Source organism: Phyllobates terribilis, unplaced genomic scaffold (genome assembly GCF_046119375.1).
Source record: "Phyllobates terribilis strain yellow unplaced genomic scaffold, ASM4611937v1 Scaffold_11__3_contigs__length_659146591, whole genome shotgun sequence".
NCBI classification, from domain to species: Eukaryota; Metazoa; Chordata; class Amphibia; order Anura; family Dendrobatidae; genus Phyllobates; species Phyllobates terribilis.
In genome coordinates this window covers 442,998,538-443,070,626 of record NW_027362771.1, presented here as the reverse complement: position 1 = coordinate 443,070,626, position 72,089 = coordinate 442,998,538, and the positions used below count along the sequence as shown (strand labels likewise).

General features: G+C 44.2%; 1 protein-coding gene across 1 annotated transcript; it reads left to right on the top strand.

The window, feature by feature from the left end:
• The first annotated feature begins 27,710 nt into the window (after window positions 1-27,710).
• Window positions 27,711-39,814, top strand: AEN (apoptosis enhancing nuclease). Its single transcript, XM_073650857.1, has 4 exons — window positions 27,711-27,850; window positions 36,127-36,792; window positions 37,997-38,197; window positions 39,122-39,814. Exons 2-4 carry the CDS (start codon window positions 36,139-36,141, stop codon window positions 39,323-39,325), a joined length of 1,059 nt encoding a protein of 352 aa, XP_073506958.1. The 5' UTR covers window positions 27,711-27,850; window positions 36,127-36,138; the 3' UTR covers window positions 39,326-39,814.
• The last annotated feature ends 32,275 nt before the right edge of the window (window positions 39,815-72,089 follow it).

The window sequence follows — 72,089 nt, the reverse complement described above, 5'->3', positions numbered from 1 at the left end:
CATTTTTGTTACAAGAGAGTCAAATAAAATCGAAGTTGTTATTATAGTATGGGTATTTAAGGACAAGACTTAGGGCAATTTGTCATAGAAATTTTCATTTTTCCCAAGTCAGACCATAGGGCAACATTTTTATTTTTTGGTTCTTTTTTGAAGGACTTAGCATAATTGTCCCACAAAGAACTTTGACCTTAAAGGGAGTCAATCACTTGGTCTTTGCCAACTAATGTGAGAACAGCATAATAAAGGAACAGCGACCCTGATTCCAATAATGTGTCACTTACTGGGTTGCTTTCTGTAGATTTGATAAAATCACTGATTTATCACCAGGAGATTATCACTAGAGGACTAGAAATACTGCTGCCATGTAGTCCTCCATATTCACGAGCTCTGTACAATCCCGACCCCACCAATGATTGGCAACTTTCTGCCTATACACAGTGTACACAGAAAACAGCCAGTGAGATGGGGTTATACAGAGCTCAGTATTAAGAGAACTGCTAGATCTCCAAAAGATAAAACAGGGATTTTGTCAAAACTACAGTAAGTAGCCCAGTAAGTGATACATCATTGGAATCGGGGTCTCTGCCCCTATATTATGCTGCACTCAGATGAGATAGCAAAAAAATGGTGACAGATTCTATTTAACCTTATTCAACACCTGTGGGATGAAATAGAGTTATGATTTATCTAGATGAATGGGCAGAAATTCCCACAGGCTCACTCTAAGGGAGGTTTCACACGTCCAGATATTTTACCGGTACTGAAAAAACCCATACTGGACATATCCGTTTCCCGTGTGTCACACGTGTGATAGCCATGTGTCGCATCAGGAGCACACATACCGGCGCTTTGGAATCAGTGTACAATTAGCGCTGTTCCCAAGAGCCTGGTGCTGAATTCTGCCTGCATCATGGTTCCCTGCCGGCGCTGTGATCAGCACCAGCAGGGATAATGATGAGAGTAGTAGTGTTTGCTCCCGCAGTGTCCAACTGTAAAAATAATAATAAAATAAAAAAAAAATCGACCTGTCCTAAGTGTTCCCCGCTGTAATCCATGCTCAGCAGAGGAGCCTGGGAGAATGATACACTGCAGTGAGCAAGCCCCGAAGCTGCAGGAGTCATTTTCCCCGGCTCCTCTGCTGAGCGGTTGCATGGATTACAGCGGGGGACACTTAGGACAGGTGAGTATATGGATTTTTATTTTATTATTTTTACAGTTGGACACTGCGGGAGCAGACCCTTCTACCCTCATCTTTGTCCCTGCTGGTGCTGATTGCAGCGCCTGCAGGGAACCATGATGAGGGCAGCGTTCAGCACCCTGCGCTTGGGAACAGCACTAACTGTACCACTGATTCCCAAGCGCCGGTATGTGCCCTAAGATCTTGAAGAAAGCCTTCCCAGATAAGTGGATGTTATTATAGTTGCAAAGGTGGGATCAATTCCATACTAATGTCTATGGATTTTGAATAGAATGTCTTAACAGCTCCCATAGGTATAACGTGTAGGTGTCTCTATAGGTTTGACCATATTCTCTATTGCAGCAATTCTCCAGCCATAGAATATTAAGTATAGTGCTGGTCAAACATCCTAGCATGCACCTGAAAGTCCATTGCAGATGCTACTGCCGTTCTTTTTTTCTTGGGATCCAATATAACAGTCCTGTACTTTGCAATATGTAGCCTTAGTTAAATAGAGGTCTTGATTTTACCAAAGCACAGTGGGAAAATATATTTCTTCCCAGCTTCACAGCAAGGTGCAGTTTCTTGTAGGAACACACACCACCATAATTCCATTGAATACAGCAACCTCATGTAACTCATACTAAAGCCTTTGTTATGAAAGCAGAATTTCCCCTTTGCAACTTATAACCTTGAATTTCTTCCAACACTCCTCAGCTTTTCAATTCATTCATTTAACCATGTAGACATCATGTTTTCTCAGTTATTGAATGTAAAATACTACAATACATCCATTTATGATACGATGGTTCAGAAGAACAATTCAGCTGGTAGTCTGACTTGGTTTCTTAACACAATCTTTACATTTTTTCCTGATTAGAAAGTTCTGATCTAAATAATTTCCAATTTTTCAGCAGATTATTTCCACCTACTACAATGTTTGGAGTGTGCATCCTTTTGGCTATACCTGGTTTGGAGCTGGTGTGTAGAGTCCAAGGGATCCCCAATATTGAAGGGATTATCCAATTTATAATATATTTTCTACAACAGTTGCAGAGGTTATTTTTTTTTAAAGCACACTACTTATCTAATATTTCAGACAACAATACATTGCTGGCTCTCAAGTGATGTTACCAGTCTGGTCCTCAGCAATGGGAGCCATGATGCCAGTAATGTCCTGCAGTGGTTATGTGCCATAATCAAACACTGAGGGCCAGTGTAGGGTCAGGGATGGATTGGCAAGGGAGTAGTGTTGCTTTTGTTCTTTTACAACATCTTTATCATTTTTTTTTCATTTTTATAATTGGATACCCATGAATACCCTTATAATCTGCACCCTAGTCTAGCCAACTCTATTTATAGAAGTACAAAAATTCTAGACTTCTGGGTTTCCACTAAGTCCTGGATGCCATGACAAGCAACTCATTGGAGGATGACAGATGTCCCATCACCTCCCCTGTCTAAACACTTAAAAACAGTGGGCACTATTGACTGCAGCATCTCTGTGCAGCAGTTAGACTGCAGCGATGTTACAACACTGCAGTGACAGACGGTTGCCAGCTGTATAACGCAGCAGACTGAGCCAGATCCATACAACGATGACCACATGTCGGGCTAACACTGTGACAACTACATGCACAATGTTTTGGGACAATGATTTTTTTTTTATAAACAACTGAGCGTCGGCTAGATATGTATTTTTCTGATACTTTAATCCAGTCTTCTTTATAGCTTGGAAAAACTTATGTGCAGAATGCAAAAAAACATTGCTTCTAGAGTACAAACGCACACACATTGCACCAAACAGAGCATTTAACAGCAGAATAGGACTCATATGGCTCCAGTGCAAGTCTCCTATGACTGAGGAGTCTAAACAGCTGACAAGAACCCTAATAAAAAAAAAAGAATTTTCAAAGAGTTTTTAATTCCACTTGCTGATGTCACCAAATTTGTGGTTAAATTCATTGGTAATCACTACCTACCACTCGGCGCTGGGCATATAATGAAGCTATATATAGGCTCGATGGGTAGGGGGGTTCAGCTTTTCGGCACCAACAGTTGGTTTTAACTCAGATCCATCACAGTTCACCATTTTCTCAGTTGTGTGTGTTCTGTCAAGGCTAACTGACAGAGGAGATTGACCGAGGGACCCTCCTCCAGGCATCTGACTATGCTCCATATATTCCTTTATATCTTTAATTAAAACCCACTCCTTCTTTTAAAATAAAACAATTATGGTATAGTGCAGGACTTGGAAATATAATTATTTTTCTAAATCACCCTATTAGGTTTTGTGCACACAGAGTCTTTTTGCTGCGTTTTTGAAGTGGAAACTGAGTGGAAACTTCAAGTTTTTGATGAGTTTTGAGGCTTTAAACAGGGTTTGGAGAGATTCCGCTGAGTTTCTGCTCCAAAAATTCAAAAAAATGCTTTGTGCACATCCCCTATTAGAGTTTTTTTTCCTGTTAATCCACAGCATAGAGCACCCGAGGTCTTAGCTACTATCTGAACTGTGTGAGCAAGTGGTATAGGTTCGCTTGCTCCCGCATTGAAGATTGTAGCCTTGCAGAAGTAGCAGGATGCTTTCATTATTTGTTTTTCTTCAAAACGGTCTTATGTCTTGCTCAAACTCAGAAGCTATAACAGAGAAGAGAAACATTAAAGCCTCGCCTCACTATCAGTCTATCAGTATTTGGTCAGCATTTTTTCTCAGGACTGGGAGTCAAAACCAGGTGAGGAACAATCAGAGAAAAAGAATAATAGAAAAAAGTGCACCAATTCTGCATTTATCACTCGCTCCTGGTTTTGTTTCCCACTCCTGAGAAAAAATATTGACCAAATACTGATGGTGGGGCTGTGGCCTAATAGTGAATCCCAGGATAGACATAAGAGGATTTTCTCTACTCGAAGATCTAAATAGTTGTGTTCTTCTTTACATGCTTCATGTACTGGTACATACAGTGGTGCTCACCACTATTGGCACCCTTCATATTTTTCATAGACTGTACGATATCTTCAGAAATAAATGAAAATGAACCAAAGTTATATCTTCAGGATTTTTTAATTAGTGGTCCAAAGTAATACAACAATAAAACATTATTTTTCAACTTCCATGTTGCAATTTCAAAGAAGAAACAGAATAAACAGCATGTGCAGCAATAAAGGCAACCCTAATTAATACTTGGTTGCACACTCTTTGGCATTGCTGACAGCCTCCAAACGTTTCTTGTAGCCATCTATAAGCTTCTTGCACTTCTCAGCTGGAATTTTCTCCCACTCTTCCTTTGCAGTTTGTTCAAGCTCTTGAACGTTTGCAGGGTTCTTTTTCCCAATGGCAGATTTCAGCTCACCCCAAAGATTTTCAATGGAATTGAGGTCAGGACTCATTGCTGGCCATTTTAAATCAGGCCATTTTTTCCTTTTCAACCATTCCTGTGTACTTTTGGATGTGTTCTTTGAGTCATTGTATTGCTGAAGGACCCGTGATCTTCGACTCAAACCAAGATTTCTTACACTGGGTGGGACATTTCACTCTAAAATCTCTTGATAATTCTCTGATTTCATTATTCCTGTGATACGGTAAGGCCTTCAGTACCAGATTCGGCAAAGCAACCCCACAGCATTATGGATCCTCCACCATGCTTAACTGTTGGTAAGGTGTTCTTTTCCTTATAAGCTTCATTGTGCCGTCTGTAAACAAATTGCTGCTTTGCATTGCCAAAAAGCTCTATTTTTGCTTCATCTGTCCACAAAACATTTTTCCAGAAGGATTGTGGTTTGTCAAGGTACTCTTGGCAAAGATCAGTCTTTCCTTTTTATGTGTTTTCTTCAGCAATGGTTTTTCCTTGGCCTTAGTGTGTGGCGCATGGTACTTGTTGAAACCATGACTCCAGACTGTTCAAGGCTGGCCTTCAGGTCTTTGGATATTTGACATGGTGTTTTTTCCACCATTCGCACCCATCTTCGAAGACATCTCTTGTCAATTTTCCTCTTTCCTCCACGTCCAGGAAGGTTTTTTACGGTTCCATGATTTGCAAACTTCTTCATAACATTACGCACTGTTGAAACTGGGATACCAATGTCTTTGGCGATGGCCTTATACCCTTTGGATTTGGATGTCTTGTGTTTGCTAATAATAGCAGTCCTGATGTCCTCAGATATCTCCTTTGTCTTCACCATTGTGACAAAGGAACAGGACCTACCATGTGGCTTTTTAAAACACTGAAGTCATCATTCATTGGCTAATTCATGTCACATGGGCAGCGACAATTAATCACAGGTGAATCTCTTTTGTGATTTACCACAGGCGAGTCAAAATGTGTTTCCATACTAAATTAAATTAATGTAAAGGGTGCCAATACCAGTAATACAGCAAGCTTTATGTTTTTCTATTTTTCTCTCCCATTGCTTTTTATTTTAAATTATTGTTTATCATTTGCTCTTTTGTATTTAACACAAGAGCTCTATATGAAAAAACTGTTTCACTTGATTCATTTTTTTTCAGGAAATATTCCACATTATGTACTTAAACTTCATGGGTGAAAATAACGATGAACAGGACTGTAGATACTATATCTCTATATATGATTACATCTCAATATGTCATCTCTACATCATGGGTAAAAAAGTGTAGAAAAGCAAAAGCTAGAGTTTTTTCCCCCTAAACTTGCCAAAAATAATTGCACAAAAAAACAATAATCACATTTTTGCTACACACTTTTTTAACCCCTTAATGAATGTCTGTATGTGTTTTTACAGCAATCTTTAATGGGCCTTATTCTTCAGCACCACCTTTTTACAACACTGAGGCACAAATAAACAGAGCGTTCTTGCCTGCAGCAGATGACCTGGTGTCAGCTGTCTAATATAGCTGACACCCTGCTGCAATAGCCATGGTCGGTGCTAGCACTAATCGTGGGCATGTAATCCCTAAGAGACAGCGGCATCTAGATTGTTAACATAGGGAGAGGGTTCCTTCTTTAACCCCATTGCATCCATAGGAACCCAGGGCCTAGTAATGAACTCGGGCTCTGTCTACTACAATATCATATTTTGATAGAGTATCATAATAAAAAGTGCAAGTGCACAAAGTATGGGATACACCACTCTACACAACATGTGTACACCATCTGAGAACAGCTCAATAATATGAGTAAACACATGCAGGTTACAAATAGAAACCCATGCACCCGGCGTTTAAAGAAACATATGAGAGAAAATGCTAAAGGATATGCACCTTACCCATAAATGAGACTTATTTTATTGTTATGTATTTTGCCCGTTTGTTTGTTTTATATTTATTCAATAAATTTTGATAAATTATGATATATGGTCCTAGACTATTACTCTATGTCTCTTATAGGAATATGTTATTTTTGAGCGTCCTAGAGTATTTACCCATTTCAGCCTGTAGTTTTGGGCATTAGGCTGGTATAATATACTGATACATATTATGTATGTGCTTTGGATGATACTGTCTCCAACTACAATATCATGTTTGGCCTTGCGTCAGTGTAAAACTGGCACTTCTAATGCACTGCAATACATGAGTATTGCAGAGTAATAGACCAGAAATCAATGTGTAAAATATTCAAGTTCCATAGTTAAACTAAATAAAAAAAGGAAAAAAAAAGTTCAATGAAATTTGTAAAAATATAAAAAACAAAATAAAGAATGAAAAAATAATGGAAAAAATGTTTCACCATTAACCCCTTTAACTTGGACTCTTGAGCCTGTTCACCTTCCTGATCAGGCCAAATTTTACAATTCTGACCAGTGTCACTTTATGGAGGTAATAACTCTGGAATGCTTCAACATATCACAGTGATTCTGAGATTTTTTTAGATGACAGATTGTACTTTGTTAGTGGTAAATTTAGGTCGATATTTTTTGTGTTTATTTGTGAAAATATCAGAATTTGGGAGAAGACTTAAAAAATTTCGCAATTTTCAAACTTTTAATATTTATGCCCTTTAACCAGATAGTTATATCACACAAAATAGTTAATAAATAACATTTGCCACATATCAACTTTACATCAGCATCATTTTTTAAACATATTTTTTTTGTTGTTGAGAAGTCTGAAGGGTTAAAAGTTTATCAGCAATTTCTCCTTTTTATAACAAAATTTACAAAAACATTTTTTTTAGGGACTAAATCACATTTGAAGTGACTTTGAGGGGTCTGTATTACAGAAAAAAAAGACAACATTTTAAACAATGCACCCCTTAAAGTGCTCAAAACCACATTCAAGAAATGTATTAACCCTTCAGGTGCTTCACAGGAATTAAAACAACGTGGAAGAAAAAAATATAAATTTTACTTTTTCCCACAAAAATGTTGCTTTAGACCCAAATTTTGCATTTTCACAAGGGTAACAGGAGAAAATGAACCATAAAATTTTCTGTGCAATTTCTCTTGAATACACAGATACCTCATATGTGGTGGAAAACTACTGTTTGGGCAACCGGCAGGGCTCGGAAGGGAAGGAGCGCCATTTGACTCTTGGAATGCAAAATGGCTGGAATCCATAGCAGACGTGAAGTCGCATTTGCAGATCCCCTGATATACCTAAACAGTGGAAACCCCCTATTAGTGACCCCATTTTAGAAATCACACCTCTCAAAGAACTTAGCTAAAGGTGTGGTGAGCACCTTGAACCCACAGGTGGTTCACAGAATTTTTATACATTTTTCCCAAAATTTTTCATTTTCACAATGGTAAAGAAAAAGGACCATACAATATGTTGTGCAATTTCTCCTGAGTACACCAATACCCCATATGTGGTGGAAAACGACTGTTTGGGCACACGACATGGCTTGGAAGGGAAGGAGAGCCAATTGAATTCTGGAGTGCAATTTTGGCTTGAATAAATTGTGGATGCCATGTCACATTTGAAGAGCCTCGGACATGCCAAAACATCAGAAACCTCCACAAGTGACCCTATTTTGGAAACTGCACCTCTTGATGATTTCATCTTGGGGTGCAGTGAGCATTTTTATTCCTCAGGCGATTCACAAGTTTTGGCTCCAAGTTTTTAACTTTCAAAAAGAATAATAGGAGAAAATGAATGGTACAATTTGTTACACAATTTCTCCTGAGTATGACAATACTCCATATGTGGTCGAAAACAACTTTTGAGGCACAGTGCAAAGCTCTGAAAGGAAGAAGATTTTGCTGGAATGGTTTGAGAGTGCCATGTCAGATTGGCAGAGCCCTGAAGGTGCCAGAACAGTGAAACCCCCATAACTGACCCCATTTTACAGAGTACACCCTCCAATGAATTCATATAGGGGTACAGTGAGCATGTTGACACCACATGTGCCTCACAGAATTTTATACCATTGGGCAGTGAAGAAAGAATTACATTTTTACCACAAAAATGTTTTTAGCCCTAATTTTTTAATTTCTATAAGGGATAATAGAAAAAAATGGGTAGCATAGTTGGTTGTGCAATTTTTCTTGAGTGCACCAATACCTTACATATAATTTTCATGCACAGTGGAAATCTCAGAAGGGAAGGAGTTCCATATTATAATGCAGATTTTGCTGCTATGGTTTGTGCGCGCCATGACCCACTGAAAGAGCCCCTGAGGTGCCAGAACAGCAGAACTCCCCATAAGTGACCCCATTTTACAAACTACGCCTCTCAATGAATTCATCTAAGGCTGCGGTGATCATATTGACACCACGGATGTGTCACAGAATTTTATGCCATTGGGCATTGAAGAAAAAATAATTGCATTTTTACCACAAAAAATTAGTTTTAGCCCCAGATTTTACTTTTTCATATGGGGAAATGGGTAAAAATGGCACCAAAATTTGTCAAACAATTTCTGCTGAACATGGAAATACCCCATATGTGGCTGTATAGTGCAGCTTAGCCACATTTGAGAGACATTTGAGAGGGACGGAGCGCTATTTGACTCTTGGAGTACAAATAATTGTAGAATAGTTTGCAGACTCCACATAGAGAGCCCCTAAGTGCCAGAAGAGTAGAATCACCCCGCCTCATGTGACCCCATTTTGGAAATTACACCCCTCGGGGAATTTACCTACAGGTGTATTGATCATTATGATTCCATGGATGCTTTCCAGAAACGAGCAGCAACGGATGTTGCTAAGTGAAAAGTGCAAATCTGCCATTGTAGTGCCCGTAGATTACAGTGCCAAGTACGTTGTAGTGCCCAGTACATTATGCCCAGCTTGTGCATCTGTAGACATGCACCTGTAAATTAAGTGGCTCTCAGCGCTACAGAAATGCCAAACACATGGACACTGTATGAGGTTTAGGCACACTGGGGCTCAAAAGGGAGAGGGGGTATTTGGACTTGGAAACGTGAAATTCTCTGGATTTGGTTCGGGGGGCGAGGAGCCATAACGCTTTTCCAGAGACTATGTGCTACCAGTAACGTGGAAGCCCCTATATTTCCAATAACAGATGACAGACCAGAGTGTGGATTTGCTTTATTTTTATGAATTGAGTTGAAGCTTTTATTAGGAAAATTTTACATACTGTTTGGAAGCACATTTATCCTGTGCTCTACGCTTTGAACTTACATCATGGTTTCGATCTAAATTTCCAAATGACGTGATTCAGATGAAACCCCCGAGGGATCCATTCACTATAATGAGGCAGCAGATTTACTCTGGACTCAGTCTGGCCTCTGTTCAGCAGTGTCCTTCTTTTCAGATGTACACAAAACTGTGGCTGACCGCACTTTTATGCACACTTAAAAAGAGACACACTGCTGGATCATAGGCCAGACGGTGTCCACGGTGCCTCCATCTGCCTCATTACAGGGAATCTTTCACAGGGGGTTCCGTCTGAATCACGTATTTCAGAGATTTACACAGAAACCCCAGTGTAAGCGCTCAGTGCAGAGAGCAGGATAAATGTGAGCAGAGGCTTACTGCGATCTTTGTGAAGGAGAATAAACAAATCAATAGCCGGTCAAAAATAGTTTTTATTTATTTTTTTACGCCGTTCCTCATGTGGTATAAGTGATTAGACGACTTTATTCTTTGGGTCGGTGTGATTACAGCGATACCAGATTTATATCAGTTTTTTATGTGTGGCAGCTATCACACACTGAAAGGTATCTTTTATACAAAAAAAAAAAAGCATGTTACGGCTTGTATTTTGCGGGACGAGTTGATGCTTTTATTGGTTCCATTTTCGGTTGTATATCATTCTTTAATCACTTTCCATTCCGATTTTAGGGAGGCAGAATGAACAAAAAACAGAAATTCAGTAATTGCTTTTGTTTTTTGTTTTTTTTATGCTGTTCACCGTGGGCTTTATTCTTCGGGTCAGTACGATTACAGCGATAGTACATTTATATAATTTTTTTGTGTTTTGCCGCTTTTACACAATAAAAACTATTTTATAGAAAATATAATTGTTTTTTGCATCACTATATTCTGAGAGCTATAACTTATTTATTTATCTACTGATGGAGCTGTATGGTGGGGTTTTTTTGCGGGACAAGATGACATTTTCAGCTATATGATTTTTATTTACATTCGACTTTTTGATTGCGATTTATTCCACTTTTTTTATCAGTATGATGAAAAAGCATTTTTTTGCCATGTTTTTTTTTACCTTTTTACGGTGTTCACTGAAGGGGCTAAATAGTGTGACAGTCTTACAGATCGGGCCGTTTTGGACGTGGCAATACCAAATATGTGCATTGTTTTTACATAGTTAAATGTATTTATTGCCATAGTATTTTTTTTTTCATTTTTTTATTTATTTTGTGACTTTGTCTTTTACATATTTTTATAATTTTTTTTTTTTTTTTACTTAGTCCCTCTATTGGACTTTAACTTTTATTACTTTGATCACTGGTATAATGCATTGCAATGCAGCAGCACTGCAATGCTTTATACCTGGCAGTGTTGCACTGACAGAAGCCTTTTAGACCATGCTAGCTGCAAGCATGGCCTAAACAGGCCACCATAACTGGCAGACTTGGAGTTCCCATAGCAATGATTGGGCCCTCACAATGACGTCGTAGGGGTGCCGATCTGAAGTGAGAGGGAGGGGGCCTTCTAAATGCTGCGATTATTATACTATTGATCACAGCATTTAGAGGATTAAATGGCCCAGGGCGCTCCTGGCAGTGACAGCCGGGGCTCAGCTTTCACTTAAGCCAAGTTCCAGGTGACGATTGTGTGGGCAGTGCTAATGTGCCCACATGATTGCCATGATGTAAATTTACGTTGTTTTGCAGGAACCCCTTCCCGACCGTGGCGTAAACTTACATCAAATGTCGTGAAGGGGTTAAGAACACAAGCTATATATGTAAAACCAAAAATTAACTAAAAAATCTTACACAAAATTGGTATTGCGATCTCTGGAACAACCTGAGCTATAAAACTATTATTTAACCCATACTATTAAAACCATATAAAAAATCAATAAAGCCCATGCCAAAAAATGCAGTTTTTCATTATAAAGTCGCACATAAAATGGAAAACATCATTCCGTAAACAAACAAGCCCTCACTGATTTCTGTTGAGGGAAAATAAAAAATGTATAACTATCAGAATACTTAAAAAATATAAAAAAAACACCTAAATAAATCTGGTATCACTGTAATTGTATTGACCGGAATAATACAATCATGTCTACAGCATGGTGAATGCCGTAAAAAGGTTTTAACCCCTTTACCCCCCAGGGTGGTTTGGACGTTAATGACCAGGCCAATTTTTACAATTCTGACCACTGTCACTTTATGAGGTAATTACTCTGGAACACTTCAATGGATCCCCCTGATTCTGAGAACGTTTTTTTCGTGACATACTGAGCTTCATTAAAATGGTAACATTTCTTCGATATGACTTGCATTTATTTGTGAAAAAAATGGAAATTTGGCGAAAATTTCGCAATTTTCAAACTTTCAATTTCCATGCCTTTAAATCAAAGAGATATGTCACACAAAATAGTTAATAAATAAAATTTCCCACATGTCTACTTTACATCAGCACAATTTTGGAACCAAATTTTTTTTTTTGTTAGGGAGCTATAAGGGTTAAAAATTTACCAGCGATTTCTTATTTTTACAACAAAATTTACAAAACCATTTTTTTAGGGACCACATCTTATTTGAAGTGACTTTGAAGGGCCTTTATGACAGAAAATACCCAAAAGTGACACCACTCTAAAAACTGCACCCCTCAAGGTGCTCAAAACCACATTCAAGAAGTTTATTAACCATTCAGGTGCTTCACAGGAATTTTTGGAACGTGGATGAAAAAAATGAACATTTATTTTTTTTCACAAAAATGTTACTTTAGACCCCAATTTTTTATTTTTGCAAGGGTATCATTAAAAAACGAACCCCAAAATTTGTTGTGAAATTCCTCCTGAGCACGCTGATACCCCACATGTGGGGAAAAACCACTGTTTGGGCACACGGCAGGGTTCGGAAGGGAAGGAGCGCCATTTGACTTTTTGAATGTAAAATTTTCTTAAATAATTAGCGGACTCCATGTTGCATTTGGGGAGCCCCTGATGTGCCTAAACAGTGGAAACCCCTCACAAGTGACCTCATTTTGGAAACTAGACCTCTCAGGGAACTTATCTAGATGAGTGGTGAGCACCCTAAACCCCAGGTGCTTCACAGAAGTTTATAACATTGAGCTGTAAAAATAAAATGTTCACATTTTTCCAATAAAAATGTTTTTCAGCCTCCAATTTTGCATTTTCATAAGGGTAACAGGAGAAATTGCACCATGAAGTTTGTTGTGCAATTCCTCCCGATCACGCTGATACCCCATATGTGGGGGAAAACCACTGTTTGGGCGCACGGCAGGGTTCGGAAGAGAAGGAGCGCTATTTGACTTTTTGAATGTAAAATTTGCTTGAATAATTAGCGGACACCATGTTGCGTTTGGGAAGCCCCTGATGTGCCTAAACAGTAACAGTAAACCCCCACAAGTGACACCATTTTGGAAACTACACACCTCAAGGATTTTATCAAGGGGTATCAACATATTGATCAACATATTGAATAAGTTGTCATTAGTCTTGAGTGTGAGTACTCACTACTTGAGTCAGGTACTCAGGTATGCACGATGTATCGCGGGTGCTCAAGTGACATGCTCGAGTCCCCGCCCTGCATGTTTCACGGTTATTGGACACCCCAAAAAAACATGCGGGGATCGCTTGTGCATGGCAGGCAAAGTTTTTATGGCTGTATGACATCTGCAAAACATATGGGTCGGAGACTTGAGCATGTCACTCCAGCACCCGCGATACTCTGTGCATACCCAAGCACTCAACACTAGTCACCATATCGTCATCATTTTTTTTTCTTTACTTATGAAAAAATCCCAACCCTAAGCCTAACCCTAGCCCAACCATAACCCTAGTCCAACCCTAGCCCTAACACAACCCTAACCCTAGCACAACCCTAACCCTAGCACAACCCTAACCCTAGCACAACTCTAGCCCTAGCACAACCCTAGCCCTAGCACAACCCTAGCCCTAGCACAACCCTAACCCTAACTCTAGAGTTTATTTTTTTAACTCCGTTCATCGTGTGGTATAAGTGATTGGACGACTTTATTCTTCGGGTCGGTGCAATTACAGCAATACTAGATTCATATCGGGTTTTTATGATTGACAGCTGTCACACACTAAAAGTAATTTTTTTTTGTAAAGACTAGTTTTTGCATCACCATATTTTGAGAGCTAAAATTTTTCTATATTCCGGCCGACAGAGTCATGTTACAGCTTGTTTTTTGCGGGACAAGACATTTTTTGATCGCTTTCTATTCCGACTTTTGTGAGGCAGAATAAACAAAAACCAACAATTCAGGAATTGTTTTTTTTGTTTTTTTTTATGCCGTTATGTGTGTGGTAAAATTGATAAAGCAGTTTTATTCTTCGGGTCAGTACGTTTACAGCGGTACCACATTTATATTTTTTTTTTATGTTTTGGCGCTTTTACACAATAAAACTATTTTATAGAAAATAATAATTGATTTTGCATCGCTTCATTCTTTTTTATTTTTCGACCATTGGAGCTGTATGGCGGCTTGCTTTTTGCGGGACAAGATGATGTTTTCAGCGGTACCATTGTTATTTACATTTGTCTTTTTGATCGCGTTTTAATTAGAGATGAGCGGTGTTCGACTAGAACTGTTCACCAATCTCAAATTCGAGCTGTTTTGGGCGGTGTTCGAGTCGTTCGACGAAAGCGAACGATTTGCAAAAAATTCGGCTATTCGAGGTTATGTTCGATAACTGTTCGTGCACCAAAAGCGTAACTGGATTTTTTCACATCATGCAGGGATTGTCTGCCACTCACTGTAATGCCACAGCCATGGTGGTTGTGGCATTACAGTGGTTGCCCAAATCGATGGGAACAGTGCTCACAGTGAAACATGAAAAGCCGGCAATTCAGCAGCGGCATACACCGGTACCCGACAATTTATAACAGAAAGAATAGAGCATCACACATAGATTAGATAGATAGAAACATGTCAGTCACATATATAAGAAGTATGGTAATAGTGTTGATTACTGTACTTGTAATTTAGTGTTAAAATAAAGGATTTATTAAAAAAAAAATTGGCGTGGGGTTCCCCGTAATTTTAGTCTCTAGCGGAGGTTAAGCAGATGGCTGGGGCAGATGTTTGAAGCCTGGGAAGGGGTTAATACCCATGGAACTTCCCAGGCTACTAATATCAGCCCCCAGCTGAATACCTAGCCTTTACTAGCTATTAAAATGGGGGACCCCAAAAAGAAAAATGACGTGGGGTCCCCCCTATTTTAATAGCTAGCAAAGGCTAGGCAGACAGCTGGGGGCTGATATTAATAGCCCAGGAAGGGTGCCATGAATATTGGCCCCCTCCCAGGCTAGAAACACCAGACGTCAGCCGCCACAGAAATGGCGCATTCATAGGATGCGCCAATTCTGGCACTTAGCCTTGCTCTTCCCACTGCCCTGTAGTGGTGGCAGTGGGGTAATAGGGCTGGGGTTGATGTCAGCTTATAATGCCAGCTGACATCAAGCCCAGGTTAGTAATGGAGAGGCGTCTATAAGACACCCCCATTACTAACCCCATAGTCAAAGTTAAAAAAAACACAAACACCCAGAATAAAGTCCTTTAATTGAAATAAACACACAATTCTTTAATGTTCTAAATTAAACCATACTTACCATCACGCCCATTCCAGCTGAAGCCAATGTCTTCTGCAATAAAATTAAAAAAATAAACCAACCTCATCCTTACCGTTCCATGGTTCCCAGGACAGCTCCAGCTCTGCTACATTCACATGACAGACTGGTTTAGGGCCAGCTGATAATACCAAGCTGTACCTGGCTGGACACAAAAATAGGGCGAAGCCCCACGTCAATTTTTTTTAAAGCATGGGAAAATTCTCCTGCGCTTGCGGTGAGCGTGAGAGAATTCTCCTGCGCTCATGGCAAGCGCAGGAGAATTTTCCCACGCTGTCAGTGACGTGCATGAGGTGAGCTGAGTTCATTGGACATGAACTCGGCTCATCTGGATGCCGCCACAGCCAGACACTGAGGAGCGCAAGCATGCCTGCGCTTCTCAGTGTCTGCGGCATGGCAAGCTGGATGACAGCTTTCGGCTGCGATCCAGCCTGTCATGTGAATGTAGCAGAGCTGAAGCTGTCCTGGGAACCATGGAAAGGTAAGGATGAGGTTGGTTTATTATTTTATTTTTAATGGAGGAGATCGTTGGCTTCAGCTGGAATGGGCGTGACGGTACGTATGGTTTAATTTAGAACATTAAAGAATTGTTTTTTTAAATTAAAGGACTTTATTTTGGGTGTTTGATTTTTTTTTTTAACTTTGACTTTGGGGTTAGTAATGGGGGTGTCTTATAGACGCCTCTCCATTACTAACCTGGGCTTGATGTCAGCTGGCATTATAAGCTGACATCAACCCCAGCCCTATTACCCCACTGCCACCGCTACAGAGCAGTGGGAAGAGCGAGGCTAAGTGCCAGAATTGGCGCATCCCATGGATGCGCAATTTCTATGGCGGCTGACGGCTGGTGTTTCTAGCCTGGGAGGGGGCCAATATTCATGGCACCCTTCCTGGGCTATTAATATCAGCCCCCAGCTGTCTGCCTAGCCTTTGCTAGCTATTAAAATAGGGGAGACCCCACGTCATTTTTTTTTTTGGGTCCCCCATTTTAATAGCTAGTAAAGGCTAGGTATTCAGCTGGGGGCTGATATTAGTAGCCTGGGAAGCTCCGTGGGTATTACCCCCTTCCCAGGCTTCAAACATCTGCCCCAGCCGTCTGCTTAACCTCCGCTAGAGACTAAAATTAAGCGGAACCCCACGCCAATTTTTTTTTTTAATAAATCCTTTAACACTAAATGACAAGTGCAGTAATCAACACTATCACTGTACTCATTATATATGTGACTGACATGTTTCTATCTATCTAATCTATGTGTGATGCTCTATTTTTTCTGTTCTAAATTGTAGGGTACCGATGCTGAATTGCCGGCCGGCTTTTTTAAAGAGACGGTGCATGAAAACACTATTATTTTTTTTAATAAATCCTTTAACACTAAATGACAAGTACAGTAACCAACACTGTCCCTGTACTTCTTATATATGTGACTGACATGTTTCTATCTATCTAATCTATGTGTGATGCTCTATTCTTTCTGTTCTAAATTGTCGGGTACCGATGTTGAATTGCCGGCCGTCGTTTTTAAAGAGAGTGTTTTCTGAGCAGTTTGTCAGCTTTTGGACACCTTTGAAGGTGTTTTCTATGTGTTTTTGTTTGCCTGCCATTGGTTTTAACGGTGCTCGATAGTGTTCTAAGGTGTTTGACGAACAGTTCCACGAACATCCCGGTGTTCGACGAACCGAACCGAACCCGAACACTACGGGGGTGGCTCAACACTAGTTTTAATTCTATTTTTTGTTTGACGGTATGATGATAAAACATCGTTTTTTTTTGTTTGTTTTTTACCGTGTTCACTAAAAGGGTTAACTAGTGGGACAGTTTTATAGGTCAGGTTGTTCTGAATGCGGTGATGCCACATATGTGTACTTTTGTTCTTTTGGATTTTTTTTTTCATAAGATTATTTATTTATGGGTACAATATATATATATTTTATTACTTTTTTCATTTTGTTTTTAAATATGTTTACAATTTTTTTTTTCACTTTTTTTTCACTTTATGACAATTTTTGATCTTTTACACATTGTCCCACTATGGGACTTTCACTTTTTGCAGCCTAATTGGCTGTATAGCATAGAGAGCAGCAGCTCCCTATGCTATGTAGCCTGTCACTGCTGCCCAGGGAGGTTACTTTGGTCATGCACTGCGCATGACCAAAGTAACTTCTTGCCTCCTGGTGACCTGGATATTGTCATGATGACATAGGGTCACCATGAAAACATCCGGGACCGGACTCAGACGCCGCTGGATGCCGGAGAGGAAGTAAGTATTGTGCTTACTTCCACTTGCCACCGGAATGCTGCGATCCATTTCGATCACAGCATTTCAGGGGTTAATGTGCAGGGAGCGGTGCGAGACCATTCCCAGCACATAGTACCGGGTGTCAGCTGTGACAATCAGCTGACACCTGTCGGCGATCTCGCCCGCACAGCCTGTGTGCGGGCGAAATCGCCAAAGCATACTAATACGTATCTGGCTCTTAAGTCCCAGGGCGCAGACACATATTAGTATGCCTTGGGCTACAAAGGGGTTAAAAATTCCTGAACTGCGTTTTTTTTTCATTCTGCCTCCCAAAGTTCAAAATAAAAAATGACCAAAAGATATTTTGCAACTCAAAATGGTTCCAGTAAAACCATCAACTCATTCTACAAAAAAATTAGCCTACATATGGCATTGTTGGTGGCAAAATAAAAAAGTCAGAATATGGCAATGCAAAAACAAATAATTTTTGTAAAAAAGTGTTATTTAGCATGCAAAGTCACAAAACATAAAAACTACATAAGTTTAGTACCACTGTAATCATACTAAGGAAAGTAAGCTGTCTTATCACTGTTACTACAAGGTGACAGGCATGAAAATATACAAATAAAAAATATCCCTGAATTGCGATTTATTTTGCCTGTCAAAAATTGAAAAAATGATCAAAATATGTAATATACCCAAAATAGTACCAAAGTAAACATGAACACATTTTGTAAAAAAACAAGCCCTCGCTCAGGTCCATCATCTCTTAACGGAAAAATGGAAGGTTTAAATGTTACTTGTAGCGGAAAGGCTCTGGAAATGCAAAATAGCTCCCAAAAAACAATCCTGCAAAATATCGCGCTCCCAAAGCCAAATGCCGGGCCCCTTTCCTTCTGAGGCATGCAGTGGGCCCAAGCCGCAGTTAGTATCCACATGTATGGTGCTGATGTAGTAGGAAGAGCCTACTTAACATGTCTCCAGAAATGCAATCTGGGCACAATGTATTGGGCATTGTCACTCTTTTTCCATACCCATAGACTTGGGTGAGTTTTATCCAAAGAGAATAGCGCATGCTGCGATTTTTTTTCATATGGACACATGATCTGTGTGAAAAAACCCAGTTATCTGAACACCCTTATTTTTTGTCGCTTTTCAAACACAACACTGACTTGTGTGCAACTTCTCTCCGCAAGTCGCAGAAAAGTTTTTAGCCATGTGACATGTGTCAGAGAACTGCTGTCACATGAGATGTTGACGTGTAGCCACAGCCTAAGGCCTCTTCACAAGTCCTGATATTTCCAGTACTGGAGAAAACAGTACCGGAGATATCTGTGTCCGTGTGCACCTGTGTGGCAACCGTATGCCGCATCAGTATCTCATGTACCGGCGCTTGGGAATCAGCGGTACAGTTAGCGCTGTTCCCAAGAGGCGGGTGCTGAAGGAATCTCTCATCACTGTCCCCTGCTTGTGCTGCGATCAGTGCGAGCAATGGACAATATTGATAGTTGTATTCAGGCCCTGCTGTCTACAAGTGTAAAAGTAAGGAAAAAATAAAAAAACAGATTATACTCACCTTTACACCTAATTCCTTGAAGCCATAGTCTCCTGTAAACAAACCAAAAAAACAAAACACAATATCCCTCAGAGGAGAATGACATGCTGCAGCGAGCTGGCCCCTGAACTGTGCTGAGATCACTGAGCGGTGTCCTGTCACTCCATAGAGGTAGGCTATGTGAGGGCTCATACTGTATATAGGAGGCTATGTGAGGGCTCATACAGTATATAGAGAGGCTATGTGGTGGCTCATACTGTATATAGAGAAGGTATGTGGTGGCTCATACTGTATATAGAGAAGCTATGTGGTGGCTCACAATGCATATAGGAGGCTATATGGTAACATAGTAACATAGTTTTTAAGGTTGAAGGAAGACTAAGTCCATCTAGTTCAACCCATAACCTAACATGTTCATCCAGAGGAAGGCAAAAAAAAAAACACGTGGAAAACACTAAGCTCCACATTGGGGAAAAAAATTCCTTCCCGACTCCATACGACAATCAGACTAGTTCCCTGGATCTACACCCTATCAAGGAATCTAGTATATATAACCTGTAATATTGTACTTTTCAAGAAAGGCATCCATGCCCTTCTTAAATTTTAGTAGTGAATCACTCATTACAACATCATGCGGCAGAGAGTTCCATAGTCTCACTGCTCTTACAGTAAAGAATTCCGTCTGTGATTATGATTAAACCTTCTTTCCTCCAGACGTAGAAGATGCCCCCTTGTCCCCGTCTCAGGCCTCAGAGTAAAAAGATCAGTAGAAAGGTCTTTGTACTGTCCCCTCATATACTTGTACATAGTAATAAGATCACCCCCTAAGCCTTTGTTTTTCCAAAGTAAATAACCCCAAGTGTAATAACCTGACTTTGTATTGCAGACCCCCCAGTCCTGTAATAACCTTGGTCGCTCTTCTCTGCACCCGCTCTAGTTCAGCTATGTTTTTCTTATACACTGGAGAACAGAACTGTACACAGTATTCTAAGTGTGGTCGCACTAGTGACTTGTATAGAGGTAAAATTATGTTCTCCTCATGAGCATCTATGCCTCTTTTAATGCATCCCATTCTTTTATTTGCCTTTGCAGCAGCTGCCTGACACTGGCCACCAAACGTGAGCTTATCATCCACCAATACACCCAGGTCTTTTTCAATTACAGTTTTGCCCAGTGTTTTACAATTAAGCATATAATTATACATTTTATTTCCTCTGGCCAAGTGCCTTACCTTACATTTATCCCCATTAAAGCTCATTTGCCATTTATCAGCCCAAGCTTCTAGTTTACATAGATCCTCCTTTAATATAAAATTGTCCTCCTCTGTATTGATTACCCTGCAGAGTTTAGTGTCATCTGCAAATATTGAAATATTACTCTGCATGCCCCTTACAATGTCATTAATATATACTGTATGTTAAAAAGAAGCGGGCCCAATACTGACCCCTGTGGTACCCCATTGTTAACTGAGACCCAGTCTGAGTGGTTTCCATTAATAACCACCCTTTGTTTCCCATCACTGAGCCAATTCTTAACCCACATACATATATTTTCCCCTATCTCCATTGTTCTCATTTTAAGTATCAACTAGTGTTGAGCGAGCATGCTCGACACTTCTCGGTTCTCGCCCAAGCATCTCACTACTCGGGATGTTCGGCGAGCACCGAGCATTTTCGGGTTACTCAGGTGGGAGCTCGGGTCTCCACCCTGTATGTTTGGCGCTCTTTAAAGAGCCAATGAACATGCAGGGATTGCCAGCCAGTCACTGTAATGCCGCAGCCATGTTGGTTGTGGGCATTACAGTGATTGGCTGGCCGTACAGCGTCACCTCGAGTATTTAAAACCCCCAATTTCTTTATTTGTGCCCAGGTCACTATCTGCACTATCTTCCCCACCTATAAAATGAATACCCTCCCCCCCAATCCCTAGTTTAAACAATCCTCCAACCCTATAGCCATTTTCTCCCCCAGCACAGCTGCACCCTCCCCATTGAGGTGCAGCCCGTCCCTAGCGTAGAATCTGTAGCCAACTGAGAAGTTGGCCCAGTTCTCCAGGAACCCAAACCCCTCCTTCCTACACCAGTTCTTGGGCCACTTATTTATCTCCCTAATCTTCTGTTGCCTCTCTGGCGTGGCACATGGTAGTATTTTAGAGAATACCACCTTGGAGGTCCTTGCTTTAAGCTTGCAGCCTAATTCCCTGAAATCATCTTTAAGGATCTTCCACCTACCTCTAACTTTGTCATTTGTGCCAATGTGCACCATGACCGCTGGGTCCTCACCAGCCCCTCCCAGTAATACGTCAACGCGATCAGCGATATGCCGGACTCGTGCGCCAGGCAGGCAGCACACTGTTCGACGATCCCTGTCTTTATGACAGATTGCCCTATCTGTTCTCCTAATAATTGAGTCCCCCACTACCAGAACCTGCCTGGCCTGCCCTGCTCTCCTATTTCCCCCCTTACTGGAGCTGACACTCCTACGGCTTCCAGAGGACATGCCTTGCTGCAGCAGTGCTACCCCTGTACCGACACCCCCTCATCTGCATACTTTGCAAACTTATTGGGGAGTGCCAGATCAGGACTAGACTTCCTGGCACTCCTCCCTCTACCCCCCCTTCTAACTGTTACCCAACTAGCTGCCTCACTGTCCTGCATCTCTCTACTACCACCCTCCCCCACATCTACCTCAGTGAGCAGCTGCTCATTGAGCAGCAGACTACTTTCCATATTGTCAATAGATCTCCGTGTTGCCAGCTGCTCATTTAGATCCAGTACCTGGGCTTCCAAACGCACAACATGCACACATCTCGCACAACAGTATGCAACCCCGACCGGCTGTTCAAGAATGCATACATGTGGCAAGATGTACATTGGATAGCATTGTCAATAATGAAGCTCATTTCCTAATGGGGATTGCACTAGACAGAAATGTTTGGTAAAAAGAAATGTAAAGAATTAATAAAATACAGACAGCAATTCAGTCCAAATTCCTCCCTTACAAAATCCCTGAATCCAAAGTCACTGAACAACAAGTCACACGCTTACTTCCGTTTGCACTTACGCTCCGTTCACACTCGCTAAGGAAGAAGATTTAAAGAGGTTTTTTTTCCCTTTAAGCAGCAATACACCCTACAGCTCAATGCACTTCCCAAAAATAAAAATAGGAGGCTATATGGTGGTTCACACTTTATATAGGAGGCTATGTGAGGGCTCATATTGTATATAGGAGGCTATGTGGGGGCTCATACTGTATGTAGGAGGCTATGTGAGGGCTCATACTGTATATAGGAGGCTATATGAGGGCTCACACTGTATATAGAGAGGCTGTGTGAGGGCTCATACTGTATCTAGGAGGCGATGTGGGGGCTCACGCTGTATATAGGTAATATGGGGGCTCATACTGTATGTAGGTTATGTGGGGGCTCATACTCTATATAGGAGGCTATGTGAGGGCCCACACTGTATATAGGAGGCTTTGTGAGGGCTTATACTGTATATAGGAGGTGATGTGGGGGCTCATGCTATATATAGGGGGTTATGTGGGAGCTCATTCTGTATATAGATGATGTAGGGGCTTATACTGTATATAAGAGGCGATGTGGGGGCTCACACTGTATATGACGCTATGAGGGGTCTCATACTGTATATAGGGGGCTCATACTGTATGTAGAGGGCAGTGTGGGGGTTCATCCAGTATATAGGGGATGTCAGCATACTTAATTCTGCTCAATACTAAGTCATACAATTCACTGTTGGACACACACAGAAAAAGGCCCCTGTGCAAGAACAATATATGTGCCCTTTGCAGCCCAAGTGCTCCTAAAAATGCAAAATATTACCTGCTTTGGAGGTAAAAATGGGCCCTCCTTACCTCTTGGGACCCTGTGCGTCCGCACAGGTTGCACCAATGATATGTCCGCCCCTGATATAATTATTATTTTATATTAATATTAATTGTAATATTGAGCAAAATACATTTCAGCCTATTGGTTTGGCCTTAACAGTCACAGTCTCTCATGTGGCCCCTCCAGAAAATTAATTGCCCACCCCTGCTCTAGCCACACACATTCTCATGCTGCCCCTCCTGTCATTTTATGTTGATCCTCCTGACATACAGTACAGACTAAAAGTTTGGACACACCTTCTCATTTAAAGATTTTTCTGTATTTTCTTGACTATGGAAATTGTACATTCAAATTGAAGGCATCAAAACTATGAATTAACACATGTGGAATTCTACAATTAACAAAAAAGTGTGAAACAACTGAAAATATGTCTTATATTCTAGGTTCTTCAAAGTAGCCACCTTTTGCTTTGATGACTGCTTTGCACACTCTTGGCATTCTCTTGATGAGCTTCAAGAGGTAGTCACCGGAAATCGTCTTCCAACAATCTTGAAGGAGCTCCCAGAGATGCTTAGCACTTGTTGGCCCTTTTGCCTTCACTCTGCGGTCCAGCTCACCCCAAACCATCTCGATTGGGTTCAGGTCTGGTGACTGTGGAGGCCAGGTCATCTGGCGTAGCACCCCATCACTCCCCTTCTGTTATGCACACGCCCGGGCTAAGCGGCGTGTGCGTGTGATTGTAGTGATTCCACTGGACCGTGCCGGAGAGTGAATGCCTGGAGGGGCGTGACTAAGTATTCACCCGATCCGACCAGGGTCGCACGACGGCATACGACGCCAGTGCACCAAGGAGGAACCGAGCAGAGGGACCAGGTGCTACTCCAGGACAGACCCCGGACACGGCTGTTGACCCACACAGGGGAATACAGGAACAGGCTGGTAGGCTGGCACACAGACTGGTGGGTATAGGCAGGCACGACTGGTATGCAGGCAGGCGGGTATGCAGGCAGGGGGGTAAAGGCAAGCACAGCTAGAGTGCAGACAGGGAGGCACTAGCAGGTAGGAACACAGGCGGGATAGGACCCAGTACACACCGGGACTCAGGAACAATACAGGCAGAGGGTTACAGGCAAGCACAGCTAGAGTGCAGACAAGGCTGAGCAGGGAGGACAGGGCTCTGTTCACACGGAACAGACAGGAAGGGAAAGACAGAGCCAGATACTCACACAGTACTTGCAGAGACAACAAGCAGGAGTTAGGTACGAGTTCAGACTCTGCAGAAAAAGGAAGGGAACGGACATAGAGGCAAAACAGGTAAAGGACAGGAGAGAGTTCAGACTGGAACTGAGTGTACGGAGGAGACCGACACTGCAGAGGGATACAGGAGCGGGTCTGGGAATACGGCCCCCAGAGAGGCGGAACGAACAGGCAAGGAGCGTGTTCAGACAGGACAGACCAGACGCAGGAGCGGGTCTAGGAAATCGGCCACTAGAAGGCGGAACGAACAGGCAAGGAGCGTGTTCAGACAGGACAGACCAGAGAACACAAAAAGGACACAGTTCAGACACGGGAGCTGATACCGCAAAGCAGGAGACATACAGGACTCAGTTCAGACACGGGAGCTGAAACCGCAAAGCAGGAGACATACAGGACACAGTTCAGACACGGGAGCTGATACCGCAAAGCAGGAGACATACAGGACACAGTTCAGACACGGGAGCTGATACCGCAAAGCAGGAGACATACAGGACTCAGTTCAGACACGGGAACTGATACAAAAAGCAGGAGACAAGAGACGGGACCTGGCACCTTCAGAGTGCAAGCACACACTGAAGGAAACACTATGCTCAGGCAGGGATAGAAGGGAGCTGCTGAGCTATATACCAAGTGACAGACAGCAATAGGCTGAGGACGCACAAGGGGTGTGACCCACAGCAGGTACAAAAGGCAGGAAGTGATAGGGCGCCGCCCTTAAGCAGCAGAAACAGACACAAACAGACAGCATGGAGGGAAGCCAGAGAGACATTCTGGACAGGAGATCAAGTGCGCCCTCTTGCACAGTGGGAGATGGACCACCATGCAAGGACGCCGCCAGGTATGTTACACCTTCTTGGTCAAATAGCCCTTACACAGCCTGGAGGTGTGTTTGGGGTCATTGTGCTGTTGAAAAATAAATGATGGTCCAACTAAACGCAAACCGGATGGAATAGCATGCCGCTGCAAGATGCTGTGGTAGCCATGCTGGTTCAGTATGCCTTCAATTTTGAATAAATCCCCAACAGTGTCACCAGCAAAGCACCCCCACACCTCACACCTCCTCCTCCATGCTTCACGGTGGGAACAAGGCATGTAGAGTCCATCCGTTCACCTTTTCTGCGTCGCACAAAGACACGGTGGTTGGAACCAAAGATCTCAAATTTGGACTCATCAGACCAAAGCACAGATTTCCACTGGTCTAATGTCCATTCCTTGTGTTCTTTAGCCCAAACAAGTCTCTTCTGCTTGTTGCCTGTCCTTAGCAGTGGTTTCCTAGCAGCTATTTTACCATGAAGGCCTGCTGCACAAAGTCTCCTCTTAACAGTTGTTGTAGAGATGTGTCTGCTGCTAGAACTCTGTGTGGCATTGACCTGGTCTCTAATCTGAGCTGCTGTTAACCTGCGATTTCTGAGGCTGGTGACTCGGATAAACTTATCCTCAGAAGCAGAGGTGACTCTTGGTCATCCTTTCCTGGGGCGGTCCTCATGTGAGCCAGTTTCTTTGTAGCGCTTGATGGTTTTTGCAATTGCACTTGGGGACACTTTCAAAGTTTTCCCAATTTTTCGGACTGACTGACCTTCATTTCTTAAATTAATGATGGCCACTTGTTTTTCTTTACTTAGCTGCTTTTTTCTTGCCATAATACAAATTCTAACAGTCTATTCAGTAGGACTATCAGCTGTGTATCCACCAGACGTCAGCACAACACAACTGATGGTCCCAACCCCATATATAAGGTAAGAAATCCCACTTATTATACCTGACAGGGCACACCTGTGAAGTGAAAACCATTTCCGGTGACTACCTCTTGAAGCTCATCAAGAGAATGCCAAGAGTGTGCAAAGCGGTCATCAAAGCAAAAGGTGGCTATTTTGAAGAACATAAGACATATTTTCAGTTGTTTCACACTTTTTTGTTAAGTATATAATTACACATGTGTTGATTCATAGTTTTGATGCCTTCAGTGTGAATGTACAATTTCCATAGTCAAGAAAATACAGAAAAATCTTTAAATGAGAAGGTGTGTCCAAACTTTTGGTCTGTACTGTACATCTTCAGCTATTCATCCTGTCATTAGCCTTCCTCTTGTTACACACATTCTTCTGCTGCTCCTCCTGACACTTGCCTTCTGCTCTCACAGACACATCTTCCTTATATGATGCTCCTCCTGTCACGCATTCTTCTGCTGCTCTTCCTGTCACTATTCCTCCTCCTCTCAGGCTATGTGCCCACGATGCAGAAATTCTCCAGATTTTTCCTGAGCGTTTCTGCATCTCCCTGGCAGAAAAAAGGCATGTGTTTCTCCTGCCAGGGACATGCGGATGTGAAGCGTTCTTCACATGCATTTCCGCATGCGGGTTGACAAGCGCTTTCCAAGCGGTTTTAGCATCACTTGGAAAGTGCATGACAACTTGGTCACACTATATAAATTGATGCAAACGGCATGGATTTATATACTGTGACCGAAAGAATGGTAAAAAAAATAAATATTATACTTACCTTCTGATGGCCCCCGGTGTCCTTGTCTCGGCTTGCCGGCAGCTCGCGGTAGACTAAAGGACCTGTCGATGTCAGCGGTCGCGTCACCCATCACATGACTATGACGGCAGTGCAGGTCCTTCAGTCCACCGCGATCTGCCGGCAAGAGAAGACAAGCGCACCGCGGGCCATCAGAAGGTAAATATAACATTTATTTTTTATTTTATTCTTTTTTTCACAGGTTCTATGGTACCCAGGTCCAGAGGAGAGTCTCTTCTCCAAACCCGGGTACCATCCGTACATTGAAACGCATGGTTCCACATCTACATATACAGTGATGCGTAATCCATGCGTTCTAATGAAAGTCAATGGCGGCGAAAACTCCGCGCTTCCGCAAAATAATTGGTAGTGCTGCATTTTTTTCCACAATGATAACCCACAGCGGAAATTTCCGCAGCATGTGCACAGCACATGCGGATTATCATTGGGGGACATGGCAGGCCTTCTAGCATGCGCTTTTTAAGCGTTTCTGTGGCGGAATTGCCGCTGCGGAAACACTTAAAAAACGCATAGTTGGAACACAGCCTCACACATTCTTCTGCTGCTCCTCCTGTCACACATTCTTCTGCTGCTCCTCCTGTCACACATTCTTCTACTGCTCCTCCTGTCACACATTCTTCTGCTGCTCCTCCTGTCACACATTCTTCTGCTGCTCCTCCTGACCCTAGCCTTCTGCGCCTCTCACATACTTATATGCCGCTCTTCTTGTCACGTGCCTTCCCCGGGGGCTACAGGAGTGCAGGGAGGATCAGTACAAGAAATTTCACAAGACGTGTGTAGTGACGTGTACAGTCACGTGGTGTAGCTGGCAGCGCCCGTCAGTCTCGTTAGTTGACGTCACTCCACTTCTATTTCCTGGATTCCAAATACAGTAATGACTCAGCCAATCAGAAACACGTAGAGGGCGGGACCTCTAAGAAACAACCAATCACAGGCTCTCAGCCCAGGAACATGCCTGGGCATGAAGCAGCGAAGCCGGTACTGTAACACGTGGAGCTGAGACGGTCTCCAGTAATAACCTGCGCCGGGGTCGTGCGGTCTGTGGTCGGTGAGTTTGGGCCGGGATTGGAGAGGGGAAAGGCTAATAGTGATCCTACCGGTGTAAGGAGCTATGTCCGCACTCGTGTACTGATTCCCCCGCTGCCATCGATCAGTGTCTGTACTGTGCTCTCCACACATGGCTGCCTGCAGTCATATCGAGGATTGCCCCCTTACAAGCCTCTCATACATCAGGATCCGGGACGTATTTAAGATTGTGTAGGTTATAAGGAAAGTAGATCTTCCTAGTGCCACATTGTCATGGCAAACACCATATGCCACCGAGAAGAGTTATTGCAGTCTAGTCTTGCCTCCCCATGTCCAGCGCTGCCTATCCTGTAAGACTGTCCCCCGCTCTATAATATGGTCACCCCCTAGTCCTATAAAAATGGCCCTTGCTCTATATTATATAATATAGTCACCCCCCCCCCCTTCCTGTAAGTCTGGCCCCTGCTCTATAATATGGTCCCCGCCTCCCCCAGTCCTGTAAAACTGGCCCCCAGTCCTGTAAAGCTGGTCCTTGTGCTATAATATGGTCCCCCCTCCGTCCTGGCTCCCATCCTGTAATACTGCCCCCCCCCAGTCCATGCTCCCATCCTGTAATACTGCCCCCCCCCCCCCCCCAGTCTGTGCTCCCATCCTGTAATACTACCCCCCCCCAGTCCATGCTCCCATCCTGTAATACTGCCCCCCCCAGTCCATGCTCCCATCCTGTAATACTGCCCCCCCCCCCAGTCCATGCTCCCATCCTGTAATACTACCCCCCCCAGTCCATGCTCCCATCCTGTAATACTGCCCCCCCCAGTCCATGCTCCCATCCTGTAATACTGCCCCCCCCAGTCCATGCTCCCATCCTGTAATACTGCCCCCCCCCAGTCCATGCTCCCATCCTGTAATACTGCCCCCCCAGTCCATGCTCCCATCCTGTAATACTGCCCCCCCAGTCCATGCTCCCATCCTGTAATACTGCCCCCCCCAGTCCATGCTCCCATCCTGTAATACTGCCCCCCCCCGCAGTCCATGCTCCCATCCTGTAATACTGCCCCCCCCGCAGTCCATGCTCCCATCCTGTAATACTGCCCCCCCCAGTCCATGCTCCCATCCTGTAATACTGCCCCCCCCAGTCCATGCTCCCATCCTGTAATACTGCCCCCCCAGTCCATGCTCCCATCCTGTAATACTGCCCCCCCCCAGTCCATGCTCCCATCCTGTAATACTGCCCCCCCCCAGTCCATGCTCCCATCCTGTAATACTGCCCCCCCCCAGTCCATGCTCCCATCCTGTAATACTGCCCCCCCCAGTCCATGCTCCCATCCTGTAATACTGCCCCCCCCAGTCCATGCTCCCATCCTGTAATACTGCCCCCCCCAGTCCATGCTCCCATCCTGTAATACTGCCCCCCCCAGTCCATGCTCCCATCCTGTAATACTGCCCCCCCCAGTCCATGCTCCCATCCTGTAATACTGCCCCCCCAGTCCATGCTCCCATCCTGTAATACTGCCCCCCCCAGTCCATGCTCCCATCCTGTAATACTGCCCCCCCCCAGTCCATGCTCCCATCCTGTAATACTGCCCCCCCCAGTCCATGCTCCCATCCTGTAATACTGCCCCCCCCAGTCCATGCTCCCATCCTGTAATACTGCCCCCCCCAGTCCATGCTCCCATCCTGTAATACTGCCCCCCCCAGTCCATGCTCCCATCCTGTAATACTGCCCCCCCCAGTCCATGCTCCCATCCTGTAATACTGCCCCCCCCCAGTCCATGCTCCCATCCTGTAATACTGCCCCCCCCCAGTCCATGCTCCCATCCTGTAATACTGCCCCCCCCCAGTCCATGCTCCCATCCTGTAATACTGCCCCCCCCAGTCCATGCTCCCATCCTGTAATACTGCCCCCCCCAGTCCATGCTCCCATCCTGTAATACTGCCCCCCCCAGTCCATGCTCCCATCCTGTAATACTGCCCCCCCCAGTCCATGCTCCCATCCTGTAATACTGCCCCCCCCCAGTCCATGCTCCCATCCTGTAATACTGCCCCCCCCAGTCCATGCTCCCATCCTGTAATACTGCCCCCCCCAGTCCATGCTCCCATCCTGTAATACTGCCCCCCCCCAGTCCATGCTCCCATCCTGTAATACTGCCCCCCCCCCAGTCCATGCTCCCATCCTGTAATACTGCCCCCCCCCAGTCCATGCTCCCATCCTGTAATACTGCCCCCCCCAGTCCATGCTCCCATCCTGTAATACTGCCCCCCCCAGTCCATGCTCCCATCCTGTAATACTGCCCCCCCCAGTCCATGCTCCCATCCTGTAATACTGCCCCCCCCCAGTCCATGCTCCCATCCTGTAATACTGCCCCCCCCCAGTCCATGCTCCCATCCTGTAATACTGCCCCCCCCCAGTCCATGCTCCCATCCTGTAATACTGCCCCCCCCCAGTCCATGCTCCCATCCTGTAATACTGCCCCCCCCCAGTCCATGCTCCCATCCTGTAATACTGCCCCCCCCCAGTCCATGCTCCCATCCTGTAATACTGCCCCCCCCAGTCCATGCTCCCATCCTGTAATACTGCCCCCCCCGCAGTCCATGCTCCCATCCTGTAATACTGCCCCCCCCGCAGTCCATGCTCCCATCCTGTAATACTGCCCCCCCCAGTCCATGCTCCCATCCTGTAATACTGCCCCCCCCCCAGTCCATGCTCCCATCCTGTAATACTGCCCCCCCCAGTCCATGCTCCCATCCTGTAATACTGCCCCCCCCAGTCCATGCTCCCATCCTGTAATACTGCCCCCCCCCCAGTCCATGCTCCCATCCTGTAATACTGCCCCCCCCCCAGTCCATGCTCCCATCCTGTAATACTGCCCCCCCCCAGTCCATGCTCCCATCCTGTAATACTGCCCCCCCCAGTCCATGCTCCCATCCTGTAATACTGCCCCCCCCAGTCCATGCTCCCATCCTGTAATACTGCCCCCCCCAGTCCATGCTCCCATCCTGTAATACTGCCCACCCCAGTCCATGCTCCCATCCTGTAATACTGCCCCCCCCAGTCCATGCTCCCATCCTGTAATACTGCCCCCCCCCAGTCCATGCTCCCATCCTGTAATACTGCCCCCCCCAGTCCATGCTCCCATCCTGTAATACTGCCCCCCCCAGTCCATGCTCCCATCCTGTAATACTGCCCCCCCCAGTCCATGCTCCCATCCTGTAATACTGCCCCCCCCAGTCCATGCTCCCATCCTGTAATACTGCCCCCCCCCAGTCCATGCTCCCATCCTGTAATACTGCCCCCCCCCAGTCCATGCTCCCATCCTGTAATACTGCCCCCCCCCCCCAGTCCATGCTCCCATCCTGTAATACTGCCCCCCCCCCCCAGTCCATGCTCCCATCCTGTAATACTGCCCCCCCCAGTCCATGCTCCCATCCTGTAATACTGCCCCCCCCCAGTCCATGCTCCCATCCTGTAATACTGCCCCCCCAGTCCATGCTCCCATCCTGTAATACTGCCCCCCCAGTCCATGCTCCCATCCTGTAATACTGCCCCCCCCAGTCCATGCTCCCATCCTGTAATACTGCCCCCCCCAGTCCATGCTCCCATCCTGTAATACTGCCCCCCCCCAGTCCATGCTCCCATCCTGTAATACTGCCCCCCCCAGTCCATGCTCCCATCCTGTAATACTGCCCCCCCCAGTCCATGCTCCCATCCTGTAATACTGCCCCCCCCCCAGTCCATGCTCCCATCCTGTAATACTGCCCCCCCCCAGTCCATGCTCCCATCCTGTAATACTGCCCCCCCCAGTCCATGCTCCCATCCTGTAATACTGCCCCCCCCAGTCCATGCTCCCATCCTGTAATACTGCCCCCCCCAGTCCATGCTCCCATCCTGTAATACTGCCCCCCCCAGTCCATGCTCCCATCCTGTAATACTGCCCCCCCAGTCCATGCTCCCATCCTGTAATACTGCCCCCCCCAGTCCATGCTCCCATCCTGTAATACTGCCCCCCCCAGTCCATGCTCCCATCCTGTAATACTGCCCCCCCCAGTCCATGCTCCCATCCTGTAATACTGCCCCCCCCAGTCCATGCTCCCATCCTGTAATACTGCCCCCCCCCAGTCCATGCTCCCATCCTGTAATACTGCCCCCCCCCCCCAGTCCATGCTCCCATCCTGTAATACTGCCCCCCCCCCCCAGTCCATGCTCCCATCCTGTAATACTGCCCCCCCCAGTCCATGCCATGCTCCCATCCTGTAATACTGCCCCCCCAGTCCATGCCATGCTCCCATCCTGTAATACTGCCCCCCCAGTCCATGCTCCCATCCTGTAATACTGCCCCCCCCAGTCCATGCTCCCATCCTGTAATACTGCCCCCCCCAGTCCATGCTCCCATCCTGTAATACTGCCCCCCCCCCCGTCCATGCCATGCTGTAATACTGCCCCCCCCAGTCCATGCTCCCATCCTGTAATACTGCCCCCCCCAGTCCATGCTCCCATCCTGTAATACTGCCCCCCCCAGTCCATGCTCCCATCCTGTAATACTGCCCCCCCCAGTCCATGCTCCCATCCTGTAATACTGCCCCCCCCCAGTCCATGCCATGCTCCCATCCTGTAATACTGCCCCCCCCCAGTCCATGCCATGCTCCCATCCTGTAATACTGCCCCCCCCAGTCCATGCTCCCATCCTGTAATACTGCCCCCCCCAGTCCATGCTCCCATCCTGTAATACTGCCCCCCCCAGTCCATGCTCCCATCCTGTAATACTGCCCCCCCCCCAGTCCATGCTCCCATCCTGTAATACTGCCCCCCCAGTCCATGCCATGCTCCCATCCTGTAATACTGCCCCCCCCCCAGTCCATGCTCCCATCCTGTAATACTGCCCCCCCAGTCCATGCTCCCATCCTGTAATACTGCCCCCCCCAGTCCATGCTCCCATCCTGTAATACTGCCCCCCCCAGTCCATGCTCCCATCCTGTAATACTGCCCCCCCCAGTCCATGCTCCCATCCTGTAATACTGCCCCCCCAGTCCATGCTCCCATCCTGTAATACTGCCCCCCCCAGTCCATGCTCCCATCCTGTAATACTGCCCCCCCCAGTCCATGCTCCCATCCTGTAATACTGCCCCCCCCAGTCCATGCTCCCATCCTGTAATACTGCCCCCCCCAGTCCATGCTCCCATCCTGTAATACTGCCCCCCCCAGTCCATGCCATGCTCCCATCCTGTAATACTGCCCCCCCCCAGTCCATGCTCCCATCCTGTAATACTGCCCCCCCCCAGTCCATGCCATGCTCCCATCCTGTAATACTGCCCCCCCCCAGTCCATGCTCCCATCCTGTAATACTGCCCCCCCCCAGTCCATGCCATGCTCCCATCCTGTAATACTGCCCCCCCCCCCAGTCCATGCCATGCTCCCATCCTGTAATACTGCCCCCCCCCCCCCTCCGTCCTGGCTCCCATCCTGTAATACTGCCTGCCCCCCAGTCCATGCCATGCTCCCATCCTGTAATACTGCCCCCCCCCCCCTCCGTCCTGGCTCCCATCCTGTAATACTGCCCCCCCCCCCCCCCCCCCAGTCCATGCCATGCTCCCATCCTGTAATACTTCCCCCTCCCCTCAGTCCTGGCTCACATCCTGTAAAAACGGTCCTTGTTCTATTATACTGTCCCTCCTCCCCTCAGCCCTTCTTCCATCCTGTAAAGCCAAGCCCTCAATCTTCAAGCAATGCAGGAAGCCAGGGGCCTAGAGCATCTACTATATAATCGGCTTATCCCGTCTGTCTGTCCTTCCAAGAAATCCTGCGTCACTGATTGACCGCGGCCGGACCAATCAGCGGCGCGGGATTTCAGAACAAGACGGCGGCCGCTAGCGGCTCATCTACCGCACGGAGGTCAGCGGCGATGCAGTCGGGAGATGACCGGCGCTAGCAGCAGAAGTACCCCGACCGGCGGCCTAGGCGGTGCCACTCCCCGGTCCTCCCTTCACACTTGCAGTCGGGAGATGACCGGCGCTAGCAGCCGAAGTACCCCGACCGGCGGCCTAGGCGGTGCCACTCCCCGGTTCTCCCTTCACACTTGCCGTCGGGAGATCAGCGGCCCTAGCCTTCATTGACAGAGTGCGCGGTGGATGCTGGGTGTGACATGATGGGGGATAACCCCGCCCACAGCCCGTCATTCACCTTGGTACGCGGAACAGGAAACCCCTGGCTACAGCCGCAAATAGTCGTGATGTAAGCGGAAGCAAGAGATGGCTGCAGCCGGGGGAATTACGTGCTGGCTGTGCGTGGTCTGCGATGTTGTCACAAGCAGTATTGACAACATGACGTAATTACAAAATTCATTAGGGGCCTCGGGGGGGTACATTTGGGGGGGTTAATTTAAAGTAATGCACAACCCATTTAAACACTGCTTAGCTGATTAGTCGCGCCGAGTCAACTGCATACATATTCTAGAATACCCGATGCGTTAGAATCGGGCCACCATCTAGTTAACACTATAAGTATGTTTAGCAGCTGTGAATTGTGGAGCCGATCTGTAGGGAACAGAACAGCAAGTTATCCTCTGTTCGTGAACTCGGGGGTCACTTGCTTTATGATGATAATGAAGACGCTTCAGAATAAAAACACTACTAGAATTTTCATTAAGTGTCTTTTGCCTCAAAGTCTAGGCTGGTGTGCCAGAGACTGTAGGTCGTGTGCACATACCCTAATAGTGAACATGTTGTAAACGTTAAAATACACAACATTCATGATTCTATGGGGATATATATGTGAATTCATGAATAATCAATCCCAAACCCCATTCATATGTGTCACCAACTCAGTCCATCTCATTCAACATCATTCTTAGAGGCAATGTGTACCAGTCAGGCTGTGTGCCCCCGTAGCGTTTTTCAAGCGTTTATGCTGCGGAATTTCCGCAGCATAAACGCTTGTGAAACGCTAGGTAATCCGCACCCCATGGTCCCCAAGGGGATTCCGCATGTTCTATGCACATGCTGCGGATTTTTCCGCAGCGTTTATGCTGCGTACAAAAATCCGCAGCATGTCATTTAATTTTGCGGAAGAGCAGCGGAACTCCCGCCATTGACTTGCATTGAGACGCATAGAAACCGCGACTGTAAATTTTTACAAGCGGCTTCTATGTGCGGATGGTACCCAGTTCTGGAGGAGAGGAGACTCTCATCCAGACCTGGGTACCATTGTACCTGTAAAAAAAGAATAAAATAAAGTTTATATTCACTTGAGGACCTGCGGTGACGTCACAGTCATGTGACCGCAGGCCCTTCACCGCTCTGTCTCGCGATATGCCGGGAACCAGACAGGAACGAGCGCTGCAGCCACGCCGGGGCCTCGTGGGTGAGTATAGCTTTATTTGTTTTCATTTTTACGGTTCACACTATATAAATCCATGCCGGTTGCATGGATTTATACAGTGTGACCTAGTTGTCAAGCACTTTCCAAGTGATGCTATCGCCTGGAAAGCACTTGTCAATCTGCATGCGGAAACGCATGTGAATCCGCATGTATTCTGCAGGAGAAACGCATGCACAATCTGCATGCGTTTTTTCTGCCAGGGAGATGCAGAAATGCTGCAGAAATTTTCTGCTTCATTTCTGCATCGTGGGCACATAGCCTTAAGCTGAAATTGGTTTTAGCAATTCTAGTCTTAAAGGGGTTGTCCACTACTAGGACAACCATTTCTTGAACTAAATGTTTGGCCCCGATAAAATAAAAAGCTTATACTCCCCTCCCGTGCTGGCGCTTTTCCAGCAGTGTTGGCACTCTTGGTCCCAGAGCTCTAGTGCAGTTGTTGTGACACTTGATGCCTGGCGCCAGATCAGAGCTGGCATCACTGTCTTTGCTCGAATTGAACATGAAAAGGAAGTCCAGGCTGCAGCTGAGCCCTGACTTCCTCTTCATGTTCAATCAATGCGAAGGTGGGGACAGTTATGCCACCGATGATTGGGCGCTGGGTATCACGTGTCATTCCAACGCACCAGAGCTCCGGGACTGCGAGTGCCGACACCACTGGAACAGCGCCAGCACCGGAGGTGAGTTTTTTTTTTTTTATTTTATCGGGGCCAAAAATTTAGCTCAAGAAGAGGTTGTCCTAGTAGTGGACAACCCCTTTAAATTAGACCACACCATGAGCCAATATGAATACATCAGGAGGAACAAGCACCACAGTTTGAGAGCTTATGATCGAGAACATTAACTGTAGCTTCGTATGTGCACTTTGTCCATTTTTGTTTTAATCCCATTGTCATCTTGCATATTTTTTTATTTTTTTTTATTTTTAGCCATCCGACAATATGGATAGCATCGTTTGCACTGGTCTATTCCACGGGTTTCCTCGATCCACTGACTACATGGAAGCTCCTCAATCAGATAAACCTAGTCGTGAACCTAAAGACATGCGTGTCAGGAATCACAGGAAGAGCAGGAAACATCAGCGCTTCTTGTTACGTAAAGCATTTCTTCAGGAACGCGGTCTACTGGGCAGGAAAAAGTCTGAGGAATGTTTATGTTCCATCCTTGGTGAAGGCATCTCCCCAATTTGTCCTCAGAGAGATGAAGATGGCCATCCTGTGAGACTTTACGAGATTAAAGCTCTAGATGGTGCTATGCCAGCAATGGCCACGTTACCCTCTGTACACCCTCTGGCCTGTGATTATGATAGTGGCTTGTCCATGGCTGGCAGCGCTCCTTCTAGTAGGGCTTCTTCACCTAGTTCTTGGCTGAGTCTTGAGAAATGTGTTGCCCTTGATTGTGAAATGGTTGGTACCGGTCCTGGTGGGAAGATCAGTGAGCTGGCACGATGCAGTGTGGTCAGCTGTCTGGGAGAGGTCTTGTATGATAAATATGTAAAACCAGAACAGCCAGTGACGGACTACAGGACGCGGTGGAGCGGCGTTACCAAAAGACATCTGCAAAAAGCAATCACGTTCAGGATGGCTCACAAAGAGGTAAATGATGTAGGTCGTGATTTATGCTGATTCTGTTAGGACGTGTTTACTCGGTTGTATGATTGAGCCATTGTTCCTCTATATCTGAAGTAGATCCTAAACATGTATCACATCCATCATGTCTATCGTATAGAAATTGGTCTAGGTGTCATAAGGAATAGCTAGAGGCGCATAACTTTCATTATGAGGATTGCTCGTGTTCCAACTGCTGAGACCCCCCATATATACTTGGATTGAAAGTGATTGCCCATCTCCACCATCCTATTCCAATATGTAGTAGGTGTAATAATATTAGCAAATACTTCCAATTAGAAATGTAGAATTGTTTAATTGTTTTTCTGATTCGCTATGTCTCTTTCCTTATGTGCAGGCATTGCAGGATCTTAAAGGGGTTGTCCACTACTTTATATTCCCCACCCCCAATGTATCCACCCGGGGTCCCTAAGACCTCTTGTAAAGACCTTCTGTTGCTGATAGCACCGCTTACAGGCATTATCGGTGGCCACTCACAGGCATCACGTGACCCCGTGCTTTCCCAATGAATGGGGAGAGGCAGAGCGTGCAGTGGAAGCTGAGTGTGACGCGAGGGGTAACCCCGCCCACACCCTGGCATGCACCATGGAACCAGGAAGATCGTGACATCAGCGGATGTCAGAGCCGACTGCAGCCGGGGGACACGTGATGCCTGTGAGTGGCCACCGATAGCGCCGCTTACAGGCATTATCAGCAACAGAATGTCTTTACAAGTGGTCTTAGGGGCACCGGGGGGATACATTGGGGGGGAGGGGGATAAAGTAGTGGACAACTTCTTTAAGTATCCATGGTTAAGATTATTAGCAACTAGATAACTGTCACTATATCTGTGCTCGTAACCATGGATACCTAAGGTCCTGCAATGCCTGCACATGAGGAAAGCGACATAGCGAATCAGAAATACTATACTACATTTCTAATTGGAGGTATTTGCTAATATTATTACACCCATTACATATTGCCATAGGATCTTGGAGATGGGAACACCCTTTTTAACCTCGTGATGTACCTTCACTTAGAATAGCGCCATTGTCTTTTTCCATGCAATCTATTGATTCAGGCAAGTTTTGCCATGGTCTCCTCCACTACAGTATATGGGCACCTTGTAGTTTATTATACACTTTTCCTTATATTTGTGCCCTATTTTTTATTTTTATTTATTTTTTTTTAGATCCTGAAGCTTCTCAAGGGTAAGCGGGTGATTGGACATGCGTTACACCACGATTTCAGCGTTTTGAAATATTTCCATCCCATAAAGCAAACAAGAGACACCAGTAAAATCACATTACTGAACCAGATGGCGGGACTCCCGAGAAGACCAAGTGCTTCTTTGAAAAAGCTGGCATTACTTATTCTGCAGAAAAAAATACAGGTAAAGATGTATTTTTTTTTTCTCTTCAATAATGTGCACATATCTGGTATGATATGATTACATTTATGAAACTGTCTCTCCTACCCCCCCCCACTGTGGGAACTCTGTGAGAAGTCTTCCTTGCCAATGGCTGGTTACGTGGACACCGGCTGTATGTATAGGTCTGCATTAATCGTGTGACCTAACGCTACTAACATTTAGTATAGACACTAGTAAACAGGCCTCTTGGTATAAGACATCTTCAGTTTATACAAGTAACATTTCAGATCAAAGAAGAGCCTTTCTCAAGCAGTAATCATGTTACCTAATAAAGCGGCTGTCCCAATTCAGATATATTATAACCCACAGGCTCAGAGATGTTCAAAATATCTAACTGAGCTTTCCCTCACCTTCCCCCAGTCCAGCGCTACCTGTTCGGTCTTTTGTTAGTCTGCAGTGGTGACGTCAAGCTGACAGCACTGCTGCCAATCAGTAAAGAATAGAGCGGCGGAGAAACATGACTGAACCCGGGGCTTGTGTGTAAAAGTGTAAGCGCTAATAATATTTGAAATGGGACATCCCATTTAGGAGCTTATGCTAACACCATTATGGAGTCGTAATAGGGCTGCTGATTCTTTGAAAAAAAATTATAATATATTGTGGGCTTTTTCATGCCCCCTATATGCATGTCTGTACTGTGGGGTCGTACAGCCTCAATGTATTACTGTACGGGATTTGGGCCCATGTGAGCAAGTCTTACATTTTGCAGCTGACAGTCCACTTTGCGGACCCCATTTTCATCTATTCCCTATAACTTGTTTTCATATAGGATTATAGCCCTAATACAGTAGCCGGGCCCCCTGAGATAAGGGCTATGTGGCATTGTGCTGAAATAAATGTCTTTTGTATATATTGATCTATGTTCCTAACATTGCTGTTACTCAGGTTGGTAATAAGGGGCACTCGTCAGTTGAAGATGCCCAGACTTGCATGGAGCTGTATAAGTTGGTGGCGGAGCAGGTGGAGCAAGATTTCCTGAGTAGGTGTCAGCTCGGTGACTGCAGTAACTTGAATGAAGACAGCGCAGCAGATGAGCAGTACATGGAGGATCAGTACTGGCCCTCTGATCTCAATGAAGACTGTAAATGATTGGACTCGGCTATTGGACTAGATTTAAAGAGTTGTATAATGTAGTGCTGTTTGACTACCTGTCATTATCTAGCCAATATTAAATGGTTAATATCCGTGTGTTCACAATCCACCTTTCATAGTAACCAACATCGTAGTTTCAACTTATTTATCTTGTTTAAGTTTCTTGTACTATAAAATACAGATGACAGCCATGTATAACAGGTGCATTCCCGGGTCAGCGTTCTCTATGGAAATCTGCTCCTTTCTGATGGACCTTCCATTGTAGATACTTGTGCAGCCCGTTGGTTTGAGCCTGCGCTGTGCCTTACTTCTCCAGGAGCTGCAAGGGAAATAAAGACTTACAAACTGTCCAATGTAGACAGCCCCTTATAGAGATATTAAGTTATCAGTACCTTACAGACCACCAGGGCTTAGAACTTGGTGTCATACAATGCTACTAAATCAGTCACTAAATATTTGCATTTGTGTTATTTATGTAAGATCAACTAGTATGTAAATGTTAACTTATTAAACTGTTGCTGATTGAATGATTTGTAGTATATTTATTTTTTGTATTGGTGTTGGACATGTGCTCTAGGAAAAATTACATGTAATAAAACTCAAGCTTAAATGGAACCTGTCACCGGGTATTTCCCTTATAAAGTAGGACCAGCAGCACCTGTAAGCCCACTGTTACAGCATAGCTATTGAGCCCGTTCTACGCCCGGGTGGCGAGCATTTTTATTGGTATATGGTCGCCCATGCTAGTATGTGTGACCTGTTATGTGCTGCCCTCATCCCCCAATCCTGGTATGCATGGTACCCCTCATACCTTTTCATGCTGCACACATACAAAAAATAAACACTTCTACTCACCTTAATTCCCTGTGCTCCAGCGCTGCTGTGTCCTGTTCTGCCGGAGGCCGGTGGAGGAGTGTGGCGCCGGAGTACGCGCGTGCCCATACCGCGCTGTCCGGCGCCATTTTGCTGAAGACACACTGAAAATGTGTCTTCAGTAAAAGGGCGCCGGATAGCGCTATGCGCATGTGCCAATCCGACGCCTCACTCCTGCCTCGGTCTCCGGCAAGAAGAGAGGCGCCACGGCAACGCTCCTCCCTGTCAGGTATGGCGCCGGAGATCGCGGTATGCGTTCAGTGTCTACGCATACCGCGATCTCCAGCGCCATACACACTCTTCTTACCTGTAATGGCTTCATGCGTGATTCTGGCTGGAGCCAGACTGCGCAGGCGTGTCGTGCTTGCGCAGTCTATAGAGGCTTCAGACAGAGGGACGCTTGTACCATTATATTATATGTATATATATATATATATATATATTTTAGTACAGACCAAAAGTTTGGACACACCTCATTTAAAGATTTTTCTGTATTTTCATGACTTTGAAAATTGTACATTCACACTGAAGGCATCAAAACTAAGAATTAACACATGTGGAATTATATACTTAACAAGAAAGTGTGAAACAACTGAAAATGTCTTATATTCTAGGTTCTTCAAAGTAGCCACCTTTTGCTTTGATGACTGCTTTGCACACTCTTGGCATTCTCTTGATGAGCTTCAAGAGGTAGTCACCGGAAATGGTCATCCAACAATCTTGAAGGAGTTTCCAGAGATGCTTAGCACTTGTTGGCCCTTTTGCCTTCACTCTGCGGTCCAGCTTACCCCAAACCATCTCGATTGGGTTCAGGTCTGGAGGCCAGGTCATCTGGTGTAGCACCCCATCACTCTCCCTCTTGGTCAAATAGCCCTTACACAGCCTGGAGGTGTGTTTGGGGTCATTGTCCTGTTCAAAAATAAATGATGGTCCAACTAGACGCAAACCGAATGGAATAGCATGCCGCTGCAAGATGCTGTGGTATCCATGCTGGTTCAGTATGCCTTCAATTTTGATTAAATCCCCAACAGTGTCACCAGCAAAGCACCCCCACACCATCACACCTCCTCCTCCATGCTTCACGGTGGGTACCAGGCCTGTAGAGTCCATCCTTTCACCTTTTCTGCATCGCACAAAGACACGGTGGTTGCAACCAAAGATCTCAAATTTGGACTCATCAGACCAAAGCACAGATTTCCACTGGTCTAATGTCCATTCCTTGTGTTCTTTAGCCCAAACAAGTCTCTTCTGCTTGTTGCCTGTCCTTAGCAGTGGTTTCCTAGCAGCTATTTTACCATGAAGGCCTGCTGCACAAAGTCTCCTCTTAACAGTTGTTGAAGAGATGTGTCTGCTGCTAGAACTCTGTGTGGCATTGACCTGGTCTCTAATCTGAGCTGCTGTTAACCTGCGATTTCTGAGGCTGGTGACTCGGATAAACTTATCCTCAGAAGCAGAGGTGACTCTTGGTCTTCCTTTCCTGGGGCGGTCCTCATGTGAGCCAGTTTCTTTGTAGCGCTTGATGGTTTTTGCAACTGCACTTTGGGACACTTTCAAAGTTTGCCCAATTTTTCAGACTGACTGACCTTAATTTCTTAAAGCAATGATGGCCACTCATTTTTCTTTACTTAGCTGCTTTTTTTCTTGCCATAATACAAATTCTAACAGTCTATTCAGTAGGACTATCAGCTGTGTATCCACCAGACTTCTGCACAACACAACTGATGGTCCCAACCCCATTTATAAGGCAAGAAATCCCACTTATTAAACCTGACAGGACACCTGTGAAGTGAAAACCATTTCCGGTGACTACCTCTTGAAGCTCATCAAGAGAATGCCAAGAGTGTGCAAAGCAGTCATCAAAGCAAAAGGTGGCTACTTTGAAGAACCTAGAATATGACATTTTCAGTTGTTTCACACTTTTTTTGTTAAGTACATAATTCCACATGTGTTAATTCATTGTTTTGATGCCTTCCGTGTGAATGTACAATTTTCATAGTCATGAAAATACAGAAAAATCTTTAAATGAGAAGGTGTGTCCAAACTTTTGGTCTGTACTGTATATAATAAATTATTCCAATTGCGCTCTGCAGAACCCATAAAAAAGCTACTGGTGATGAGCGCACATGCTCGTTACCTGACTTTGCCTAGGGTGCTCGGGTATGCACTGAGTATCGCGGGTGCTCGAATGAGATGTTCGTGTCCCCACGCCCGCATGTTTTGCGGCGGTTCGACAGTGAGAAAACATGCGGGGAATGCCCGTGTATGTCAGGCCCTCTGGCTGCTCCAGTCTGGCCAGTTGACTGAGACTGCCAAAGGGCTGAAAATAGTGGTCCACAGACCACTCCATGCCCTTGCCTGTCCTCTGCTGCCATTCACTTCCCGATGTTACCGCTATCCACATTCTCAGGATGCAGACATCGGTAAATATGTGATTAGTGGAGGATGGAGCCACTGCCACCTTTTGCCACCAGTCAGTGTGTGAGACAGCAGACCTGATGATATCATTATATCGCATCTGAATTTGAGATGCAGGGTACTGGGGACACTGGAACGAGGTGAGTATGTGGTGGTTTTATTCCATATGTGAATGGGATGTTTGAATGTATAGGAGGCCCATACTGTATGTAATAATCATCATTTTTATAGCGCCAATATATTCCACAGCACTTTATGTTTTGGAGGGGACTTGTACAGACAATAAGACATTACAGAATAACAATAATCGCGAAAATCAACAGATACCAGGAGGAGAGAGGGCCCTGCTCACAAGCTTACAATCTATGAGGAAATAGGGGAGACACGAAAGGTGGATGGTAATTGCTTGTATTGTACGGTCAGCCATCAATGTAATAAAAAGGGTATTCACATAATGCTAAATGAACCAGTCACCAACCAGTATGTGAACAAGTACAGACACAGTAGTCTAAGTGATGGGGGTGTGTGAATAGATGATACCAGGGACCTGATTTGGAAGGAAGTTTTGTATGGGGGAAAAAAGGGGTAGTTAGGTAGGTGAGGTGATAGGCCAGTCTAAACAAATGTGTTTTTATGGCAATGTACATAGAGCTATGTGAGGGCTTACATTGTATATAGAGAGGCTATGTGGGGGCTCACACTGTATAGAGAGACTGGGGACTCACTATATATACGTGCCTATGTGGGGGGGGGGCTCATACAGTTTTTATAAGGTGTTATGTTGGGTCTCATACTGTATATAGAGGGGCTATGATGGGGCTCCTACTGTATGTAGGGGGCTATGTGGGGGTTCATACGTTATATAAGGGGATTTCAGTGTACTTAAATCTGCTCAATATTAAGTGATAATATTAATATTGAGCAAAATTAATTTCAGCCTATTGGTTTGGCCCTCCACAACAGTCATGGTCTCTCATGTGGCCCTTCGGAAAAATGAATTGTCCACCTCTGCATTAGACCAATTGTGGGCTTGACCGACAGTGTATTAATCTCCTCATAAGGTTCCAGCATGTCCGATTTTGTACTAATAATCCTTTTGTTCTTGGTGAGATAAGCTGTAAGCTGCCACAGGATGAGTCCAGCAGCAGCTCTTTCGTAGATAACATAAGAGCGCTAGATGAAGCAAGTGCTCCTCTGGAAGAATCTGCAGAGGTAACTGCTGACAGAACCATCCTTTGTCCAACAGCTATCTATAGTGTATGGGGCCCCTTAAGTCGACTTTTTTAGTGTATCTAATATTGACTTTTTGGGAGAAAGAAGAAACACCTTTAGGGTTGGATATGTGCACACAACATCTTTTTCAGGCAGAACAACTCTGTAACCAGCCTGAAGAATGGCTTAATAAATGGTAAAAAGAATGAACACGTGCAACACATTGTAAAAATGACTTGCTGTGCGTATGTTCAGTCTTTGGAGCAAGTCTTTACCACTTTATATTACCAAAGACGTGAAGGAGTTAAAAGAAGTGGTCTGACCATCCTATATGCGGCTTCCTCTTGGATGACATTCACTAGTCACAGCGGATGAAATAAGTATTGAACACGTCTTTGGAGCAAGTCTTTACCACTTTACATTACCAAAGACGTGAAGGAGTTAAAAGAAGTGGTCTGACCATCCTATATGTGGCTTCCTCTTGGATGACATTCACTAGTCACAGCGGGTGAAATAAGTATTGAACACGTCACCAATTTTCTAAGTAAATATCTTTCTAGATGTGCTATTGACGTGAATTTTTCACCAGTTGTCGGTAATCTGTTCAATCCACACAGGCAGAGAAATCAAACCAATGATGTCCATAAATTTAAGTGTTTTGTAATAATGAGAAATGACACAGGGAAAAAGTATTGAACACGCTTACTGAAATGTATTTAATATGTCGCACAAAAGCCTTTGTTGGTGATGACATCTTCAAGACGCCTCCTGTATGGAGAACCTAGTTGCATTGCTCAGGTGTGATTTTGACCCATTCTTCCTCACAAACACTCTTCAAATCCTGAAGGTCCCATGGGCTCCTTCTATGAACTCCGAGCTTTAGTTCCTTCCATAAATGTTCTACTAGATTCAGGTCAACTGATCGACTGGGCCATTCTAGCAGCTTTATTTTCTTTCTATGAAATCAATTGAGAGTTTCATTGGCTGAGTGTTTGGGATCCTTGTCTTGCTGAAATGTCCACCCTAGTTTCATCTTCATCATCCTGGTAGATGGCAGCAGATTTTTATCAAGAATATCTCGGTACATTTGTCCATTTATCCTTCCCTCAATTATATGAAGTTTGCCAGTGTCGTATGCTGAAAAACATCCCCACACCATGATGTTCCCACCTCCAAACTTCACTGTTGGTATGGTATTTTTGGGGTGATATGCAGTGCTTTTTGGCCTCCAAGCATGATGTGTATTATGGCATCTAAAGAGTTCAACATTGGTCTCATCTGACCAGACTATATTCTCCCAGTATTTTACAGGCTTGTCTAAATCTTGAGCAAACTTTAAATGCTCTTGAACATGCTTTTTGTTCAGTGTCTGTAATGGTAGTTCCCTTTGCACCATTCCACAGGCTCTGCTCTGTGCTTCTTTGGGGCAACTTCCCACCTAGTTAGCAGTAAATTCAGAGACAAATCGTTTCCAAGGCTCCAGAGAGCTGAATCTATTTCTTTATTCATCATAAAAGCAACTTTTCAGCCAGCAAGCGGCCTTTTTCAAGCATGAACAAAATGACAGATGAAACTAGCCAGTCTGCCATTTTGTTTATGGTTTTTGTTCAGCAACGGAGTCTTTCGTGGTGAGCGTGCATATATGCCATGGCGGTTGAGTGCATTACTTATGGTTTTCTGTGAAACAATTGTACCTGCTGATTCCAGGTCATTCTGTAGCTCTCAACAGGTGGTCTTTGGCTCTTGGAAACTCTTCTGATAATTCTTTAAACTGCTCTATCTGAAATCTTGCAGGGAGCACCTGGTCATGTACAGTTTATGGTGAAATGAAGTTCTTTCCACTTCCAGATTATGGTCGTGACAGTGCTCGCTGGTACCTTCAATAGTTTAGAAACTCTTCTGTAACCAATTCTATCAATATGTTTTGCTACAATAAGATTGCAATGGTCTTGAGACCATTGCTGGTTTTACCCATCATGATATGTTTCTTGTGTGGCACCTAGGTAATGAGACACCTTTTTATAGGCCATCAGCTGAACCAGCTGATATTTTTAACTGTCAGGATTGCTTTCTAATTTCTGATAGATTTCAGCTCAAGTCATGACTCTCCATGGCGTTTTGCACCTCTCTTTCTTTATGTGTCCAATACTTTTTTCCTGTGTCATTTTTCATTATTACTTATAATTTAAATTATGGACATCTATGGTATGATTTCCTTGCCTGTGGGGATTGGATGGGTTTTTACCGACATATGGAGAGATTTTCAATTGCACCTTTAAAAATATATTTACTTAGGAAATTGATGACGTATTCAATTCCTTTTTCCCTTACTGTGTATGTAAAAAAAAAAACGCCTGCAGCAAACATGTTGCCAGAAATGACCAAAATGATGTTTCAGGAAAAAAAAATACTGGGGTTTCCAAAAGCGTCTTCTGCTTGATGGGTTACGCACACATCTACAAGACCTCTATTGCATCTACCCTAATCGTGCCCATCCAAGATAGTGGGGAGTGCTATAAGAGCGTGCACCAGCTATCTACCTGGAGAACAAAAGGATTGGATGTTTTAATTCAATCTCCCAACTCTTATCTTCTCTAAGGTCAGCCGATTCCAACAAAACTGATGGGGCCAAATTTAATCTACTGTGTATGAAGATCTTAACCTCAACACGATCTCTGACGTATATTTACGTCAAAGGTTATATCCCTGCCTTTGTTGTGGTCTTGCATGCCAGGCCCACATCTTTTCCCGCATTTGATGGCTGATTTAATCAGCATTCAAGTGCCTATAACAGCCATTCACTGACAGTGGGATTTAACACACTGGCTAGAAGCGTGGCACTAATCCCACCCATCGGCACCACTGTCTGGTGATCACTAGGTGACAATGGGTTGTCATGACAGCTGGGGGTCCGATGATGACCCCCCCCCCCGTGCCTGTCATTGTGAATCTCCTGTGAACGCCGGCTAGTGGCCGTTGTTAATAGGAGATCGTGATTTCTGCTATGCATAGCAGTGATGAAGCCCTGCTATGTGTAACACAGATGATCGCACCTTGAAGTCTTCTAAGGGGACCATTGAAGACAGTATTAAGTAAAAAAAAAAAAAAAAAAAGGTTTTAAAAATATGAAAAAAAAACACAAAAGTTAAAATCACCCCCCTTTTTCCCCATTGAAAATAAAACAATAAAAAAATATACATATTTAGTATCAGAAATGTCCGATCTATCAAAATAGAAAAACAATCTGATCGGTAAACAACGTAATGAGAAGAAAAAATCAAAACTCCAGAATAATGGGTTATTTGGCCACCGCAACATTGCAATAAATGCAATAAGATGCGATCAAAGCATTGTATCTACCCCAAATTGATATCAATAAAAATGTCAGCTCAAGACGCAAAAAATAAGCCCGCACCCAGCCCCAGATCCTGAGAAATGAAAATGCTACGAGTTTCGGAAAATGGCGACAAAGCAGAAAAATTTTTATTCAAATTTCTGAATTTTTTTTCACCACTTAAATGAAAAGAACCTTTACATGTTTGGTATCTGCATACTTGTACTGACCTGGAGAATCATATTGCAAGATCAAATTTACCATATAGTGAACATGGAAAATTAAAAAAATTGTGGATTTGCATTTTCACCTCACTTGGAATTTTTTCCCTGTTTTCCAGTACACTATGTGGTAGAATGAATGATGTCATTCAAAAGTACAACTCGTCCCGCAAAAAAAAACGCCTTTATACGGTTATATTGACCAAAAAAATAATAAAGAAATGGCTCTTGGAAGAAGGTGAGGAAAAAACGAAAATCGAAAGATCATGAAGGGGTTAATATTTAATAGTTGTGAATTTATTTTTTTTCCTTCATTTAAATGGCTGTTGGAAAAAGGTGCCCTTAATATGATCTGTCTTTACAGTAAATTCCACCTATTTAAGAAGAATAAATCTTTTTTCTAAAAAAAAAAAAGTGAAAATAGAAAATATGATTCAGAAGAATGAGCTGCAACGTGAAGCCAATTAATTAAGAAGGAAAATGGACAAATATGTTACCAAGTGGTTATTTTGTGTTTTTAAATTTGTTATATCTTGGATGATGTGAAGCCATAACCTTAACATTTCTGGCATCCTAACCATCAGACTATGCCAAGATGCCTGAAACAAAGCTCCCTCTACAAGCTGTTTTATTTTTGCTCAATGTTTTCTACTTCTTGCCGTCCCTCTTGTTAAATGAGTCACTGCAGGGAACACTATGCCTTATAGTAAAACACACTGGGATTCCAATAGAAAAAGAGTCTCTGTGATTACTGCAAGAACACACACTTAAAATCCACAATACTGCATTGTATAGAATAATGTACCGTTATTAGCCTATTCTGCAGATACATTTGTTTTCTGCCAGCCAGGTCAGGTTTGCATTACTTTGCCAGTCCTTTGTGATCTGAGAACGTGCGGTCAGTCTCGCCAGACTATTTACAGAGAACACCTTATAAATACCTTTTTCTTATTTATTGTACTTTTTTTTTTTAGAATTAGTGGACCTCATCTCTGGACTCTGGATTTAGAATCAATGTACAATAGTTATATATTAATTGAATTATATTATAGCATTTTTATCATATACAGTCATGGCCGAAAGTGTTGGCACCCTTGAAATTGTTCCAGAAAATGAAGTATTTCTACCAGAAAATTATTGCAATTACACATGTTTTGTTATACACATGTTTATTTCCCTTGTGTGTATTGGAACAACACAAAAAAAAACAGAGAAAAAAAGGCAAATTAAACATAATTTCACATAGTACCCCCAAAATAGGTAGGACAAAATTGTTGGCACCTCAACTTAATATTTGGATGCAAACCCTTTGGAATAAATAACTGCAATCAGTTGCTTGCTATAACCATCAACAAGCTTCTTACACCTCTCAACTGGAATTTTGGACCACTTTTCTTCTGCAAATTGCTCCAGGTCTCTCATAATTGAAGGCGCCTTCACCTAAGAGCAATTTTAAGATCTCTCCACAGATGTTCAATGGGATCTAGATCTGGACTCATTGCTGGCCCCTTCAGAACTCTCCAGCTCTTTTTTTTCATCCATTGGGTGCTTCCTGAAGTATGTTTGTGGTCATTGTCCTGCTGGAAGACTCATGACCTAGGACGCAAACCCAGCTTTCTGACACTGGACTCTACATTGCAACCCAAATCCTTTGGTAATCTTCAGATTTCATGATGCCTTGCACACAGTCAAGACACCCAGTGCCAGAGGTAGCAAAACAACCCCAAAACAACTTTGAACCTCCACCATATTTGACTGTAGGTACTGTGTCCTTTTCTTTGAAGGCCTCATTCCATCTTCGGTAAACAGTGAAATGATGTGCTTTAACCGGTTCCCGACCGCCCACTGTAGATAAACGTCGGCGCTTGCCGGGCTCTGTGCAGCGCCGACGTTTAAAAACGGTGGGTGGTCTCGCAGCGCTCAGGACCCCCAGGGTCCTGCAAGCGCTGCGATTCCGGTGCAGAGCGTTAGCTCTGACAGGGGACATCATCGGGACCTGATTAGATCAGGTCCCAGTGATGTTAACCCTTAGCTGTCTTCTATATGCTGTGATCTATAGTGATCGCGGCATATAGGAAACAGCAGGAGGAGAGGGGGTCGTCAACTTACCTCTCCGAAGACCTCCGAGTCCTTCCAGGACCTGGGGTTGCTATGGCAGCTGGAGGTCACATGACCGCCTCCAGCTCTGCCATATATGGTGTCCTGTCTGGCTCAGCTGCAGCTGTAGCCAGACAGGAGACTCTGACTGAAACAGTCAGGGAAGATCTCATGTAATGTAATATATGTCTATTACATTACATGAGATCAGAGATCAGAAAAATAAAAATTAATGTCCCATACAGGGACTAAGAAAAAATGTGAAAAAAAGTAAAAAAAAAGTTTTTAAACTATTAATAAAAAAAATCACAAAATAAATAAAAATAAATAAATAAAATATTAAACCAATAAATCCGTATATTTTTACAAAACCAAAAAAAGTACACATATTTGGTATCGCCGCGTCCGAAACAACCCGAGCTATAAAACTGTCACACTAATTAACTCCTTCTGTGCACACCGTAATAAAAATAAATAAAAAACGGAGCAAAAAAATATGCTTTTTCATCATATTGCCAAACAAAAAGTGGAAAAAAATGCGATCAAAAAACAAAATAGAAATAAAAATGGTACCACTGAAAACGTCATCTTGTTACGCAAAAAAAAAAGCCGCCATACAGCTCCATCAGCCGAAAAATAAAAAAGTTATAGCGCTCAGAATAAAGCAATGCAAAAAAAATATTTTTTTCTATAAAATAGTTTTATTGTGTAAAAGCGCCAAAACATAAAAAAAATACAGTAAGTGTAGTATCGCTGTAAACGTACTGACCCGAAGAATAACGCTGCCTGATCACTTTTACCACACGCAGAACGGCATAAAAAAAAAACTCAAAAAACAATTCCTGAATTGTTTGTTTTTGTTAATTTTACCTCCCAAAAAACGGAATAGAAAGCGATCAAAAAATGTCACGTCCCCAAAAATGGTACCAATAAAAATGTCAACTCGTCCCGCAAAAAACAAGCCGTCACATGACTCTGTCGGCCGAAATATGGAAAAATTATAGCTCTCAAAATATGGTGATGCAAAAACTAGATTTTGCAAAAAAAGCGTCTTTTAGTGTGTGACAGCTGTCAGTCATAAAAACCCGATATCAATCTGGTATCTCTGTAATCACACCGACCCGAAGAATAAAGTAATCTAATCAGTTATTTCACACTAGGAACGGCGTAAAAAATAAATAAAACCAATTCTTCACCTGCTACTGATTTGTTTATTATGTCCCCAAAGATCCCAGTAAGGCTCTGCCCACATTTATCCTGTGCTCTGCGCTGAGCACTTACACCAGAGTTTCCGTGTAAATCTCTGAAATACATGATTCAGCCGGAACCCATGACGGAAGATTCCCTGTAATGAGACAGATATAGGCCACTGTGGACGCCGTCTAGCCTGGGATCCCACGGTGTCATTTGTTTTAGGCGTGCATAAAAGTGCGGTTGGCCACAGTTTTGTGCACTTCTGAAAAAAAGGACACCGCTACACAGAGGCCAGACGGTGTCCAGAGTAACTCTGTTGCCTCATTACAGTGAATGGATCCTGCAGGGGTTTCATCTGAATTACATCACTTGGAAATTTAGATGGAAACCCCGATGTAAGTGCTCAGCCTAGAGCGCCGGATAAATGTTACGTAAAATGTTCCCAATAAAAGCTTCAACTCAGTCCTCAAAAAAAGCTAGTCCCCACTCAGGTCCGTCATCTGTTAAAAATATAAGGGACTTCCAAGTTACTGGTAGCAGAAAGGCTCTGGAAAAGCAAAATGACCCTTGCCCCCCAAAAGAAATTCAGAAAATTTTGTGCTCCCAAATCCAAATGCCTATTCTACAATAATTTGTTCTCCAATTGTCAAATAGCACTCCGTCCCCCCCAGATCTCACCGTATGGCTAAGCGGTACGATACAGCCACATATGGGGTATTGACACTTTTAGAAGAAATTGTGTGACACATTTCGGCACCATTTTTACCCATTGCCCTGTGTGAAAATGTAAAATCTGAGGGTAAAACATTTTTTTGTGGTAAAAATATAATTATGATTTTTTCACTGCCCAATGGTATAAATTTAAAAATTAAAAAATACTCACTACTTCCCTAGATGAATTCCTTGAGAGGTGTAGTTTACAAAATGGGGTCATTTGTGGAGGTTTCTGCTGTTTTGGCATGTCAGCGACTCTTCAAATGTGACATGGTGTCTGCTGCCTATCCCAGCCAACATAGCGCTCCTTTCTCTTCCGAACCCTGCCGTACACCAAAGCAGTGGTTTTCCCCCACATATGGGGTATCGGCGTACTCAGGAGAAATTGTACAACAAATTTCATGGTGCAATTTCTCCGGTTATCCTTATGATAATGCAAAATTAGGGGATGAAAAACATTTTTTATGGGAAAAATGTGAAAATTTTATTTTCACGGCTCAATATTATAAACTTCTGTGAAGCAGCTGGGGGTGCAAGGTGCTCACCACACATCTAGATAAGTTCCCTAAGGGGTCTAGTTTCCAAAATGGTGGCACTTGTGGGGGGTTTCCGCTGTTTAGACACATTAGGGGCTCCACAAATGTGACATGGCGTCCGCTAATTATTCAAACAAATTTTACATTCAAAAAGTCAAATGGCGCTCCTTCCCTTTCAAACCCTGCCGTGCGCCCAAACAGTGGTTTTCCCTCACATATGGGGTATCGGCGTGTTCAGGAGAAATTGCACAACAAACTTCATGGTGCAATTTATCCTGTTACCCTTATGATAATACAAAATTAGAGAATGAAAAAGATTTTTTGTGGGAAAAATGTGAAAATTTTATTTTCACGGCTCAATATTATAAACTTCTGTGAAGCAGCTGGGGGTGCGAGGTGCTCACCACACATCTAGATAAGTTCCCTAAGGGGTCTAGTTTCCAAAATGGTGGCACTTGTGGGGGGTTTCCACTGTTTAGTCACATTAGGGGCTCCCCAAATGCGACATGGCGTCTGCTAATTATTCAAACAAATTTTACATTCAAAAAGTCAAATGGCGCTCCTTCCCTTTCAAACCCTGCCATGCGCCCAAACAGTAATTTGCCTCCACATATGGGGTATCAGCGTGTTCAGGAGAAATTGCACAACAAATTTCATGGTGCAATTTATCCTATTACCCTTATGATAATGCAAAATTAAGGGATGAAAAACGGTTTTGTGGGAAAAATGTGAAAATTTTATTTTTACGGCTCAATATTATAAACTTCTGTGAAGCAGCTGGGGGTGCGAGGTGCTCACCACACATCTAGATAAGTTCCCTAAGGAGTCTAGTTTCCAAAATGGTGGCACTTGTGGGGGGTTTCCACTGTTTAGTCACATTAGGGGCTCCCCAAATGCGACATGGCGTCTGCTAATTATTCAAACAAATTTTACATTCAAAAAGTCAAATGGCGCTCCTTCCCTTTCAAACCCTGCCATGCGCCCAAACAGTAATTTGCCTCCACATATGGGGTATCAGCGTGTTCAGGAGAAAATGCACAACAAATTTCATGGTGCAATTTATCCTATTACCCTTATGATAATGCAAAATTAAGGGATGAAAAACGGTTTTGTGGGAAAAATGTGAAAATTTTATTTTTACGGCTCAATATTATAAACTTCTGTGAAGCAGCTGGGGGTGCGAGGTGCTCACCACACATCTAGATAAGTTCCCTAAGGGGTCTAGTTTCCAAAATGGTGGCACTTGTGGGGGGTTTCCACTGTTTAGTCACATTAGGGGCTCCCCAAATGCGACATGGCGTCTGCTAATTATTCAAACAAATTTTACATTCAAAAAGTCAAATGGCGCTCCTTCCCTTTCAAACCCTGCCATGCGCCCAAACAGTAATTTGCCTCCACATATGGGGTATCAGCGTGTTCAGGAGAAATTGCACAACAAATTTCATGGTGCAATTTATCCTATTACCCTTATGATAATGCAAAATTAAGGGATGAAAAACGGTTTTGTGGGAAAAATGTGAAAATTTTATTTTTACAGCTCAATATTATAAACTTCTGTGAAGCACCTTGGGGTTCAAGGTGCTCACCACACATCTAGATAAGTTCCCTAAGGGGTCTAGTTTCCAAAATGGTGTCACTTGTGGGGGGTTTCCACTGTTTAGGCACATCAGGAGCTCTCCAAACGCAACATGGCGTCTGCTAATTATTCAGACAAATTTTACATTCAAAAAGTCTAATGGCGCTCCTTCCCTTCCGAACCCTGCAGTGCGCCCAAACAGTGGTTTTCCCTCACATATGGGGTATCAGCACGCTCAAGAGAAATTTCACAAAAAAATTTGGGGTCCATTTTTTCCTGTTACCCCTGTGAAAATAAAAAAAATTGGGTCTAAAGTAACATTTTTGTGAAAAAAGTTAAATGTTAATTTTTTTTTCCACATTCCAAAAATTCCTGTGAAGCACCTGAAGGGTTAATAAAGTTCTTGAATGTGGTTTTGAGCACCTTGAGGGGTGCAGTTTTTAGAATGGTGTCAATTTTGGGTATTTTCTGTCATAAAGACCCCTCAAAGTGACTTCAAATATGATGTGGTCCCTAAAAAAATGTTTTTGTAAATTTTGTTGGAAAAATGAGAAATCGCTGGTCAACTTTTAACCCTTATAGCTCCCTAACAAAAAAAAATTTTGGTTCCAAAATTGTGCTGATGTAAAGTAGACATGTGGGAAATGTTATTTATTAACTATTTTGTGTGACATATCTCTCTGATTTAAGGGCATGAAAATTCAAAGTTTGAAAATTGCAAAATTTTCTAAATTTTCGCCAAATTTCTGATTTTTTCACAAATAAACGCAAGTTATATGGAAGAAATTTTACCACTATCATGAAGTACAATATGTCATGAAAAAACAGTCTCAGAATCAGGGGAATACGTTGAAGCGTTCCAGAGTAATTACTTCATAAAGTGACAGTGGTCAGAATTGAAAAAATTGGCCCGGTCACGAAGGCAAAAACAGGCTCTGGCGCGAAGTGGTTAACTAAAAGCTCTATCTTGGTCTCATCTGTCTACAAGACTCTTTCCCAGAAGGATTTTGGCTTACTCATGTACATTTTGGCAAACTGAAGTCTAGCTTTTTTTATGTCTCTGTGTCAGCAGTGGGGTCCTCCTGGGTCTCCTGCTATAGCGCTTCATTTCATTCAAATGTCAACGGATAGTTTGCGCTGACACTGATGCAGCCTGAGCTTGCAGAGCAGCTTGAATTTCTTTGGAACTTGATGTGGGCTGCTTATCCACCATCCGGACTATCCTGCATTGCAACCTTCATCAATTTTTCTCTGCCATGCCTGTGCGATTGTTGCTCGAAACGCAGCTTAAGTTAAAGCTGAGACCTAGTTGTCACTGCCAGGAGCGTGCCTGCACCGCCCCGGGCATTTTAACCCCCTAAAAGCCATGATCAATATTGATCTCAGCATTTAAAAGGGAGAGGGAGGGAGAGGGAGGGAGCCCCCTCCCTCTGCCTGCTGATCGCTTCCCCTATCCACGTCATTGCGAGGGCCCGATCGTTGCCAAGGTCATCATGATGACCCGTGGATCAACCAGCTACGGCAAGCCTGTTAGGCCATGCTCAGACGATGGTCTAAGAGGCTTCTGTCAGTGCAGCACTGACAGGTATAATGCATTGCAGTGCTGGTGTATTGCAATGCATTATACCAGCGATCAGAGTACAAAAAGTTAAAGTCCCATAGAGGGACTAAGTAAAACAGTACAAAAAAAATTGAAAAATATTTTTTAAAAATCTCGAAATAAAGAACAAAAAAGAAATGAAAAAAAAAAGTATAGCAATAAATACACATACCATATTTTTCAGACTATAAGACGCACCGGACCATAAGACGCACCTAGGTTTTAAAGGAGGAAAATAGGGGAAAAAAATGTAATCAAAAAATGTGGTCATGATGCCCTGTTATGGGGGAGGGGGTCTGCTGCTGACACTAGTATTGGGGTAATGTCTCCCAAATCTGTTAATATCCTCCATCCTGGTATGTATGGCCCCTCCTTCCTGGTATAAGTGGCCCCCATCCCATCCTGTGATGCATGGCACCCCTTTATCCCCCTTCCTGGTATGCATGGCACCCCTTTATCCCCCATCCTGGTATGCATGGCACCCCTTTATCCCCCTTCCTGGTACGCATGGCACCCTCTGAGCCCCCATCCTGGTACGCATGGGACCCCTTGAGCCCCCATCCTGGTATGCATGGCACCCCTTGAGCACCCATCCTGGTATGCATGGCACCCCTTGATACCCCATCTTGGTATGCATGGCACCCCTTGATACCCCATCCTGGTATGCATGGCACCCCTTGATACCCCATCCTGGTATGCATGGCACCCCTTTATCCCCCATCCTGGTACGCATGGCACCCTCTGAGCCCCCATCCTGGTACGCATGGGACCCCTTGAGCCCCCATCCTGGTATGCATGGCACCCCTTGAGCCCCCATCCTGGTATGCATGGCACCCCTTGATACCCCATCCTGGTATGCATGGCACCCCTTGATACCCCATCCTGGTATGCATGGCACCCCTTGAGCCCCCATCCTGGTATGCATGGCACCCCTTGATACCCCATCCTGGTATGCATGGCACCCTCTTATCCCCCATCCTGGTGTACATGGCACCCCTTGAGCCCCCATCCTGGTATGCATGGCACCCCTTGAGCCCCCATCCTGGTATGCATGGCACCCTCTGAGCCCCCATCCTGGTATGCATGGCACCCTCTGAGTCCCCATCCTGGTATGCATGGCACCCTCTGAGCCCCCATCCTGGTATGCATGGCACCCTCTGAGCCCCCATCCTGGTATGCATGGCACCCTCTGAGCCTCCATCCTGGTATGCATGGCACCCTCTGAGCCTCCATCCTGGTATGCATGGCACCCTCTGAGCCCCCATCCTGGTATGTATGGCACCCTCTGAGCCCCCATCCTGGTATGTATGGCACCCTCTGAGCCCCCATCCTGGTACGCATGGCACCCCTTGAGCTCCAATCCTGGTATGCATGGCACCCGCTGAGCCCCCATCCTGGTATGCATGGCACCATCTGAGCCCCCATCCTGGTATGAATGGCACCCTCTGAGCCCCCATCACGCTGCCTACAAAAAAAATCATACTCACCTCCTCTCTCCAGGGCTGTCCCACTCTGCTGCCGATACTCTCACTGTGTGAGCCGCGCATGGTATGGCGTGCATGGCGTCCCTGGCTTGCGCCCTCACACAGTGTGAGACGCTGTGCTGGAATAGTCACTGCTCCCCATGCCGGGACTCTGTGCGTGGGGAGCAGTGACCATTCAGTCTCTTCAATAGCGCGCACACTGTACCGCAGCGCGGCTCCTGCTGCCGCTCTGCGGTCAGTGTGCCCACTATTTAAGACCATGGATATTCACTACAACCCATGGGATTGGGTTGTAAGGAATATTCATGAGCTTTAATAGCGGGCACACAGACCGCAGAGCGCAGCAGGAGCCGCGCTGCGGTACAGTGTGCCGGCTAATAAGAGAAATGAATATTCATTGATCTCCACGCCCATGGGCGTGGGGAGCAGGGAATATTCATTTTCTTTAGTAGCGGGCACAGGAGAGGCTGCAGCAGACGGCTGCTGCCTCCTGTGCCCAGCTGATCCCCTGCTGCCACTCCCCCACACCCACCACCACGCACAGCCATAGTATATAGCTATATAGTATTCGGACTATAAGACGCACCCCCCCACTTTCCTCCTAAATTTTGGAGGAAAAAAGTACGTCTTATAGTCGAAAAATACGGTATTTATGTAAAAAAAAGAGTACATATATTTGGTATTGCCACATCCGGAAAGACCCGACCTATAAAACTGACACACTAGTTTACCCCTTCAGTGAACATCCTAAAAAATTGCAAAAAAATGCTTTTTCATCATACCATCGAACAAAATGTGGAATAAAACCCGATCAAAAATTCAAATGGAAATAAAAATTATATATCTGAAAACGTCATCTTGTCCTGCAAAAAACAAGCCACCATACAGCTCCGTCAGCGGAGAAATAAAAAAGCTATAGCCCTCAGAATAAAGCGATGCAAAAACAATTCTTTTTTCGATAAAATAGTTTTTATTGTGTAAAAGCGGCAAAACATAAAAGAGTCCTATTAGCCCTTATAAAAATTAAAAACATGGTGTTAAAGCAACATTTTAGTGGTAAAAATGTAATTACTCTTTCTTCACAGCCCAATGGTATAGAATTCTATGTGGCACATGTGGTGTCAATATGCTCACTGCACCCGTAGCTAGAGGAATTAATTGAGAGGTGTAGTTTGTAAAATGAAGTCACTTATTGGGGGTTCTGCTGTTCTGGCACCTCAGGTTCACTGCCAATGTGACATGGCAACCTCAAACCATTACAGAAAATCTGAACTCTAATATAATGCTTCTTCCCTTCTGAGCTTTCCACTGTGCCTCAAAAGCAGTTTTTGACCACTAAGGAGAAACTGCATATCAAATTGTATGGTCCATTTTTACCTATTCTCCCTTTAAAATTAAAAATTTAGGACATAAGTAACATTTTATTGGAAAAAATGGTAATTGTCCATTGACTCAAGTCAATGGTATACAATTCTTTTAATCACCTTAGGGTTAAAAATGCTCACTACATCCCTAGATGAATTCCTCAAGAGATGTAGTTTCCAAAATGGGGGTTACTTGTAAGGGTTTCTGCTGTTTTGGCATATCAGGGGCTCTGCAAATGCAACATGGAATCCGCAATCTATTCCAGCCAAAATTGCACTCCAGAATTTAATTGGCGCTCCTTCCCTTCCGAGCCCTGCCGTAGTTTTACACCACATGTAGGGTCTTCGCGTACTCAGGAAAAATGTTAAAACATATTTTGGGGTCCATTTTCTCCTGGTACCCTTTGGAACTGAAAAATCCGGGGCTAAAGCAACATTTTTTCGTGAAAAATTCATTTTTTTAATTCTCACGGCTTAATGTTATAAAAGTCTGTGAAGCACCTGTGGTTTCAAGGTGCTCCCACAATCTCTAGATAAGTTCCTCGAGGGGTGTAGTTTCCAAATGAGGTCACTTTTTGTGGGTTTTCACTGTTTAGTCACCTCAGGGGCTCTGCAAACGCGACATGGTGTCTGTTATCGTTTCCAGACAATTTTGCGCTCCAAAAGTCAAATGGTGCACCTTCCCTTCCAAGCCATGCTGTTAGGCCAAATAGTAGTTTTCAACCACATGTGGGTTATCGTTGTACACAGGAGAAATTGCTCAACAAACTCTATGGTCCATTTTCTCCTGTTACCCTTGTGAAAATAAAAAAATTGGAGCTAAAGCAAGATTTTTGTGGGAATAATTTTTTATTTTCACAGCTCAGCGTTATAAAATTCTGTGAAGCAACAGTGGGTTCAAGGTGCTCACCACACATCTAGATAAGTAACTTATCCTTGAGGGGCCTACTTTCCAAAATGGGGTCACTTGTGGGGGGTTCCCACTGTTTAGGCACATCAGGGGCTCTGCAAATGCGACATGACATCCGCTATCTATTACAGCCAATTTTGCGCTCCAAAAGTCAAATGGCTCTCCTTCCCTTCAGAGCCTTGTTGTGCACCAAAACAGTGGTTTTCCACCACATATGGGGTATTGTTGTACTTAGGAGAAATTTCCAACACATTGTGTGGTCCATTTTCTCCTGTTACCTTGTAAAAATGAAAAATATGGGGCAAAACCAACATTTTTGTGAGAAAAAGATATTGTTTCATTTTTACGGCTCAACATTATAAAATTCTATGAAGCACCTGTGGGTTCGAGGTGCTCATCACACCTCTAAATGAATTCATTGAGGGGTGTTGCTTCCAAAATGGGGTCACTTGTTGGGGGTTTCCACTGTTTAGACACATAAGGGGCTCTGAAATCGTGACATGGCGTCCGCTATCCATTCCAGCCAATTTTGCACTTCAAAAGTCAATTGGATCTCCTTCCCTTCGGAGCCCTGCCTTCTGCCCAAACAGTAGTTTTCCACCACATATGGGGTATCGACGTACTCAGGAGAAATTGCACAATAAATTGCATGGTCCATTTTCTCCTGTTACCCTTGTGAAAATGCAAAATTTGGGCTAAAGCAACATTTTTATGGGAAAAAGTAAAATTTTCCTTTTTGCCTTTGAAATTGCTATAATTTCTGTGAAATATTATTGAATGTAGTTTCGAGAATGTTGAGGGGTGCAGTTTTTAAGATGATGTCACTTTTGGGTATTTTCTGTCACATTGGCCCTGATAGTCACTTCAAATGTGATGTGGTCCCTAAATAAATTGGTTTTGTAAATTTTGTTAGAAAAACGAGAAATTGCTGATACATTTTTAACCCTTCTAACGTCCTAACAAAAAAATTATGTTTCAAAATTGATGCTGATGTCAAGTAGACATGTTGTAAATGCAAACTATTTTGTGTGATATAGCTATTTGGTTTAAGGGCATAAAAATCAAAATTTTGAAAATTGCTAAATTTTCAAAATGTTGGACGAAATTCTGATGTTTTTACAAATAATCGCAAAAAATATTGACCTAAATTTACCACTAACATAAAGTACATTGTGTCACATAAAGACAATCTCATAATCACTGGGATACATTGAAGCATTCCAGAGATATTATCTCATAAAGTGAGAATTGTAAAATTTGGCCTGGTCATGAAGGTGAAAACAGGGGGGGATTAAAGGGATTAATTTAACATTAAAGGTGTGTGTGTGCCACATTTTTTAAAAAATGTTTGTAGTACATACAGTGGCATGTATATTTTTTCATCTATTACATTTTAAAAATTTGGGCACCCTGCATGGTTAGTACCTAGTAGCACCCCCTTTTGAAAGTATCACAGCTTGTAAACTCTTTTTGTAGCCAACCAAGAGTCTTTCAATTCTTGTTTGAGGGATATTCATCCATTCTTCCTTGGAAAATTCTTCTGTTTCTGTGATATTCCTGGGTCGTCTTGCATGCACTACTATTTTTAGGTCTAACCACAGATTTTCAATGATGTTCAGATAAGGGGACTGTGAGGGCCATTGTAAATCTTCAGCTTGCGCCTTTTGAGGTAGTCTATTGTGGATTTTGACATGTGTTTAGGATCATTATCCATTTGTAGAATCCATCTTCTTTTCAATTTCAGCTTTTTTACAGATGGTTTATGTTTGCATCAAGAATTTGTTGAAATTTCATTGAATTAATTCTTCCCTCTGTCTGTGAAATGTTCCCCATGCCATTGGCTGCAACACAACCCCAAAGCATAATTGATCCACCCCCATGCTTAATGGTTGGGGAGATGTTCTTTTCCTGAAATTCTGTACCCTTTTTTCTCCACACATACCTTTGATTATTGTGGCCAATGAGCTCTATTTTAACTTCATGGGTCCACAGGACTTGCTTGCAAAATTCATCAGGCTTGTTTAGATGTTCTTTTGCATATTTCTGACACTAAATTTTATGGTGAGGATGCAGGAGACGTTTTCTTCTGATGACTCTTCCATGAAGGCCATATTTGTGCAGGTGTCTCTGAACAGTTGAACAATGTACCACAACTTCATAGTCTGCTAAATCTTTCTGAAGGTCACTTGAGATTAAAGAGTTTTTATAAAGCTGGGAAATTTCCATCACCAGCCTTTCCTAACGATGATAGTGAACAAGCCATAACCCTAACTGGCTAATTAAAGTCTGAAACTTTGATCAAGGTTATCTAAGCACACAAATCTCCTAGGGTGCCCAAACTTTTGCATCGGCCCATTTTCCTTTTTGTAATTTTTAAAATGTAAAAGATGAAAAAAAAAAAATAATAATATATATATATATATATATATATGTATTTTTTTTTTTTGCCTAAAATACAAAGGAAATGTGTCATCTTTAGCTTTAGGTCTTTTAGAGATCATTTAATCTACAACTTGCTTAACTGTTCATAATAAAAGTAATTTTGACCAAGGCTGCCCAAACTTTTACATGACACTGTATTGGGATGTGTGGTCCCCTTCAAGGCTCAGCACCCATATCTACACATACTTTCCAGTCCCTTCCCTTCCCAAAGATTTTAATTACAAGCTACAATTGGTTTTTCACATCTCTAGTTTAGATGAGGCCTGGCACATGTAGAGGTAGGACATTAGTGATAGAGGCCATCCATATTTAAGTACACCTTAACGTTTTTTTTGATGGTTTTTACACTGTTTGATCAAAAAATTTTAACTAAGTACCTTCCGATTTAACGTTTACAGCAATAGCGAAGTACATGTTTTCATTAATTGCAGTGTGCTGACTGATAGCATATGTATACAGTATATCTGTTATAAGGATATAAGCATTTAAAGTTAGACCCCTGATGAAGTTGTGGTGAAACACGTGTCGAGTCTCTTGATGGATGAGCTGACCACATTTAGGTATTATTGATTGTTTGTGTGTATACCATTTGCAACTCTTCCCCTTCTTTTTCTTGTATTTATTCTCTACTATGGATTATACACATTATTCCTCTTAAGGGGGATTCAACTGTAATTGTGATACATTACCAACAGCTGCCATACTTAAGGCCCTCTAGATAGGCTTTAGCAGTCTAGGTGAACCAATATGTGTTCTCTTATGTTACTGTTAAATCTACAAATTTTCTCATTCTACAATCTACAAATTGTCAAATTGAAGAGGACTAGAACTCTAGTGCCACATACAGGAAGTAGCAATCCTAAAAGTCAATAGTGACCCTTTAACGACCCTTGTCACATGACTTAGGATAAAAAGCCAAGACCGGAAACTCAATTTTCAGACACTGTGTTTCGGGGTACTGCCCCTCGTCAGTGCAAAGTGTGAGTTCTGGTTTGACTGGATGAGAGGCGTCAGACCGGTATCTAGGGGTAATATTTCTCCTTGCCGAGAGTGACGTGTTAAGCACGTCAGGTGAGGAGACTTTTAAAGCTGCAATGCTCCTCTGGGAAATATGCAAATTGTCTCTTCAGAGAGGAAGAGGACTAGATTTCTAGTGCCATCTATCTCATGGTGATTTGCTTTTGGTATACCCATGTACACATGTACTTACTTACGCAATCTTCTATGTGATTAGCTCACTCACCAACTTTCTTTGTCGCCTGTGTCTGTTTTTTGCTTTTAATGTATTGCTGCTAATATATATTTTTTGACCGACTCAATAAAATTTATGTTTTTAAAAAAGGCTTGAGAATTGCACACTTTTCTAAATTTTCATCAAATTTAAAAAAATTATAATTAAAAAAACCTGCAAAGCATATCGATCAAAATTAACCGCTAACATAAAGTGCAATGTGTAGCAAAACAAAAACAACAGTTCGGTCATTAAGATTAAAATTTGCTTGTCACTAAGGGGTTAAAGTAGTTTATAGTAGTTCTGAAGGACTATCTAACTATACCTGATATAACAGTGCTTAGAGCCATCTAAATTCCCAATGTAAGTATTGTTAAAGGGAATCTTTCAACAGGTTTTTGCTATCTCACCAGAGCTGCATTTCAGAGAAAGAGATCCTGATTCCAGTGACAGTTGTTACACAATCAGATTTTTTAAATGTAGCATGTAGCAGAGCTAAGAATGCTAACCCCACCCACACCAGGCTCTCTATGTTCATTGCATAGTGACAGTGAGCTGCTTATCAGTGGTGGGGGGAGTGGTTAGTGTAGCAGGCATGTGAACTGTAGTCTGTGCAGTCATAATCTCCTCCTGATAAAACTCTCATTGTATAGAAATAGCAAACAGAATAATAAGTGACATATCCCTGAAATTAGTGTCTCAGCCGCTACTACATGATATCCACAGATTACATAGCAAAATCTACTGATGGATTCCCTTTCAAATGTGCCTTGTTAAATCTGACCTGAGGGACCAAGGCTTTAGGTCTTTTTGTATATATTCTAGAGATGAGCGGATCAGCCAAAATTCTAATTTGCTCGTTCATGCATTTTTTCCCAGGAAATTTGTGCAAGAGAAGTTATTCTTTGTGAATTGAATGTCCCTTATTATTTGGTCATCTCTATTCTAGGCTGGGGCTTTCGAACACTGGGGCTGGAGATGTGGTGTGTCGGTGACATAAAAGACCGCATAGCAGATAGGGAACAGTGGGGACGGCCAGAGAAATAAATGTTAAAAAAACCCACATACCTAACCACTCACCTTTCTGGCCATCCCTGCTACTCCCTGTCCGCTCTCTGGTCCTCCGCGCCTCTATCAGTTTGCATCTCCTTCCAGCCTTGTGTTCACTGTCGACTGGGTCTTCCAGCCATGAGCAAGCCCCATAGATAACTGCGCAAATGTAGTGACCTTCTGGGACATCAGCCAAAACTTGTGGCCTAGTGTTCATTGTAGGCTGTGACTTCCGACTGCGCAGAACCCTTAGCATGTGCAGTGAACTCCAAAGCCTGCTCGCGGCCAGAGTAAATAGGGGGCCATAGGAGTGACATGATGAAGGGGGGCAGGGAGCAGTAGGGGCAATCGAAGAGGTCAGCAGTGATGGGAGTATCTTTTTTTTATATTTTTAACCTTTTGCCAACACTTTACTGTTCAGCAAGATGGCAGCCACAGCTGGCTGCCATGTTGCTGAATTTGAGTGGAGCGAATTACAAAAAAATCGTCAATTTTCAAAAAAATTTTTTTTTAAATTTAGTAAAATTTAATACCACTCAAATAAATTTGTTCATCTCTAATGTATTCCATAAATGATGCCTAGGCGGGCCAAGCGTGTATGTTTATGTGGGGGATAAGGGATGTTGTCTGAACCAGCATTCAATTGGAAACTTTGTGTGCCAGAGTAAAGCTACGTATTAATTCAAGATTTTATAAAGAATTAGTGTTTCTCATCCTTCTTGTGTTTTAATGCTGCACTTTCACATTGAAAATCTTAAAGGGAGTTTGTCAGGTTGCAAATTTGTTTCAAAGTAAGCACAGGTACCGGTATGGGACCATGTAATAAGAAGAGGAGCACTTTTGGTTTAACAAAAACATGTCCTAGGTTTTCAGTAATCCTTCTTTAGTTTCATATGAAAATGGGGTGCCCCGAGCACCACTAGTGGGCAGAGCCTCACAATTTGGAGCACCTTCCCGCTCACAGTTTTTCGTCAGTCTCAGCTTCATTGGTGGGTTGGATGGGCAGTATGGTACTTTTTTTATTCTGAAGTGTTGAAAAATGTCACATTTGTATATCCACTCCTTTTTGTTTCAAAAGAAAACTTCGAAAACTGCCTAATATGTCATGTGTTAATCTGGCCTAAAAGGCAATGTGTTGTCAGAAAATGACCAATTGTTAAATCATATTTTTGTGTTAAATGTATTTTTTTTATTTTGCCAATGTTTTTTTTTCATACCACAATCTTTTAATAGCAAAAACAAAATGAGTAATATTTCAATTTTCATATTGGCTACTGGAGCTATTTTAGGCTCTGACATCCTGTCCTTTCTGGAAGAGGTTACAGCAGTGAGAGAAGAGAAGATACATGCCTGTAGTTAGATTACACCCTTTAAAGAGGTTGTCCAGCTATGCAGCTATAAAGTATTCCAAAACCAGTTTAGAATCTTGTAAAATAAAAAAGCTGAATTTTCACCTTACCAATAACAAGACACGCCCGTCTTTATATCATCGAGTCTATTGTGCCTGTTCGTATAAGTGAATTGACAAAAAAGTAGATGAAATTTCCACCTTTTATAATTTGCAGCATGCTTTCAGTCTTGAGCATTTCTTTTTAATTTCCATTGCATGCTAAAAAGATTCTGTTGAATCCCAATTTCATGCAAGGTATTGTACTTTTTTGGTGCAAAATCTGCACAGAAAATCTGCCAAAAATACGGCATGCATGATTTTAGTCATAAGGGTTGTTACTAGTGTTGAGCGAGCACTAAAATGCTCGGGTGCTCGAAGCTCGGGCCGAGCTCACTGTGATACTCGGGTGCTCGACCCGAGCAACGAGCCCAATGTTAGTCTATGGGAGACCCAAACATTTTTGCGGCGGCTCCCCCGGCAGTCTGTAGAAAGCCTAAAAAGTGCCCAAAACGATAGTGACAGTGCTCAAATGACATGGGGACAGCATGGGGATCACCCCTGGAAGCATTTCTGACCCCCAGGTCACTGCTGTCAACAACGTGGTCAGAGGTATTAAGCCACTTTTACAGGCTCACAATAAAACGTTCAAAAACGAAAGTGAAAGTGCTTTCCTGTGAAATATGTTAACCCCTTAACGACCATGGGTCTTTCTGTTTTTGTGTTTTCCTTTTTTTCTCCCCTTCTTCCCAGAGCCAGAACTTTTTTAATTTTCGTTCAATATGGTGCAAGTCCTTGTCCCAGAGCAGTGTTCAATTGTACCTCCCCCATAGCTTGCAATGCAAGCGCAAGTATGCAGCCTGCCACCCACCCACCCCCAGGCTGAAATACCATACTGCTAGCTTGCTTGCACTTGAAATTGGGCCTTTTAGGCATGTGGAGGTGGAATCTGGCCACCACGTCATGGCTGCGTCAGTAGCCTGGTATTCATACTCAGTCCCCAGCTGCCCGGCGGCCGGGTGTCCACGCTTGGTCCCCAGCCGCCAGGGGGTGGCCGGGTGTCCATACTCAGTCCCCAGCCGCCCCGCGGCCGGGTCCCCACACACAGTCCCCAGCCGCGTGGGGGTGGCCGGGTGTCCATAAACGGTCCCCAGCCGCCCCTATTTGTCCCGGTGCGCCTTATACACAAGCGCGCATACCAAAACATTACCTGTGCCCTCCCCAGTGCATTTAGTGGGAAGGACAGCCTAACCACAAACACGTGGACAAGTGAATGTGGCCAGGAATGGTCCATCTCACTGACGCCTTCACACTGGGTTAATATTGTGGAAGCCGGGACACAGTTGGACATTGGGATGCAACACGTCCTCCAGACATAGAGGATTGCGGGTCCTGGGTCAATCAGGCTTCAACACAAAGTTCAGAAGGTAGACAGCAGCAGTGGTCGGCCTCCTACACAACGAGTAAATTATTCATGATCATGAGGCCATCCACCTCCTTAGCTTTCTGTTCCTTGGAATGCAAGCGCATGTATGTAGTAGCAGCTAGGCCTGAGGTGGTCAGCGTTTTGGCGCATATTCTACCTCCTTCGAGGATTGCTGGATGTTTTCCTGCTACTATCCCAGTTCTATGACTCCCGTTAAAACAAACCTTCAGGTGATGAATGATGGATGAGGTGGTGGCAAAGGAGAAAGAGCAGGAGGAACAGGGACCATTCACATCAATATCAGGCCAGCCAACCACACATGTCTTGTAGGATATGTTTCTGTACCAAAAGGAGCGGTTCAGCTACACAGTTATAAGGCATACAGTGAATGCAATGCCTACCAAAAATTTCGAGGCACTCCAATGCCCCTTGGAAGTGACATGGAGGTCAGAGGGCCTTAACTAAACCTTTTTTTCCATTTATAGCAACTGGGCCTCCTGTACACCGTTGGCCTAAGCAGGGAATGGAAGGCTTTCCAAAAATTATTAGGCACTGCAATGCCCCTTGAAACAGACGTGGATTACAGCGTATTAAAAACCTTCTACCCATTATTGGGGAGTGGGTCTCCCTTAGTGTTCGCCTATGCATTGAAAAGCAAAAGCTGACAAAAATTAGGAGGTAATGCAATGCCCGTTGCAAGAGTCGTGGAGGTTAGAGGTAATTAAAAACAACATGTCAATGCCCCTTGGAAGAGCTGTGGAGTTCAGAGTGGTTTAACAAGACGGTTTTAATGCCCCTTAGAAGAGACGTGGAGTTCAGAGTGGTTTAACAAGACAGTTTTAATGCCCCTTGGAAGAGATGTGGAGGTCACAGTAGCATAACAAGATGGTTTTAATGCCCCTTGGAAGAGACGTGGAGTTCAGAGTGGTTTAACAAGACAGTTTTAATGCCCCTTGGAAGAGTGGTGGAGGTTACAGTGGAATAAAAAGACAATATCAATGCCCCGTGGAAGAGACGTGGAGGTCACAGTAGCTTAACAAGACAGTTTTAATGCCCCTTGGAAGAGTGGTGGAGGTCGCAGTGGAATAAAAAGACAATATCAATGCCCCTTGGAAGAGTGGTGGAGGTTACAGTGGAATAAAAAGACAATATCAACGCCCTGTGGAAGAGACGTGGAGGTCACAGTAGCTTAACAAGACGCTTTTAATGCCCCTTGGAAGAGTGGTGGAGGTCGCAGTGGAATAAAAAGACAATATTAACGACCCTTGGAAGAGACGTGGAGCTTAACAAGATGATTTTAATGCCCCTTACAAGAGCCATGCAGTACAGCATATTAAAAACATTATTCCCATTATTGGGGAGTGGGTCTCCCATAGTCTTTGCCTATGCCTTCCAAGCAAAAGCTGCCAAAAATTAGGACAGAGGAACTTGCAATGCTGGCAACATGGACCACGGTCACCCTGGTGGTATAGTGGTCGTGGAGGCTGAGGATAAGGAGAAGAGCAAAAAACAGCTGAAATGAGGAAGCGTATACCCATGTGTGGGTGTGAAGCAATGCATGGGAATACACCTCCCGAAATAACACAGTGGATTTGACTTTATGTTACTCTGCTGTCATTTGGTGGTGATGAGAAGTCTGGCCCAGTCCAGCCCTTCTTCATTTTGATAAGGGTCAGCTTGTCAGCATTGTCAGTTGACAGGCGAGTGCGCTTATCAGTTATAATTCCCCCAGCGGCACTAAAAACACGCTCCGATAACACGCTAGCGGCAGGGCAGGCCAGGACCTCCAAGGCGTACAGAGCGAGTTCATTCCAAGTGTCCAGCTTGGATACCCAATAATTAAAAGGCACAGAGGAATCACGGAGGACGCTGGTACTCCCTCACCATCTTTTGAAACTTTCCACTCCTTGTGAGAGTACCCTGCGCCTCAGGGCCTGTAAGCTGGGCAGGTCTCAGAAAACTGTCCTAGAACATTGACAGTGTTCCCCTGCCTCTGCTGGATTGGAGTTGCATCTCTCTCGCCTGTATGCCTTAGTTGGGCAGCGAACTGTGACCTCTGCCGCTACCGTGTTCAGATGGGAATTTTTTTAATAGTTCTGCAGCAAGGGCCTTCTGGTACTGCCCCATTTTTGTAGACCTCTCCAATTCAGGAATAAGAGAGTGAAAGTTCTCCTTGTAGAGGGGGTCTAAAAGTGTCATTAACCAGTAATGACTGTCACCCAACATTTTGACAATGCGAGGGTCACGGTTAAGGCAGCGTAACATAAAGTCAGCCATGGGTGCCAGACTGGTAACGGGCAAGACTTCCGTGTCCTCACCAAGATGACGACTGATAGTGTTGAGCGATCACTAAAATGCTCGGGTGCTCGAAGCTCGGGCTGAGCTTACCGTGATACTCGGGTGCTCGACCCGAGCAACGAGCCCAATGTTAGTCTATGAGAGACCCGAGCATTTTTGCGGCAGCACCCCCGGCAGTCTGTAGAAAGCCTAAAAAGTGCCCAAAACGATAGTGACAGTGCTCAAAAGACATGGGGGCAGCATGGGGATCGCGCCTGGAAGCATTTCTGACCCACAGGTCACTGCTGTCAACAACGTGGTCAGAGGTATTAAGCCACTTTTGCGGGCTCACAATAAAACGTTCAAAAACAAAACTGAAACGGTTTTCCTGTGAAATATGTTAAGGAATTTCCTTTCCAGGGTAAAAACTTGTGTATAAGGTAAAATAAATAACCAAAAACAAAAATACTCCTCCACACCTTGGGCTATGTTCACAAGTAGCATTTTTCATGCGTTTTTGCACTTTTGTATTGCTTTCAACCGTGACAAATGCGTTCACCGGGAAATGTCATTTTAACATTTTACAACCTTATCTGGCCATGTGCTGTGTGACACATGCATACAGTGCTGAAAAGACAAGGGATCAGCATGGGGAAGACCCCTGGAAGCATCTCTGACCCCCAGGTCACTGTCTAAAAGTGTGCCCATCAGAAGTGATCCTTGCCGCATCAGAAGATGCAGACTTGCAACTATCCCCGTGCAAGTCCTTGTCCCAGGGCAGTGTTCAATTGTACCTCCCCCATTCCTTGCAATGCAAGCGAAAATATGCAGCCAACCACCCACCCACCCGCAGGCTGCAATATCTTTCACTTGAAATGGGGCCTTTTAGTTTGGAGGAGGCCGAAGCTGGCCACTACCTCATGGCCGCTTCGGCAGCGAGGTATCCATACTCTGCTCCTAGCCGCCCGGCGGCCGGGTGTCCACTCTCGGTCCCCAGCCGCCAGGTGGCGGCCAGGTGTCCATACTCGGTCCCCAGCCTCCCTGATTTCTCCTGTCACCTTCCCCCACACTTTTCTTAGCCTGGCCTGCTTTAGGGCAGCATTGGACGAGCCCACCAGAGAACCAGACTCCTCCGGTGGGCCCTGGCTTCTCCATCAGGGGAGTTGAGAGTGCCTAGGTGAGGAGCATGATGATGATGATAGAAGTTAGCATCTGCTTTGTTTTCTTGGAATGCAAGCGCATGTATGTAGTAGCGGCTAGGCCTGAGGTGGTCCGCGTTTTGGCGCATATCCTACCTCCTCCGAGGATTGCTGGATGTTTTCCTGCTACTATCCCAGTTCTATGACTCCCGTTAAAACTAAGCGTCAGGTGATAAATGATGGATGAGGTGGTGGCAAAGTAGAAATAGCAGGAGGAACAGGGACCATTCACATCAATATCAGGCCAGTCAACCAGATATGTCTTGTAGGATATGTTTCTGTAACAAAAGGAGCGGTTCGGCTACACAGTTATAGGGCATACAGTGAGTGCAATGCCTACCAAAAATTTCGAGCCACTCCAATTCCCCTTGGAAATGACATGGAGGTCAGAGGGCGTTAACTAAACCTTTTTTTCGATTTATAGCAACTGGGTCTCCCGTGCACTGTTGGCCTAAGCAGTGAATGGAAGGCTTTCCAAAAATTATGAGGAACTGCAATGCCCCTTACAAGAGCCATGTGTGGCACCCCAGGGGTCTGGTCACCACAGTAATAGAGATATTACGTCGGAGAGCAAGTGGGAGGTTTCCTGGTCAGGATCCCTTAAACATGCAACATCCTCCTGCCCCAGTCCTGGGAGGGGAGAATTCTGCCCTTATAAACAGGATCTGGGGCGGGGTTGCGTGAGTCAGAGAACAGTCAGAGTCAGAGTGAGAGCAAGGGAAAGTAACAGCAAGGAGCTCTGTAGGAGCTAGGAGCTAAAGACCAGGGGCTGGAAGCTGAGCAGAGCTCGCCCTGGCGGAAGACAATAGGAACCGGACACAGGAGTCCGAAGCTGTGAGGACTTATATATCCAGCAGCAGAAACCAGCCGGCAGGGGATTTCAGGTCCTCTGGCCATAGATGCCCGGAGGCTCAGTCACAAGCAAGGGACCAGCACCGCCGTCATGGAGCGGAAGCTAACAGAAGGCCCCAAGTCACCAGCCATACGGGTGAGCACTACACGGTACACTTAGGGACGTGGGCTACTTCTACCCGCTTACAGCAAGGTAGCCAGGAAGAGTGCAGACAGACAGGGAGGCCTACAACTCCACCTGGCCAGGGCAACTCCTGCTTGCTCACATACTGACCAGGCCTCTTATGCTAGCCAGTACTCCCGGGAGGGTCTACCTTATAATCATCAGTAAAGACTCTGAACTGCACTGCAAAGACTCTGAGACGTTCCTGCTGCGCTCGTGCACATCACCCCCATCATCCACACTCACTGCCCTGAGGCTATACTCCTCCCGAGGGGAGTTATCCCATTCTATGCTGCACACACAACACCAGCCTCAGTGGTGTGCCTCGCAGCGCTGGTACTCCCTGACCGCAATCCACGGGTGGCGCAGTCGGACAATTAACCTCAAAACCTAAGAAAGACTGCCACTGGTTTGACCAGCCTGAGCCACGGGACCGGGTCACCGCCATGGAGACTACAGACCCCAGGGACCCGGCACCGGGGATCCCACACACGTGTACACACGGCCCAGGGGGCGCGTCACATGCAGTACAGCATATTACAAACATAAGTCCCATTATTGGGGAGTGGGTGTCCCATAGTATTTGCTTATGCCTTGCAAGCAAAAGCTGCCAAAAATTAGGACGGAGCAACTTGCAATGCTCCTTACAAGAGCCATGCAGTACAGCTTATTACAAACATAAGTCCCATTATTGGGGAGTGGGTCTCCCATAGTATTTGCTTATGCTTTCCCAGCAAAAGCTGCCAAAAATTTGGACGGAGCAACTTGCAATGCCCCTTACAAGAGCCATGCAGTACAGCATATTACAAACATAAGTCCCATTATTGGGGAGTGGGTGTCCCATAGTATTTGCTTATGCCTTGCAAGCAAAAGCTGCCAAAAATTAGGACAGAGCAACTTGCAATGCCCCTTACAAGAGCCATGCAGTACAGCATATTACAAACATAAGTCCCATTATTGGGGAGTGGGTCTCCCATAGTATTTGCTTATGCTTTCCCAGCAAAAGCTGCCAAAAATTAGGACAGAGCAACTTGCAATGCCCCTTACAAGAGCCATGCAGTACAGCATATTACAAACATAAGTCCCATTATTGGGGAGTGGGTGTCCCATAGTATTTGCTTATGCCTTGCAAGCAAAAGCTGCCAAAAATTAGGACGGAGCAACTTGCAATGCCCCTTACAAGAGCCATGCAGTACAGCCTATT

Bases quoted from the DNA above. Each gene is read 5' to 3' on its own strand.
- AEN (XM_073650857.1), top strand. From the start codon at position 36,139: ATGGATAGCATCGTTTGCACTGGTCTATTCCACGGGTTTCCTCGATCC. The intron at 36,793-37,996 runs GTAAATGATGTA...ATTTTTTTTTAG, and splicing joins TCAGGATGGCTCACAAAGAG to ATCCTGAAGCTTCTCAAGGG. The intron at 38,198-39,121 runs GTAAAGATGTAT...GCTGTTACTCAG, and splicing joins TTCTGCAGAAAAAAATACAG to GTTGGTAATAAGGGGCACTC.